Genomic DNA, 72,089 nt, shown 5'->3' on the forward strand with positions numbered 1-72,089 from the left:
GTTAAAATTCTTGAACTCACTATTCATTGTCTTCTTCATTGATTTCTTGAAGAAGATTGAGAAAGAATTGAAGGATTAAACTCATAAGAGAGCCATAACTATGCATAAGGAATACTAGGGAATTATCTTACCAATTTAGGAAGCCTTGAACTTGAATTTTGAAAATTGTTTTCTTTGAAAATGGCAAAAGCCGAGAGCAAGCCTTGGTGATGAAGAATAAAATTTTGTTTTGATGAGTAATGATTTGTTTGGCTTGGTGGATGAAATTAGATTTGTTTTATTTTAGGTTAATTACCAATTTAACCTTGGTTTTGTGTGGTTAACAATCCACCACATTTCCTTCCTTCTTATGTCATGCTTGCATCACTTTGTGATGTCATCACTTTGTGATGTCATCATACCTCCTTTGTCCTCTTTCTATTGGTTGGATGACATCATCCCCACTAATCTCTTTGATTAACTTCCTAATTGTTTGCCTAATGACCGCTGATCTGTTATACGGTTCGCTTAACTTTCGTTTTCATTTATCGTTTGAGGGATCATACCCGGGATCTTATTACTTAGGTTCCCTTAACCTTTCTCAATATATTATATTCCTTTTATGATCCTCTCTTATAATCCTTTAATTTAAATCCTTTTTATCATGTTACCTTATACTCAATTCTTTCCGTATCTAATGGATTTCCGGGAAAAATCAAAGTGTTCGGAATTCGATTCTGATGATCTTTACATACACTTATATACCATGTAGAGTACTAATAAAATCTCAGAATATCCATAACAGAACCCCTACATAGTGTGGCATGAAAAGTTTTCTCATTCAGCTAAAACACTATTCATAAGGGTTACAAAAAGTTCAAAATTTTGGGGGTTATTACAATAAGTATTTTACTTTTTCTATAAATTCTCAGACTTCTCGATTAATTTTAACTTGGAATTTCTCAAAATTCTAAGTAAACTGAATATTTATTACTTCATATCTTCATTATATGAACTTAATAAATAACATATCAAAAAAACAAAAAGTATGAAAAACTGAACAAATTTAATTCATAAATTATGTTCATAAAAATACTTTTGACATACTTTGTCTCTAAATTTCTCTGACTTATTGACACATTTACATTCTTATATGATTTCTTGATTACGTGGAAATATGTTAGTCCAATGTTAGTAGACTAGTACATTATTTGTGTTGTTTTGAGTATGCTGATAGTGATAAATTTATCTGATTGCTTGCTGATAGGGTGAGTTACTTTTTGTGTAGGAAGTACGTGCTTATTTGCATGGGGAATAGTTACTCTTTAAAATAAACTAATATTCTTGAGTACTTGCATGGGGAATAGTCACTAGTCATTTCTAGCTGTCTAGTAGGCTTATGTGATTATTACTCCTATTATCCGGGCAACTCAAGAGTCTCTTGGTTTCTATCTTTACTCCCTCTATAAATTAAAAAGCTTCACTCTTTATCACTTCATCACTCTCCTACTCTCAACAAACATCAAATTTCAAACTCACCTCCTGTTCATCTTTCTTTCTCTCATTCAAATGGATGCCCCAGTCTTCTACAGACTTGTTAATGGAGCTTATCAACCGGTCCATCATTCGGATGATGATCTAGTGTATTTTGATCCTTTTGGACTTCGTGTCCGTCTCAAGGGGGTTGTTTACAGCCCCTTTGATATTCCACTTGAGGTCTTTTACGAACTCTCGTGGGATGATCAAATCGACATTCTTTTCTTTGAGATGGAGGCCTCTTTCGAGCAGGAGAGACGAGCCAGGGTGGCTGAGCAGCAACGCCTTGTTGCTTTGGAGTTGCAGGAGAGGATCGTCTCTCTTGCATACTCCATGTCCAGAGCTTACCAGCGCAGGGCAAGGAGGTTAGAGGCCGAGAAGAAGGAGTCTGAATTAGAGTAGTCAGGATTAGGATCTATTTGTTAAATCTATGTCTTAATGTACTATGTTTCCATGTTTAATGAAAGTTCTGATTCTTGTCTGAAAGTTCTGATTTTTGTCTTGAAATCTCTTGTTTGTGTAATAATTACTATATGCTTATATCTATATTAAATTTTATCTTCTCTGCAATAATGCTTGCAATTAAAATATCTTACAATGTACTTGTCTAATGAAACTCCAAAGAGATACAGTTGTTCAATGTATTTCAGGTCTAATACAAGGCATCAACAGGGAATTCAAATAATCAATTCACAGGTATTAGTGCTAAAACTGCAGCTAAAACACCTCAAAACCAAACTGTGGTTTACCTAAGCACAGCAACACAAACACAAACTCAAACACAATCCCACTCAGGTGACTCTCAAAAGCCACCTGTTTTATAAAAGGACAGCAATTTCTTGATGACCTTCAGCTTGATTCAGTTGTTTGAGAAAAGAATCCACCAAACATGAAAGTTTATCAGTTTACTGAATATTTCATGAATGTTTCTCTTGCACCTTCATGTGCACAAACAGTCTTCACAGACTGAAAGGTTTGAGGGTAGTACTCCTGAGGCTATCTAAATCCTCTCCAATTCAATTGGAGGTTCCTCAAAAAGGAACAACTCCCCTCATAACTCTAGCAAAAGCTGTCTTAGCCGTCAAAGCTAGAAGAACAATTGCCTATGACAATGTCATAAGAAGGGCAATCTTATCACATTTATGTGACAGTGCTCTGCAAGGTGCACAAAGGTTTGAGGCTGGTGTACATGACAGTAACCCAGTCAAATCCTCTTCAATTCCAATGGAGGTTCCCACTACAAGTGGAGGACAACACACTGTCACAACCACAGAGCAATCTGTGAGTCAAACTGTGACCCCAGTCATAGATACTTATGCACTCATTTTTCTGGTGAAATGAGTATGATTAGCCCTATATGGTCTTCCTCTAATCATATGATCACAGATTACCTCTTCTCAGCCAACTCTTATTTCTGTAGGTCAAACATTATTTGAACCTTTCATGAGAGGATAAGAGAAAAGATTGAGTGAAAAACAAAGATTAAGAGAGGCATGATCCTTCCTGGCAAAAGGAGAGGTAGATGAATGTATGGATTTAGTAATCCTTGTGAGGGAACTCTGACTCTCAAAAGTCATGAGACTAGTGCAGTGAGATTTTGGTGAGACTACTTATTCAAAAGAACAGAGAGCTTAGGACTTTTATCACTAACAGATTTTTTCTGCAGATCTAAGTGAAACTTCTATTAAAACTTATCACCGTGAATTTCAATGAAGCTTGAAGCTGCAGACAGTGGTCCAAATGGACAATGACAGCAACTTGAACAATGTGCATTTAGCTGGATCTTTCTTCCTGGAGATAATGTCAAAAAGGGGGAGAATATATCTAAATGCCAAAACAGCTAATGGATGTTGAATAAATCTTAATGCAACTCAACAAAAGAAGACCTGATGGGAAGATTGGTTTTGGTTTTTGGATTTGGATAAAGTTTTGACATCATCAATCAGAACTTGTGCATAATCTCATAATGAACAAGTTGGGGGAGATTGTAATATATAATAGATGATGTCAAAGATTACTGGAGCTAATAATATCATCAACATCTATGATCTGAGTATATCACATCTATGATCTGAGTATATCAGAAGATCAGAAGAGTTGAAGGCAGCAGGCAAGAGTATAATATCAAAGGATGGAAAATTTCTGAATGTAAAAGTTGGCTCTTTGTCAAGATACAGGATAGGGATGTTAGCTAGTTATCCTAAGCCAGATTTGCTGAAACTAATAAAGGCTCTAACTGACACCCCCATCCTAGAAGAATTACAAATACTTGTGCAGATTAAGAACATAATTGAGAAAGAATCAAAAAGCTCAGTCTTTACTTAATTATTGTAAGCTGTCAAATGTTCAATGCACAAGTTGGGGGAGATTGTTGTGAAAGACATGCCTGTATCATAATAAGACTAAGTCATACTGACAACCCTAAGATTAGTTGTATTGTAACCTTAATCTGTAATTCATACTTGTAATACTTAATATCTGTAAAATATAAATGGAACAGACTGGAGCATTTTTCTCTAAACAGTGTCAAGCCTAAGAATTCTATCTGGAAGAAGATCAAGAAGATCATGCCTCAGAAGAATTATGAAGAAGCTTGGAGTTGAATAAATCTGTTTGGTGTAAAACATTCTAAGTCAAGATCTCTACAAGTCACAAAATTAGTGTTATAGAGAAGTCACTCGAGAACTCAGAAAGACCTATCGAGAACTCAGGAATTGTCTATCGAGAACTCAGGAACTGTCTATCGAGAACTCAGGAAATGCTATTGGAGATATCGATAAGTCAGATACCCATTCGAGAACTCAGAGATATCGACAAGTATACATTCATTAGAGAACTATGAGTTATCGATAAGCCAAAGTCCATTAGAGAACTCTGAGTTATCGATAAACCAAAATTCACTAGAGAACTCAGAGTTGTTGATAAGTCAAGTCAACAATGAAGTTTCAGAGATATCGACAAGCCAACATGCCTATCGAGATGTCGAGTTCTCTACAGCTTAATTAGAGATCTCGAAGTGAAGAAATTTCTCTAAGTACAGAATTGCAGAACAGTTTAATATTCAAGGTTGTAAATCAACAAACAATTCACATAGCTGGATTGACAAGTCTACAAAAAGCAGCTTGAGAGATGTGCAAGATCAATGGCAAAGATTAACTGACAGAGGAGATTAAAGTAATCACGGGATGCTAAAGATATGCTAAGCCAGAAATGGAAGATTTGCTTTTCTATAAATAGAAATGACAAGTGACAGTTTAGAAAAGCTAATAGCATGTTTATTATCCACTGTGTAAACCAGCAGTTAACTGAGTTATAAAGTTAACACTGGTCCTCTAGTTAAGTAGAACAATTAAGATAGAAAATTGTGTGTTCTCTCTCAAGAAAGAAGCTAAGTTCTAAAACAAGAACTTAAAGATTTTGTAGCAAAACACTGCTTGATTTTTAATATAAAATTAAGTGAGTTTTGAAGATCTTTGTTTTACATATTTACACAGTTATTTATGTTTAACATCTATTCTACTAAATCATTGATAACAACCAACTACTAAAGCCTAAGTCGATCAAAAATCAAAGAGTTAAGCCAAAATACATTCACCCCCCCTCTGTGTTTTATTCATACCTAACAAGTCCCAACATCTGGATAATCGATGGATCCATACGACTCTCGCTATGATCTTCTCCTGAATTATTCCTCCTTTTTGTGCCATTATTCTGGTAAGAAACAAGCAAAATATATAACAATCTGTCAAGCGTTGTGTCAAATATGTAGCAATTCTTTAGTATATCAAAATTCTCAAGCATTATCTCTTCTCAAAATATCATAAACTTGCTACCATATTAACACAAGCAACATGATTATCACATAATCCTGCTTATTATCTCGAGAATAATAACACAAAGAAAATTGACAAAAAATTATCCAAATCTTTTAAACCCTTGCTCAGAATCTCAAATAATCAAACAAACAGTGGATAGGGTTGCAACACAACCTTCCAAATTCTTTTTTAACACTTCTTACCATCCTCACAACCAACAAAATAGCAGAGCAATAACACAAAGGCCTAAGGCTAAATGCAAAACAGGAAACCTAAACAGCTTAACTATAACCCAGCCCAATAACCTAAATTTAACCCTATATGAGCTAAACTACACGCGCCTATCTTATGTTATCTTTCTATGACTCAACTATGACAATCCTAAGCTTATTTCAGTGACCATAACCTGTAGCTCTGATACCAACGTGTGACGCCCTCCAACCCCGGGGTCTAGATTTGGGGGTCACTAGCCACTAAACTATAATAAAATAATCACAGCGGAATAATATAATAAATATGACCCCTTGCATGCAACTGGATCGATCACAGGTTATAGTATGGAACAGGCACTAATATAAACCAACTGTTATTACAACCCATAAGTCTAATTAGTTTTACAGATTATTCAAATTTTTATTACAAACCTCTAGACTATTCAAGCGTCCCAAAATAGTCTACCTTGAAAACACACCAAACTATTGACAAGCACTTGACTTCTGATCAAACCTAGAACTCAAGCCTGCTCTGGCTTAGTTGAAAGACTAGATTGATAAACAAGTATGAGCAAAGAGATGCTCAGCAAGTGATATGAAGTTTGTAAGTGAACAACAATAATAATATCTGAGTAAAATCAAGGCTGATATAAACTTTAAAGTTTAAGCGACATTTTAATCAAACACAATTATGCACCATGCTGTTCCTGATGATCAGTCATGAAACAGCACTGGTATCCTGCAGCCATACCGTAAATATAGGTATCGATATCCCGCAGCCATACCGTACCTATTGGATATCCATGAAAAGGCATATACTCGCTTAGCAAGATATTACACTTTTGTATAATAGCTCACGCTGGACCGGTGCCTCGGCCTCTTATGATAACCAATAATCAATTCATAAAATAAATTTTGATTAAAGGAGTCGGATCAATGACATCCTTATCTATTCAACTCCCCATGTCACATGGTCCGGAGTTACCTCAACAACTGATGGCGAAATAACCAGAACAATTAGTTATTCGCTAATCCCAATTCAAAGTTTCATTGTATAGAGTATATCTGGATAGTATAGTTATTCACTATCTATCGAATCAAAAGATTGGTTCTAGCAGAATAATTACTAGAATAAGAGAATGTCAATAAACATAGGAGTATTGATATTCAATGCGCTATCAGAGTATTTGTAAACAGTTTTTATATTTTGAATATGTAAAACAATAAGCTATTCTGAACTTAGAATAGGGGAAAATACTTGCCTGGTATGCTCAATAACTTTTCACTAAAACCCTGGCTTATAACTGCTGGCTATCAACTCCATCTAGTACTTGACTACACTCCTTGCTACTTGATTCTATAAACAAAAGGACTATCTTAATTGACGGAACCAAATGCATTCGACGTAACTATACGTCTTGACATCTACCCGATCGTTTATAACTAATCATGGCATTTTAAAACTGTAAACAGACAGCATGCATATCACGTAACAAGTAATCATGGTATTCATATAACACGTAATCACATAATTCATGTATCACATAAGTTAGATCATTAAAAAATATGTCTCGGAGTTGAATTCGGGTCACCAATAATATTTACCGATCAGATACCGACTCAAACTGATACACAAACCAAATGTCATTGAAATATGAAAGAAATTAGGTCTCAAAAGTATTTTTATTGAAAGCGTAATATTTTTCTGAGTCTCTACGCGTTCGTTTCGTATTAAACGGACGAACGGTTTAATTATTATGAATAAAATAGGAAATAAATAGAAATAAATCAATTAATAATAATATCAATTAATTTATAAATACTAAAATATAATTTTTAAAAGTTTAAAAATAATTTTTAGAAATTATTTGAATTAATTATAAATAATTTATATTTATTTAACTATTTATAAATAAAATTAACTGATTAAACGATTTTAATCAATTAACTGAATTCATAAATAATTAACAAAAATAAATTATAAATAATTAAATGAAATTGGATTTTTTAAAATAATAAAAGAAAATAATCTTAGGAATTTAAAATAATTAAGAAAATAATTTTTAACATTAAAAATAATAAGTAAATGATTTTTTTGAAAATAAAAAAAATGATTTTTAAAACAGAAAATAGATTTTCTGAATTATTTACAAATGAAAATTGCACAAACACTATTTCAGGATTTAATTTTGGGAAAATAGAATCTAAACCGGGTCGGGACAGAAATGAAACGGGTCAAATATGAACGAATCTGGGTCGGGTTGAATACCCACCGGATTCTGGTAAATTATCCAGTTTCCGGCGGGGCTGACCGACTCCGGTGAGTCGTTTCCCGGCCGAAATCGTCCCCGTTTCACCCGTTTCTTAGCTGCGTTATGCTCTACATCAAACCAACAACACGACTGAATCAACAAAAACAGAAACCGGCATTCTAATCGTCGATTCCGTCGAGTCTCAGCCGAACGCCGGCGAACTCGAAAAATCCGGCGTACTCAAATCAACACCAATCAACAGATTTTCAACATCAAATCATATCTAGCTTGCCCAGAAATCTAAATACTCTAACAAACAAGTCCTATCAAATCAGAACAAGAAACTCCGATTAAATATCAACGATTTTCCGATGAATCAATCGGAAACTTCGATTTTACTGAATCTTCCACCAAATTAAACATAATATATATCAAAATGGAGCTCTGGGTATCTAGATTCATTACCTATATTCAAAATCATTCAACGCGTCAACAATGATTTAGAAAATTCAAAAATTAAAACGGACTATACAAAATTCGATTCTGCAAAATATTCAATCTTAAATCGAGATAATTATACCAAAAGAACGGCGGTAAAGTGCTCTTTGATTTGGTATAAAGTTCGTCAACAAACGATCTCTGCAACTGGTTCAATTGATTGAATTTGTTCAAGAACAAACCCTCACCCCCAAATATAACTTCTGATTTTTGTTTTATTTTTAGTAATTTCTAAAAATAAAATAATATAAAATAATTATAATCTGCTATTTATATTAATCATAAATTATACCCCCAAAATTAATTAAGGGTATTTTATTCCCCTAATTAAAGTAAATAGGCCCCAAAAAAATAATTACGGGGAATAATTTTAAAAACGATAAAATACAACATTTACTTCAAAATTTCCCAAAAATTGCGAATAATTCAAAAATTTAGAAATACTGGGTATTTGAAGTACGAATAATTTTATAAAAATAAAAACACGGATTTTATGGACTTTAACGTCTCGGTGGGGTCCCGGTCCGTTGATTTTTGAAAAACAGAAACGATTCCTAAATTACCAAAAAATCGCGAAAACACCTAGAATACATTCAAACGCGCATAAAATGAAATAAAACAAGTACCTTAATAAAGACGCTAATAAACACGCGTCCTGATTACAGATAGATTCATATAATTGCAGTTTTGACACATATTATTCAATCGAAAAATTTTCTGGCCCGCACGAAAACACACATAACAGCATAATATCATGATAATAATCACTTTAAATTTATAAAACACATAATATTTATTTATTTAACATATAATATTCACATAATTTTCCCGGATATTACACTTTGTGCCTAGTGACCTAAGACTTTTATAGTCTGGGATCCGCTAACCTAACGTTCGTTAAAGGGATACCATTGCATAAGTCTTTTGTGGACTTCACTCATTGCACGATCAAATAAGCATTTATTTATGTGTTGAATAAAAGCATGAGTCCGTAATAAACTCCAATGATCTTGAAGTGTTATAAGTCATTTTATGTCTAGAATATATTCTTTGTATAATCTTGTGATTGCCTTGAGGATAATTAAGTTATGGTGATTGATCTAGTTTCGAAGCATATCTGTTAAGCATTCGCACACACCACATTTCTAGTTGTATGTTAGCTTGCGTGATTTGATTGATCTCTAATCGCCTAATTGCATTTGTTGATATGTCATGTGTTGGTTGGTTAAGTCATCGCGATGGGGATCATTGCATTCATATAGTTTGCATTCATGCATGTTTTATTCTGAGTTTGAGTCCGTGCTGCTTGAGGACAAGCATCGATTTAAGTTTGGGGGTGTGATAAGTGGCATTGTATACCACTTAGAGCGTCTCATAACGGCTTGAATTGATGTCTTGAACTCGAGTATTTTGTGTATTTGACGCGTTTTCGAGTGTTTTTGTATTTCAAGCTATAACTTGCTTAAATAGGAGGATTTCATCAAAATAAACCTAAGGAAGTACTTGGGATCAGTCGCGGAGCATTGTGCGAAGAAATCAGCAAAATCAGAAGCAAAAATAAGATTTTTCCAGAAGTGTTGCAGGTGCTCGCCTGGAAGGAGCAGGCGACCGCTTGGGAGCAGGCGCCCGCGTGGTAAATGCAGGCGGCCGCCTGGGTGCGGAAAATCAGATTCTGGAATTTATAATTCAAGTTCTCTTGGGCTTCTATTAACACTGGTTCTTCTGGACTCTTATATAAACCTATTGGGGAGACATTTTCAACAACAAGTAACAAGGAGAGAAGATCAAGAAGACCGTTTTAGCACACAACAACGAAGAAGAGGAAGCATACGTTTATCTTATGATTCTTTTAATTCGTTGTAACAGTGGATGCTAGTTTTCTTTACTCTTTGAACCTTAATACTCTTGTGACGTACTTCTTTATTTATTGAGTATTTTTATTAGTTTATATCGTTGTGTTATTATCATGTTTTCATATGAACCCATGGTGACTATGAGTTCTATTATGGGCTAATCGTGATCATGGGATCATAGCGGATTTACTATGGATTTATTTAGTTAATTGTTTAATATCTTGGTGTGTGGTGATTGTATGATATCTAGCATAGGTTGTGCTTATTCATCTTATGTGTGTCGCGAACATGTAAGATAGCCTGTTAATCTCTTGTGAAGCGACAGTGAATCTTGAGATTTAGAACTTGTCATGCTAGCATAGGTTCATGTATTGTATGCATGATTAGTGGGTAACTCTAACCATTTTACTTTCCCTGTGTAATCATAATGAATAACTTGCTCTTAAATTGTTATGTTGTCAAATTCTATAGACATAAAGGGTCTCAACATAATTGATGCCTATTCAACTTCTATCTTAATTGTGGATGCTTGGTAGAATGGTATTCGTACAATGAAAGTTGGCGTGTATCAGTTTCGTGTTGTTCGATTAATATCATCACCATTACATGCTAAGGGTAATAACAATAACTATTGAATAAAGTAGTAATGAAGTTATGATCTCATGTGTGTTTAATATTGATAATTTAAGTATTTAATTCTCGTAGTTAATATTAGTTAAATAATCTTAATTGTTATTGTCTTGACATTAAAAAGTAATCATACATTGGTGAGTAAGTGTTAATTAAATATAATTAATCAGAGTCTCTGTGGGAACGAACTAGAAATCATTCTATATTACTTGCGAACGCGTATACTTGCGTAAATTATTTAGCGCATGCTTTGTGCCTAACACCAACAAAGATATCATCTTCTTTACTTTAATTATTGGTTATATAATCATTTATAACTCGTGGTGTTTGAACTCAGTGTGAGTTTTACATAATAAATTTCTTCCAGGTGCGTTTTTTCGATGCGTCAAGACTTAGCCTTATTGTGTGACTCAACAACGTATGTATGCATAAATGTTAACATGAATGACAATAATCATTAATATTTCCAAAACTAATTTTTATGTACATGTCCTATATAATTCCAACCCAGATATGAATGACATTATATAGTAGAAAATTCCAAATATATGCAATATTTCAGACTCCGTGCATCATAGTCAAATAATTGAACACATTGTATGAATGGAGTGTGTATATTATATATATATATATATATATATATTAGATTGATATCAATGCCTTAATTAGTTGTTTGGATTTGTGTACAGTTGCTTAATTAGTGTGTATATATATTATACATATATACATTAGATTGATATTAATACATTAATTACTTATCATGTTAAATGGGGTTCTCTCTAGATATATAATAAAAACAACTATCAAAAGCTACCGACTAAAATATATGGAGAAAGAATATATTAAAAGGAAAATATATAATGAGAGGGTGCTCAAAAACAAAAACTCGACCAAAGGAAACGAAATGTTTTATACCGAAAGTCTACGTATTTATCTTTAATTTATATATTTGATAGATTATTACTTACAGATTATCGTTTGTATGACATGTCTTGGCGTGCGAGCACATAAATTATTATTGAAATGCTTATATTTATGTATATTATAATTGAAAATAAAAATATATAAATTTTACCGTTACATTTACTTATAAATATATAATATTTATTTCACATGTTATCATTTCATTTAAAAGAATAACTTTTACTAAATAAAAATTAATTAAATGATATCTAAATTAAAAAAATTTAGTTAAATTTATTATTATTAATTTATGTTTAAGGAATAAGCTGCTACAATTTTAAGAAGAGATCTGTGTGGAAAATATAATATAGGCCTTGTAAAGTTCTTACGATATTTTCATGATAGAGAACAAATTTGTTCTCTTTCTGACCACAAGTTTTATTTCAAGAATGAGGGTTTTTTTTTGTAATTAGTGGAACTCAATCCAACGACAACTTGTTGTATAGGACGTGGTTTGATCCTTAAAGCCATCTCAACAAAAAGACTTGTTTTGTCATTGAATAATTAGATATTTTTTAGCATTTATACTACAAACATATATAGCTAACATTCTTACTTGAATCATTTTTTGATACACTTAAATTAAATTGTCAAGTCATTTGTAATGATATAAGACAACTAAGTTTCTGTAACGAGTGATGATGTTCATGGCAGATGTAGGATTTAATTAACGCATAGATAAAATTGTCCATCGGTAATGTTATTTCTCTCTAAAAATTTTAGCAAAATACGTAAATTGAGAATTTTGATTAACAAGGAAGAAAGGGAATATATTATATGTATAATAACATGTTTTGGTTATTTATTGGTACACTTAATATTCTATGAGTTAATTGCAAGTTAACGAACAAAGTATCAACTAAAAGACCAAGTAATTTGACTGATTCTTATTGGTTATCCATCCAAATCCACTTTAACATACCATTCAATCCAGCCTTATTATTGGAGTAAGTTTATACTTCTAAGGATATCAATTTATCCGAGTTTCATTTCAGATTGTAATCGAGGGATGAAATTTTGAGCGACGGAATTACTATGTCTCAGTCGAACATATAATTTTAGTATTGAGCTTCTCATTTCTTAGTAGATAGGTTGTGGTGGATACATTATATAGCAAATGATTAAAATACACATTTACAAAGTCAATTAGAGCTCCACCCACCACAAATTTGTGTGTATATATATAACACAATGCATAAATGTTGACACAATGATGCTTCTAAAACAAAATTGTATATACATGTTTATATACGTAAGACATAAATATAAATACCATTACATACTAAATTATGTGCATTATATGAAAGTGCGTGTTAGTTGGCCCCTGATCTGCATAGGTCAGGGGCATATATGTATACAATAGATTGATCAGTACCTGAATTGCTCATGGAATTGATCGTTCCCTTTTTCTTGTAAAAGTGCTTACTGTTTCTCCTATAATCTATTATACTATAATTAACTTTTACTCGTATGTTTGGGTTTGTTTAATTATAATGTAATCTTTATAAAATGTAAAGAGCTCGAATAAGAATTTTGCTTTGGTTTATTTTTCTTTATACTCTATGAAATCTTATAAATTTTGAAAGTATTCTAATAAGTTATGGAAATAAGTCTAGGATAAAAACAGGATGCTGATTTATGCAAACCCTAACCTTATTTATGAACACCTTTCATTTATTTTAGACGAAAATGACTTTAAACTTTATTAATCAGCTCCCCCATTTTTTGTTACCAATTTTTAAAATACTTTTAAATAATAAAAAGTTGTTACAACTTAAATACTTATAATAATCATTAGTTATTGTAAAATCAATGTTCGATGTCATCTAAAAGTTCTCGTACAACTTTAAATATTTTTCAAAGTGTTCTTTCTGTAATGTTTGTGGCAGGGATCGGGGGGTAAAATATCCCCCATTCGGGGATCACGACGCACCGAGGATCAGTTTCGGGGATCGTGGGCGGGGATAGCGCTCTTCGACCCTGAAGTGATCTGATGGTCATCACTGAATGTTAATTGACAGCTTAGATTTCGTGTACCTAATTATGAAATATCAATGTTGGGATTCCAAATATCTATCTTATTAGGTGGAATGCCTTCCACAAACACAAAATTATATAAATTTATAGCCGTTTGTGTATTTTAATTTCGTAATTTGTATGTTAGTAAATAAAAAGAAGTAAATTCTCATATATTCAATTGAACATTCGTCAAATTTTCATATTGCTACATCGAAATTTCTACATACATCGGAATCAATAGTTGAAATGGCCCTAATCCTTGGCAATAGTGTTATTAAGTTTCAGACTTTTAGAGAGTAATATACCATTTTGTTCTACCACCGACCGACCAGAACCGTGAAAAACTTCACCTCCATCACCGTCGTCTGATTGTCAAATTAATGTCTTAAATTATCTACCTGTAACGTTATTTGTTTAAATGTCTAAGTGATTTACATTTCATAATTATCTACACCGCTAATTCGAGCTTGATTCTTTTTTTTGTCAGGTTTAGATTCACGTAGATGAATTGAATCTATATACAATATTCGCATCAGGGACTTCTTAATTTCAAGAAATGTTATCATCTAACCAAAAGACATATAAATATATCTCCAGACATTTACACAATAAAAATTTAATGATTGTTAACAGAAACCCCATATAATCAAGTCGTCTATCATCACTTATGTTGCTTCTCTAAATTTACATCCTGCAAAACACATGATAATGAAATAGTTAATTAGTTTATGTTACCATAAAATTAAAAGTACTAAACTTTCTACTATAAATAAACAACTACCCAATTTTATATATAAAATTTCTAGAATGATAAAAAACTAAAAGCTTATACTATACTAGAACCAAGATGAAGATCTAACTAAAGGGGTTCCTTTGATTAGACATGATCCGAGATAATTATAATTTATTTGATAATAAAAGAAAGAAGATTCAAAATCATCTAGACTTGAGATTATACTATGTACATCGAAATAACAAAAGATGTATGCTCTTCACCATAACAATTACCATTAACGATATTCTATTGTCACTTGAAGACATAGAAAAACCAACCATCATGGTTCTGATAAATCATAACAATGCATGGCACAAAGGAAATTATACTTTTAACAATAAATCTACACAAAAACTTGTAATACAGACATATCTCAATTACAATATTATACTCCAAATAATTACGAAACATTTGAAAATTTTTAGAGCATATAATCATTACAAACAATAATAGATAAAAAACCTGAAAGCTCATGTATCGCAACTTCATATATGAACGTACAATAATTGACCGCACTAAAACAAATTACAAGAGTTTAGGAATCATACTTGAGCCGTGTTTGCAATTCACATGAACTTACCTCTTTTCAATGTAGAAAATATGTTGATGCAACATGGATTCATAAAGTATAGATGGAAGAGAGAAAAGTAGAATTTTATTATAATATAACTTATTTTTAATTATAATAGAAGAGGGGCTTATATAGCCAACAAATAAATATAATAAAGGAAATTTTTTTAACAAGAAAACTATTATAATAATGAAACTAATATAATATATTATATATGTTAACATCCCCCTCAAACTCATGATGTTGAATCGGGAGTTTGCCAACCAAGCGGAGCCACGTAATCAAAAAAATCCAAAGATGCAATATCAGATTTAAGAGCATCCAAACAAATCCAAAAATAGAGTTATGAATCCAAACAAATCAAAAATTTCCAAACGAATCCAAAGACGCAACAACAAAAGAGAACGCAGTAACAAAAGAGAAATCGTCCAAAAACGCATCAACACAAGAAAAACAAAGCAATCCAAAAAGAGAAATTGTCCAAACACGTAGCAACACAGGAGAAAATAGAGCAGTTCAAGTGTATCCAATCCAAAATTAGAGTTAAAAAGAAATCCAATCATTAAGAGAAGAACCGTCCATGTTATCTAATAAAAAACAATTTTATAACTAAAAAAAATCCGCAACCATCGAAACTAAATCCAAATAACAAATATGTAACCATCGAAACTAAATCCAAATATAAAATCCAACCCAATAACCAATCCAAACAAACTCCAAATAACCGAATTCAAGTCAATAAACTGTATACAATCCTCAACCAAATAAAAACTATATCTCAGTTCAAATTGTATCCAAATCTAATCAAATCCCGTGAAGGGACAGTGTGCCAAGAGCACCAGATAAAGTAAACCAATATGCCTAGAGTAACAAATAAATTATACAAATCCCTCAAAGGACCAATGTGCGTAGAGCACCAAATAAACTAAACCAATCCCCGTGAAGTGCCAATGTGCCTAGAGCACAAAATAAACTAAACCAATCCCCGCGAAGGGCCAATGTGCATAGAGCTTAAGCCAATCTCTTAAAAGACCAGCGTGTCTAGAGCACCAAATAAGTTAAACAATCCCTCAAAGGGTCAGTGTGCCTAAAGCATAAAATAAACTAAACCAATCCCCGCGAAGGGCCAATGTGCCCAAAGCACCAAATAAAAAAATAAAAGGCGGTGAAGTATACAAATGTGCTTAGGGCTATCCCCATCATCAACATGAGAAAATGGAAAGGAAGATGAGAGATAAAGAAAGAAAAAAATATTATCAAGGAGCGAATATCATCAAAAAGAGACCGAGAGTGTGTATCAAAGTACCAACCAAAATCAGCAGAAAAATTGTATGAGAGTTCCAACCAAAACCAGCAAAAAAATTCAACCAAAATCAATTGTGTTTACCCATGAGAAATCATATCGAAGAAAAATAGTAGTCATGATTAAAACTCAAAATCATCTGAGAAAAAGATAAAAATAGGGGATTTGAATGAGAAAAAAGATGAGAAAAAACAATAATCATAACACATGTTTTAAACCCAACATGTGGAAGTCATTACGATCGACTCTCCATCACCCTATTCCGGACCGAATCATAGCTCTGATACCATGATAAAGTATAGATGGAAGAGAGAAAAGTAGAATTTTATTATAATATGACTTGTTCTCAATCACAATAGAAGAAAAGCTTATATAGCCAAAAACATAAAATAACAAAGGAACATATGTTAAACGAAACTATTATAATAATGAAACTATTATAATATTATTATTATTAACCTTTATTAATAAGCGAAATCTGTTTTTAAGTGCTATACCCGTATTAATTTTGGTTTCATCCATTTTTGGTACCACTAACTTTTGGTTTCACTTAATCATTCATATATATCTTATAATTCCACTTTTGTATGTCTTTAAATTCTACTAAAATTTTTGGTTACACCTTTTATTCCATTCATGTATGTATATCTTATACTTCTACATTTCTTATGATTCTATTAAGTTTGATTTTATTTTTATTATCTTATACTTCTACATGTCTTATGATTCACTTATTCATTCATATATATCTTTGTATGTCTTTTAATTCTACTAAATTTTTTGGTTACACCTTTTATTCTTGTATGTATATCTTATACGTCTACATGTCTTATGATTCTATTAAGTTTGATTTTATTTTTGTTATACTTCTACCTGTCTTATAATTTTATTAAGTTTAGTTTTATTTTTTAAGGGAAACCTTTTTTAAGCGGTACACATGTATTAGTTTTAGTTTCACTAGTTTTCGGTACCACCAACTTTTGGTTTCACTCATTTATTCATGTAGGGTCCCCTTCCCCAAACATGGTTGGTTGGGGTTTATTTCAAGCCAACCAACCCTTCTGCAATGATTCATTGCGGAAGACGAAAACTGATAAATTTTATTTTATTTAGTTAACAGTTTTTATTCGATTAAAACTCAAAAATAGATATAATTGACACAATTTCAAGCAATTAAGACACACAAAAATTCTTATTCTTCTCCTTTCACAAGTAAATTTATATTATTTTCATTTTTTATGATTTTTTAAAGTAATTAAATTTGAAATATCGAATTAAGTGATAAAAAAGGAAAAATAAAAATATTTTTAAAAAATTTCAGAAAAAATGTAGGAAAATAAAAACTTTGAGAAAAAAATATTGTAATTTTTTTGACTAAATTTATATTAATTTTAATTTTTATGGTTTTTTGAAGTAATTTAAATACGAAAATTAGAGTAAGAAATGAAAAAATAAAAAATAAAAAATATTTTCAAAAAATTCCAAAAAAAATGTACAAATTATTTTTTTAGAAAATAAGCAGTGTAATTTTTTTGACCAAATTTATATTATTTTCAATTTTTTATAAATTTTTAAGTAATTTATATTTGAAAATTCGAAAAAGGAGGTTAGTAAGAATGCATTTAATGGAGATAGGTGAAGTTGCATTTAATGCTTCCGCAATGAATCATTGCGGAAGGAGTATTCAATTTTTCAACCAACCAACGCGCGAATTTGAAAAAAAAATCTCTCCTTCCGCAGTGAATCATTGCGGAAGCATATACTTCTGCAATGAATCATTGCGGAAGCATTTAATTTTTTTTCTTTTTTCTAAATAATCTTTTTTTGTGTCCCAAAAAAATTATAAAAAATTTTAAAATTCATTATAAATTTGATACCCCTTGTTAATTTTATATAAATTTTTGATATCATTTTTTAAAAATTTTTGAACATAAATATTTTTGATTTGACCTTCTATTTTTTAAAATAAGTACACTAAAAAAATAAAAAAATAACAAATATTATATTAATTTTAGAATAATTTATTTACGATATAAAGCCCGGTTAGAAGAAAATAATATACAATTATGTATCAAAATATTTTAAGACATCATAACCACGAATGAAGTACTTTGAGTGTAAATTCTATCATTTTTTTCGAAATAAAAAATTTTGTACATTTAAATTTGAAATATAAATATGAATATATATATATATATTCAAATATAATAAATTAAATATTTATAAAATGGGCTTCTTATGTTCACATTTATATCTTTCGAAAAGTATTTTATAAATTTAGTAAAAATATATTTCATTAAATAATACAATGTTAATAATTTTTATTAAATATTACTCATTTAATTATTACTACTAAACATTATTTTGAGAAACGAGTACCCGTCATAATTTTTGATTCATAAACTCATGGTCTCATGAGTTTACGAATCAGAAACCTTTTCGGATAAACGTTTCTCGAAATAATCTAATAGTAATAAATATGAAATGAGTATTATTATATTTGAATTATAATTTTATTATTCAGTGATACATATTTTTACTTAATTTATTAAATACTTAATTTTATTATAGTTAAATTATTTAATATTGACAATAAAATTTAAATATAATACAAGGATGATATATTTATTTTATTTTAAAATAATTAAAGAAGTAAATAACTATCGCAATGAATCATTGAGAAAGTACACGTGGCTTCCGCAATGAATCATTGCGGAAGACCACGTGGCTTCCGCAATAAATCATTGAGGATCCCTTGTTGGTTCACCAGCAGCCCGGAACCAACCGTGGCTGTGAAACTTTTGTCATTCATGTATACCTTATCATTCTACTTTTGTATGTCTTTTAATTCTACTAAAACTTTTGGTACACCCCGTATATATATCTTATGCTTCTACATGTCTTGTGATTTTATTAAATTTGGTTTTATTTTTGTTATCTTATACTTCTACATGTTTTATGATTCTATTAAGTTTAGTTTTGTTTTTGTTTCCTTATAATTCGAAGTTTGATTTTATTTTTGTTTCACCCTTTTGGTTTTAACCTTTGTGTTCTTAATTCCCTTATGTATTACTAATTCAATATATTTTATATGTTTTTTGTTTCATCAAACTTTTGGTTTTACCCCTTTTTGAATTTTGTTAAAACTCTTAATATATAGTTTTTCTTTTTCTTTTACTTGACTTATAATATTATATAGATATATATTATTTTCTCTGTTTTTAATTGCAATTCTTATATTGATTTAAACTCAGTAATCATATTTCTCATATGAATCAATAGTTTATTTTAATGAAATAAACAATTTTTTGAAATCGTATGATAATCATAATCTTTTTATTATTAATCATAACATAAATATCGTACTCAATAATTTGGTTTCGATTTTCTGAGAGAAAAATAGAAATTTTGACATGACACTTATACTGTTATGATTTTTAAAAATTATTTAAATAAATTAACTCTGACTCGTATTTCGCACGGTTATTAACTGATATATACTAACAGAAAATCTTTCACTTATTTAACACGTTTTTGGATTCCTTCAGAAACACTGATCCAAAAAGATCTAAAAACAAGAAATAATCTAAATTATAGTTAACATTCAAAAACTGATCAGAAAAGTAAGAGGGGCCAATAAGGTAAGGAGACTCCCAAGGTTTTGAGAGGCTCCTAGGGTTTTTAGAAACTCGTAGTTCCCTGTTGTTTAATGTTTCGAGCTTGATTCTTAATTTTTTTAAGTGTTACATTGAGTTTTTGGCGCCAAATATATCATAATTTTAAAATTTTAAATAATTTTAAACAAAATTCTCGAAATTTTAAACGTTCTTGTTCATTAGTTGGACAATTGCTTATTTGTCTATAACTGCATTATTCTTATGTTCTTTTTCTCAAATTTCTGTGTTCAAAATACAACTGTATTCAGTGTTTTACTTTTATACTACGCTTGGATTAGTATAGTGTAATAAATCTGGGTCCTCGAGTTAAAGTTTAGTCTGGTTTAGTTGAAATTCACGTAACTAATAATCAATTTGGATATTTACCTAATAATCCAACTGCTGCATATTCACCATACGAAGAACATATTTTTATTCATAATAATGTGACTGATTCTGATAAAATATATCTAATATATATCTGATCTGGAATCACAACCTTTTTATGTCTTGGATTGTTTTTTTATTCCATGGAGAGTAAAATCTTTTGTTGAACCTCTCTCTTATGTTATTTTGCAATAAAAAATTTATTTAGAAAAAAAAAACAAAATTTGTTGACCCCTCACTGGTCTTGGAGGCTGGCTACGCTACTGCAATATGATGAGTAAATGTACAATCACATTCTGTTATAATTAGGGATGTAAAAGACTCGTTATTGCGATTAAAAGTACAATATGTTGGTGTTTAAGAAAATTCTCTATTTTGGTCTATCTGTATTATTTGGCTTTTTCTTAATTGCATTCCTAAGGTTATCCATTCTTTGATTATGTCAGGCATTATTTAGGTGATGAGTTCATGTAAAATTTAAATCAGGTGGAGAAAATTGGTTTGGGATAAATGGATGTGGAAGGTTTTAAGAAGCTTAATTAGAACATGAAACCGGTTAAGAAACTCGCAGTGAAGTATCATGCTTTCTTAGCTTCTAAAGATGTCAAACAGACTACTATACTGGTGGCTCTAAAAATATGCACTTCTTGTTAATATTGTTGCTATATATATATATATATATATATATATATATATATATATATATATAATAAGGGAGTTGTTCCCCAACCATCGTTGGATGGGATACAGCTGCCGCAATGCTTCATTGCAGTAGTACTTACCTGCCGCAATAAAACATTGCGGAGGCCTGCAATGAAACATTGCGGATGTTGTATTTCAACCAAGTTGGTTGGGGATAATTTTTCTATAATATATATATATATATATATATATAGGGTCCCTATCCACAGCCATAGCTGGATAGGGACCACTTACAACCAACGAATCAGGACCGTTGAAGTAAAAAACGGATGGCTGGGATCGGCCACTGCCGCTATGTTTCATTGCGGCCACCGCAATGAAACATTGGCCGCAATGAAACATTGCGGAATGGCCCACATACTCCATTTCCCTTTTTGCCCTTTATCTATATTAATTCATTTATTAATACTTTTTTATCTACATAAATATTAATTTAATAAGATATTATTCTTAATATATTCAAATATTTAATAATAAATATTAAAATAATAAAGGAAAATATTTTGATATTTAAATATTTTAATTATTCAATATTTTTAATAATAAATGAAAATATTTGAATATTTGAAAATATTAATAATGTTAAATATTATATCGAATATCAAATAAACATGAATCTACCACCGCAATGTTTCATTGCGGGTTCCGCAATGCTTCATTGCGGTAGTCGTTTTTCTTTACACACAGATACACGCAGAAACTACATAAAAACTCAAAAACAGACACAGATACACGGCCATCAGCGACATTGAAGCGATTTGAGACGATTTTCAATCACAACCGATTACACCAACACACAATTTATCAGGTATACAAACAATTTATACAAACGATTTATAGCTATACACACACTTATACACACGATTACACCAACACACACACGATTATACAATGAGTTTGAGTTTGAGTGCGATTATACACACGATTACACCAACACTTCATCTGGTTTTATTTTGAACGCATTGGATTTTGTGCGATTTTGTTCGATTACTATTCGAATTTTTTATATGAATGTGATATTTGTTCGAAATTGTGTTGATTATGTGATAATTTGGATTCGAATTAGGGGTAAATTAGTTAATAATTAGGTTAAATTAGGGTTCGAATTAGGGGTAATTTATATGGGTTTTGTGTGTATTTTGTAGTTTGTTTGATTTTAAGCTAGTTTTTGATTAATGCCAATGAAGTGTTTGATGAAAGTCCTCTGAGAATTAGTTGTTTCCTGGACTCCCTACTTCTATAATAACATCAACATAAAAAATTACAATTAGCTAAAGCTTAATTCTCAGTAACTAAAACTAGAAAAGCAATTAAACTAACCCAAGATGTTTAAACTAAGTGCAAGTATGTGGGGTAGCTTAGTTAGGAACACACACATACATACACTAACCAAAACTAGAAAAGGACACTAAGTTCACTTGGAATTATGTAAACTAGCTAAATTTGGAACAAAAACAAACCAACTAAAACAAGTAAAGGAAATCAAGATGAATAGAATTATGTAAAGTTACTAAATTTTACAATCAATCATGAATTTTAATCATGTGCATCGCCCATGATTCCCTCTATTTAAATTGTAGTCTAAAATCATGCATTTATAGTGTTGACATTTTGTTTTAAAATGTTATGGCAATATGTCTTGATCAAATTCTGCAACAAAGCGAGCATCAGATGCTTCGTCTATAGAAGTCCTTTCTTAAATCCTTATTCCACCATTTACATTTTGAAGTTAATAAAACACAATCAGAGATGCTATACATTTTCACGCATTTGTTTGTTTTATTTTTCTTAATTATTGTTTGTTTGAAGTTGTACTGATGTGCTTTTTGGTTTAAAATATTGCAGATACTATGGACATGGAGTGTGGACCTCTTGATCGATCCTTGTTGACTATGCGGGACCGCCATATTAGCAGTCTGATCTGGGAGGGCGGGGACAGGAATACCATAGATGTTAGACAGCTGACAGCGAGGATGGGTGAGTGGCATATACTTCCAGATCAGCAGGCTCTGTTGGATGCATATGGTTTTGGGGCGTTCGGCAACTCCTGGGTGGTTCGGTAGAATGACATCAGACTCATTACGGCCTTGATTGAGAGGTGGAGGCCAGAGACTAACACATTACATCTGCCGTGTGGGGAGATGACTATTACTTTGGAGGATGTTTATATGATTCTGGGATTACCGGTTACTGGTCGTCCTCTCACCCACGGCGAGCTTGAGCACCCGAAGGCGTGGTTCATGAAGAACTGGGAGGATCCGTCTATGTCAGAGCAGGAGCGCAGGTACCGTAATGAAACATTGCGGCAGTAACAGAATTTTGCAGATTGGTCACTGCACTTGCAAATGATTTATTTTTTATATAATACTTTTTATGTTTTACAGAAAACTTTTTGCCCAACTTTGAGAAAAAACTTCAAAAATAACTTTTTTTCAAATGTTTTTTTGGAGTCACTTCTTTTTTGGGGATTATTAATAATGCCAACAAGTACTAACATTAACAACATTGAAAATATTTAATTAAAATTCATTAATATTTCAAAGTACATGATAAGAAATTACAATCATTTTTTTCCTTTTTTTCCTAATAATCTCGCGGGATAATTTCTTCTATCATGGCCTTCTTCCCTCGCCCCACAAAAACTGCACCTTCAAAATTATTTATTTGAACTTGACGTCTCGATACCACTTTTGAATCTACCCGCTTTTGGACGTCCTTTTGTTTGTGACCTTGGGGGATCTAATAACGGATCATCTTCTTTATCATCTTCTTCATCATCACTTTCATAGTCCTCATTTATTTGATTCTCTCTCTCTTCTCCCGAAAAAGACTTAATCACATACTCCTTTTCTCTCTCGATCACACTCATCAAGTAATTGTACCGCGGAACGGAGCAACTACCAACAACGGACAAACCTTGGAAAGCTTTACACAATCCACTATATCTTGCCGTTTCAGATTCTACAACATTACCAAGCATCTGAGGGGTACACGTTAGTGGCCCCGAAACTTTGTTTCCGTTTATTGTCCACCTCATTGTGACAAGATCTGGCGGTATCATCATTTTTTGTTTCTTGTTAAGGTAACGGATCATGTGTCTATAAATCATCCCGGAATGTTCAAATTTTTTACATGTACAAGAATAACTCTCGTCGATGGAAACCTTCAAGAAAAAAACCCTTCTATAAATCTCCGGCAAGGTGGACTTTTCTACCAAATACATCTTTGAAAGATAATCTCCACAACCTTTCATACTTTTTACAACAAAAAATTGACTTTTTTGAAGCTCTTTTTGAAATCGCTTAAACATCTCTTTTGTGTATATCTTGGAGGCATGTATCTTCATTGACGAGTTAGAGAATAGTCTCATTTCCTTATACTCGGTGTCAAAATCGGCTTGAACCTCCCGTAAATATTGTGACTCCAAAGCTTTTTATGAATTCTCAATGAATTCTTTCAAACCGGTTGACGCTTTCACATACTCATCAAAAAATGAATTCATAGAATCGCTCCTTGAGGTGGTGGTCATACCGGCGGCAAAATATTGTTTCGTGAAAGCAAAAACCCATTGTCGTCTAATTGCATACATATCATTTAGCCAATTGTGATTTTTAAGATCATATTTCTCTTTCAAATCCTCCCACCTACCTTCAAATTTTGTTGGTGACAATGACTTGTAGATACATGCATTAAAATCCGTCTTGAACTCCGAGTATTGAGTATACAAACTAGATAGTTTCTCGGGAAACTTGCTACTAATATGCCACGTACAATATGTATGGTTGGTGTTAGGCATAACCTCGGCAATGGCATTACTTAAAGCGATGTCTTGATCTGTAATAATGGTAATAGGTGGCTTATTATCGACCGATTCCAACCAAGTCTTCAAAACCCATCTATAAGAAGTCTCTTTCTCGTCCCTTATAAGTGCAAATCCAAACAAAATATTTTGGTAGTGGTGATTCACTCCCGTAATTGGAATAAAAGGCATGTCATACCTATTAGTCCGATATGTCGAGTCGAAAGTTACCACATCTCCAAAATTCTTGTCCGCGTTAAGTGAACGAGGATCAACCGACACCAAACCCCTAACCCGATTCTCCTCATCCACATCCACTCAGTAGAAAAAATTTCCATCACTTTGTTTTTGCAAGTCTCGTAACAAAACCAATCCACACTCTGCATCACCGGAATCAAAAACCCGTCTTCGAATGTCACGTATTACATTTCGTACGTCTTGAGCGGAAAAACCAACTTTTTCAATACCACCACACGCCTCACTAAGTAAATTCATCACTGTCGGGGTCTCGATACCCGATTTGTTGAATAACTCAATCAAAGATCGGGTAAACGGATCTATGTTGCGTGATCTTTGCATGAATTTTACCTTATCCGATGTAACCATAGCATGATTGTGCTCTAGGTTAACCTTGGTTACTTCCCATTTATTTGAGCTTACTTTGTGAGCAACACACATACGAGCACGATAACAAGTTCGAGGAATGACATCTCGAGGTCGTTTCCCTTTAACCCTATCTTCAACTTCCAAGGGTTTTGGGCCCAATCTTCCACCCTTTCGACATATATACAAACGTGACGATATACCACCATTTCTTGAATGCCTATGACTACTTCGAATAATTATCTCAAACCCTATATTTCGACCATAACCTCGATAAAAACTTTCCGCTTCATCCAAAGAATCAAATATCATACCAACACAAGGAACTACATCATTCATATTTCCAATAAAATTTTCATCATTAATTTTATCATCATCATCGCCATTAAAAGAATCATTACTATCATCGGAATCACCGTGAACATCGTGATTCTTCCAACCGAAACCAACATCATCATCACTATGCGTTTTCCCTTCCCCGGATCATTAACTTTATCTTCAATACTATCAACATCTATTACTTCATCATCATTAAAGATTTTACGATAAACCCTCTTTTTTGTGGGGGGGGGGGTAACATAATTAAAATCGTTATGATCACTAGATGAACTTGAATAATCAAATAAATAAGAAGCCATGAATTTTGAATACTAATCTTGATTTTCAGAAGAATAAATTTGAGCAGAATGTTAAGCAGCAGTAAAAACAGCAGTATAAGATCAATGGTACAAACAAATTAAGGTAGGTGTGTGCATTTAATGCACGGCCGCAATGTTTCATTGCGGAAGGCGCAATGTTTCATTGTGGAACTGTACACGACCATAAACCAACAGCTGCAAGTATTTATAGTTTAAAAAAACTGTACAACACACGCCCGCAATGAAACATTGCGGTTGATACTTCCACCCGCAATGTATCATTGCGGTTGGGTTGTTTATTTTTGTTATATTCTTTAAAATTAGAAAATTAATCAAAAAAATATTAAAAAAATAGTTTCTAGACTTATTATATTTCATTTAATATGTTAAATTTTAATTTTAAAATATAAATGTTTATAAGATTAACTTAATTATAATATGCAACTATTTTACATAGTTTTGTAAATATTTGGCACAATAGTTGTGTCAAATGATATTTCTTGACATATAAGTTATAAAATATTAATTTCAAATATCCAATTAGACGGATGTTAAAATATGATTATTCTAATCATGGAAAGCGTATTTGTTATTAATAATGGAAAGTGTTTTGTTATTTTTCTTTAAAGTTAGAAAATAAATCCAAAACAATAATAAAAAATAGTTTCAAGACTTTTTATATTTTATTTAATATGTGAAATTTTAATTTCAAAATTTAAATGTTCACAAGAGTAGTTTTACATAATCTTGTGAATATTTGGCAAAATAGTTGAGTCATATGATATTTCTTGACATGTAAGTTATAAAATACAAATTTTGACGATCCAATTATACGGATGTTAAAATACAATGATTCTAATCATATCAAAAAATTATGATAATGATACATATTAAAGACACCGCTCTTAAAATATATAAATAATATTAAAATTATGAAGCAGTGATTTAATTTCTTAAATAACAAAAAATAATATTTTAATGAATTAATTTGTTTCCGATAATAACGGAGTTTAAAAGTATATAATTATTTTTTTATAGGTAACGAAAATTCGATAAAATTTCATTTTTTTAGTTTTTCACATTTTCAAATTTTAGCATTATATTTGCTCATTAAAATTTAAAATTGATAAAATAAATTGGACAAGTACAAGAAAAATAAAATATTAAACAATTTATTTCATTCAAATTTAAATGGAGTACATTCAAATATTTTTTTAAACAAAATACATAATAACTTAAATATTTTTTTCCGACGAGAATGATCAAGCTTTAACGGTGTTGGAAGAACCGCCTTTATCACCCTTATCGTCGTCTTTCTTTTTCTTCAACTTTTCCGCCTTCGCTTTCGCCTCATTTTCCTTTTTTTTCTTGCGCTCAAGCGCCATTTGAATACGGCGGAGAGCTATTGTCATGTCTACTTCTCCTTCGGGCCCGTCGTAAGCCACACCATCGATAATTACCTTGTTATTGTCCAAATCATAGTATAAAACCATTTTTCGGAAAATAGAGAGGAGAATTTTGAAGAGAAAATGTATAACGAAAATAGAGAAGAGAATGTTGGAAAAAAAATGAGATTACAAGAGCTATTTATAGGTGAAAATTTGAATTTTAAAATTCAAAAAATTAAATTTAGGCACAGAAAAAAATATTGTTAAAGCTGAGGCAGGACTGTTGAAAAATTGCCGCAATGAAACAATGCGGTGGGTCGGTCAAACTTCTTAACTGCCGCAATGTTTCATTGCGCTGTGTCGGTCAAACTTCCTAACTTTTGGCCAGTCAATTCTTATTAGTATTGGCACATAAATTGATATTAATTTAATATTTGTACAAAAAATTAGTTTGAATTCACAAAAAATTATAAAATTAATAATTAAAATTTTATTTTTAAAACTAATAATTTTATTTTTAAAACTAAAATAACTCATATGATAATTTAAAGAAAAATTACAGAAAAAATAAAATTGATAAATTTTATTATTAAAATTGATAATATTTTAAAATATTACTTTAACTTATATTTTAATGTTAACATACTTTAAAAAAATAATTACCGCTGAATATTAATATTATTTTTATACTTGCAATATATAAGTGGAATATTAATATTAGGTATTTATAATATTAAGTTATATTTAATTATAAAGAAAAGTGACATTTAAAGCTAAAGGGGCATTTAAAGTTAAAGAGAGGGGCAGTTGGGGCATTAAAAACTCTTACAATGGAAATATTTTCTGTCCATGGCCATGAATCATTGCGGAAGTCCGGGGTCGCTTTGTAACAATGCGTGCCCCGCAATGTTTCATTGTGGTGGGTTGGCTGCCATTCCTCCCCAACCCGCGTTGGCTCCTGATTGGACCTAATATATATATATATATATATATATATATATATATATATTTCTTAGCCAACTCATGAAATGAGTTTTTATTAAGAACTCGATAAAGAAGTAAAAGTTTATGCAACGAATGGTAGTGGAACTTCCATTTGTCGATTGGAAATGCCATCAATTCTGTTATGATATCCAAGGGGTCTGGTGTTACATGTCAATCCAGACACACAGTTGTTACGCACCATTGCATGTGAGTTGCTGTTAGGAACCCCAGTATGAAGGAAAAGCTGATCTTCCAGAATGTGCATATAAGTATAAATTTCCTACTTTCAGTGTTGAAGAAGAGTTGCGAAATGTAAGATTTTTCACTTCTTTGTTTAATAATGAGAAGTATTAAAAGTGCAGTTGAAAAAAAGTTATTATTTTTCCTATATACTCCATTGTCTTGGAATAAAGTAATCTGCCCAGTCCTTGGAAACTGAAGGACAATTTAATGGCACCTCTATGTGCCAGATCTTTAAAACATGAATGAAGTTTTATAAACATTTTGCTTATATCCGGTTAAAGGTAGTAATGAAACTCCACTTTGCCAAAAGGTACATTTAGCTTGTTTACTGCTAAATATAGTTGATCGATCATTTGTTAATCATGACAATATAAACTTGATGACCGGAAAGTCTCTAGCAATTCTCCTTGTTCTTTATTGCATCATAAGATTATCTATACTTTAAATAGGCTTGAGTTAGGTGATCATTTCTTATGATATGAACCTCAACTGGTTAGATACATGGGTATCAACTTCCAAAGGCTACCAGGCTTTCTTAGATTCTGATGTTGTCATCAAACAAGTTTCCTGTCTTTTTGCACAGGGCTAATAAAACGAGTTGCTCTTGTTGAACATGGCACAGGGTTATCATGGTGCTGAATACTGGTGGCTCTAGAGAATGTAGTTCTTGATTATGTTTACGTTCTTCCTATAAATTATGGCTTTGCCACGTTTTTGGTAAGTTTGACCCTTTCTTTAAAAATGTTGTGCTTTTGGACATATAAATACTAAGGAGTTGAAACCAACCAGGGTATTGACTTGGCATGATCATCTATCAACAGATCGACCTATTGAAGTCTAAAATAGTTCTATTCTGTGAAAGTCAACTCACTAGGATTAGTCAACAGAGTTTGTTACAAAAGTTTGTTAGCAAAATACATGTATATATATTTGGATCTGGTTAGCTTAAGCTTTACATTACTAATACAATGTTCTCTCTCTCTGTTATTCATCTTCTTCTTCCTGATTGTTATATCTAGATTTACTTTCCTCCATTGTTACTCAAGTAAAGATCTATATCAGAGCTTAATTAGAAGCTTTCATTGTTGAGCTTAAACTTAATATGGTATCAGAGCTACATTTCCGCAATTTCATATTCATTTTCATCTTCGTTTCATCTAGGTTTTACGATTGAGTTAGTTTGAGTTGTATGCATCTTTTCTGGTGAATCTGATCATCTAATTGAATTGATTTGATTATCAAGCATGACTCGAGATATGCGTAACAACACATCTTTATCGCAGACTTATGCCAATACTGTTTGAGGTACTACGCCTGTTAATATGCGTATCGATACAAATATAGATACAACTACTGTTGATGATGTTAATATTATAAGTTCCAATTCGCATCCTCTTTATCTTCATAATAATGATCAACCTGGAATGATTTTGATCTCTAAGAAACTTGTTGGATCTGAGAATTATGCTAGTTGGAAACGATCTATACAAAGAGCACTATCTGCTAATAATAAGCTTGTAACTGGAGAATTTAAGGCACCAGCTGAATCTTCACCTTTATTTTCTCATTGGAAACGTGTAAATAACATGATAATTACTTGGATTCTTAACACTGTTTTGGATGAAATCAGTAGTAGTATGCATTACCTAGACAGTGCTTCTGATGTTTGGAATGAGTTGAGTGAGAGGTTTGCAGCTGTGAGTGGACATAAGATTTATGAAGTTCAGAAAGATCTTTTTAAGCTTGAACAAGGGAATGAATCAGTTGAGATCTATTTTCACAAACTAAAAGGATTTTGGGATGAATTGAGGGCACTAGAACCTGTAGTTAAGTGCACTTGTGGAGCAACCAAGGAATGGGAGTCTCAAATAGAGAAGACTAGGCTTATTCAGTTTTTGATGGGCTTGCATAGTAGTTATACTGCAGCTCGAGACCATCTTCTTATGATGAATCCTTGGCCAACTGTTAATCAAGCTTATATGCTTATTAAGCAAGAAGAAAAGCAGAGACAAGTTCATGGTTCAAGTACTCCAGTAGCAATGATGGTTGATGGTGGTTCAAGTCTTCCTAAGCCTACTAATGTGTCTTCTAGATTTCAGAGTGGATTTCAAAGAAATTTGAATTTGACTGATAAAAATGCTAGCACACCTTTAGAATGTACATATTGTCATGGAAGGAATCATACTAAGGAAAGATGTTTCAAGCTGATTGGATATCCCAATGATCATCCATATAATCCAAACAATAAGGGCAAGAAAAGATTTATCAAATCTGGTCAAGTTCCACACTTCAATTCTGGTTCAACATCTGGTTATCAGAAATCTGGAAATGCAATGCAAGTTTCTAATTGTCATTCTCCTACTTTTGGACCAACTTCTACAGTGGTTGTGCCTCCTAATTGGCATTCTTAGATAGAGTCTCTACAGAATCAAATGACTACTCTAATGCAGAATTTTAATCAAGGATAATCACAGACTCCACCACCTGCTTCTTTTGCCTATGGAAATGCTTTAACTACAAGTACTTTACCTCCAAATCAGTTTGTTTCTGGCAATCATGTGGCAGGTACAATATACTCACTCTCTTCTATATCAGATATTGCCACAAATGTCTGGATTCTTGATATTGGTGCAACCAATCACATGTGTTGTAATGTTAGTGATTTACAAGATGTGCATTCCTTAGTTATTCCTACAACTGTCAAGTTTTCCAATGGAAAAACATCTGTAGTCACACATACAGGATCGGTTTATCTGCATCATCTCTCTATTTCCATTCCTGAGGTCTTATTAGTACCATCTTTTAAATTCAACTTACTTTCCATCAGTAAGTTAGCTTCACAAACACAGTCCATAATTTCCTTCAATGCACATGAGTGTATTCTGCAAGTCCAACACCAGACCAGTTCCCAGATTCTTGGTAGATTGGTTGGGGGACTTTATCAATTTATCAATTCTGAAATAATTGCTTCAGCAGTTTCTCAAGATTCTGTTCATTCTCTTTGGCACAAAAGGTTAGGTCATATACCTCACAAAATTTTGTCAAAAAATCCTTTTATTCATCAGTCTCAGCAGCTTTCAGATAGTAATTCCTCTCTTTGTGATATATGTCCTTTGGCAAAATAATGCAAGTTACCCTTTTCTATTACCACATCTTTTTCTCAACATTCTTTTGACCTCATACATTCTGACCTATGGGGTCCATATAAAACTTCTACTGTAAATGGTTGCAGATATTTTCTTACTATAGTTGATGATTATAGTAGAGCAATTTGGACTATACTGCTTCCTACCAAACAACATGCTATTCAGTCCCTTAAAGACTTTCATGCTTATATTCTCACTCAATTCCAATGTACCATTAAATGTATTAGGACAGATAATGAGGGGGGGGGGGGGAATTTGTTAATTCTGATATTTCAGCTTTCTTAGCTAATTGTGGGATAATACATCAAACTACTTGTTCCTATACTCCCCAACAGAATGGGAGAGCAGAAAGAAAACATAGGAATCTTTTAGAAATGACTAGGGCTCTGAGATTTCAAAGCAAATTGCCAAAGACTTTCTGGGGTGATTGTTTGTTAACTTCAACCTATTTGATTAATAGGTTACCCAATTCTACATTAGGTTTCATCACTCCTTATGAAAAATTATTTAATAAACCACCCTCCTATGGTCATATGAAAGCTTTTGGTTGTCTTGCTTATATGTCTCAACACTTATCTGATAAGCTTGAGGCTAGAGCTATTCCAACTATTTTTGTTGGCTATTCTCCTCATCAGAAAGGTTACAAGCTTTATGACCCTGTTCAACACAATTTCATGTGTCCAGAAATGCCATTTTTGATGAATCTGTTTTTCCCTATAATAAATTTCACTCAGATTTTTACTCTATACCATACATTTCTCATGATTTTTCTGAAGATGTTAATAGTCCTTTTGATGAACCTATGTTAGTTGTTATACCTTCTTCAAGTGTTACTCATCCAGCTGATACTCATCCTGTTTCTCCTTCTGCATCTCCTGATGTTGATCATACTGATTCTGCTACTCCATTTTTTCAAAATCTAAATGCATCTGATTCTGCTAATAAATCAATACAACCTTCTAGATTATCTTTGTGAAATAAAATCCAACCTTCCTCGATGAAAGATTTTCATGTTTTTAATTGTGTTGTGCCATCTGATCCTTTTGTTCATACAACCTCAGTTCTCACTCACTGTCCTATCAATCAAGAAAAATATAATTTTCATCACTATTCACCTGTTTCTTCTACAATTTATGCTTGTACTGTTAGTCCTGATAAGGTTATCCAAGAACCTTATAGCTATCAACAAGCTATACTTGATTCAAGATGGGTAGAGGCCATGAATAAAGAAATGCAGGCCTTATAATCCAATCATACTTGGACTGTTGTGCCTTCTTTACCTCCTGGAAAGAAAGTTGTTGGTTGTAAATGGGTTTACAAAGTTAAATACAATTCTAGTGGTGAAATTGATAAGTTTAAAGCAAGGTTGGTGGCTAAGGGATTCACACAAACTGTTGGAGAGGATTATCACCATACTTTTGCACCTGTAGCTAAAATGCAGACTGTTAGAACCCTTTTGGCTATTGCTGTAGTTAAATCTTGGGATATACATCAGTTAGATATCAATAATGCTTTCCTTCATGGTGATTTACATGAAGAGATTTATATGGACTTGCCTCAAGGGCATCCTCTATATGGAATAGCTGTTTGTCGACTAATTAAGAGCATTTCTGGTCTTAAACAGGCTGCTAGAGAATGGTTTGACAAATTAGCAGCTACTTTGTTCTCCCTTGGTTTTCATCAGACTAAAGCAGATTCTTCTCTATTTGTTTTTCAAAATCAATCCTCCTTTGTGACTGCCCTGGTATATGTTGATGATATTCTCTTAACAGGAAATGATACTGGTTTTATTTCACATGTTAAATCAGTTCTTGATAAGGCCTTTACTATTAAAGATTTAGGCCTCATCAAATATTATTTGGGTCTGGAGGTTTCCAGAACAGCAGATGGAATATATGTTCATCAACATAAATTCATTCATGATATGTTAGTTGAAACTGATCTTCTCCATTGTAAACCTTTGTCACTTCCTGTTGATACTACTGTTAAACTTTCTTTACATGATGGATCTCCAATAGATAATCCTTCTTTATATAGGAAGCTTATTGGAAAACTTTTGTACTTAACTGCTACCAGGCCTGACATAACCTATATACTTCACCATCTGAGTCAGTTTCTTCAAGCCCCTAAAGCTCCTCATTTACTTGCAGTACAGAGAGTTTTAAAATATCTTAAGGGTACTCCTTATCAAGGTCTTTTCAGCCTCATCTTCTCTCAAACTAACTGCATATTGTGACAGTGACTGGGGATCTTGTTTTGATACTGGTAGAAGTGTTAGTGGTTTTTGCTTGCTACTTGGTAATTCTCTGGTTAATTGGAAGTCTAAGAAACAGTCTGTAGTTTCCAGATCCACAGCAGAATCTGAATTGAGAGTCATGGCAGATGCTTCTTGTGATTTAGCTTGGATGCATTTACTTTTATCTGAATTACTGGTTCCACAATCTTTTCCAATTACTATCTATAGTGATAGTCAGACAGCACTTTATATAGCTGCTGATCCAGTTTTTCATCCAAAAACTAAACATTTTGCTATTGACTGTCATTTTGTTAGGGAACAAGTTCCAGGGAACAAGTTCAACTGAAAATTCTACAACCAATCTATGTTCCAAGCTCTCTTCAACTTGCTGATATACTCAATAAAGGCCTCTGCAGATCATCTCATTGGCGCATACTTCTCAGATTGAATGTGTTATCACCTCATTCTAATCTGAGGGGGGAATATTGAAGTCTAAAATAGTTCTATTCTGTGAAAGTCAACTCACTAGGATTAGTCAACAGAGTTTGTTACAAAAGTTTGTTAGCAAAATACATGTATATATATTTGGATCTGCTGGAACAGTTAGCTTAAGCTTTACATTACTAATATAATGTTCTCTCTCTCTGTTATTCATCTTCTTCTTCCTGATTGTTATATCTAGATTTACTTTCCTCCATTGTTACTCAAGTAAAGATCTATATCAGAGCTTAATTAGAAGCTTTTCATTGTTGAGCTTAAACTTAATACGACCGAGTTATAATCAATGAGCTCACATAATCTAATACTCAGTAGATCTTATTCTAAATAGTAGATATTATAAAATATCCATGTGCTCAGTTATATATCGGAAATACATTTGATATATCTCTGTTCTAGACATTGCAAATTCATTTACAAATCTAGTGTATAAATATGATAATTATTTTTACACATTCCTCGTGTAGTCTAGCTCACCAGCGAGTTATGCATGTAAATATTCTAACGAGGATCATATCTCATATGTGAACAAGATGTGCTTTTTGTGTGCTAAGAAACAGTATCATCCTCATAATTACCAAAACAAGTAAATCCGAAAATGAAAGTAAACGAATTTTTACAGCTTTCTTCCTCTTGCAGGTCTTCTTTTCTTGTCACTAGTTTCAAGTTCTGATGATTCTCGTCAAGATTTTGTCAAATACCTTTTCTTGGTGTTGTTATGTCTTGGCATATGAGGCTGGTCGCGGGTCCTGAAATTGTAACAGTTTTTCAAGTCTCTAGGACTTTAGAACAAAATGCAACTCGACTTGTTCACAAGTGCCAAACCGTTGCACCTAAGCTGCCAAAAGAACTAGAAATTAGAGTTCTAGCCACTTTGTTCGATAAATTTAAACCTGCTCTAGTTGCAAGAACAATACTTGCAGAATCAACGGTGCAGATCAGGTTTGCATTGAAAGATTTCCCGAGTTGGGTGTGCAAAAAGAAGATTGTGCTGGAGTAAGTTATATTCTCATTATTTTCACAAAATGACCCGGTTGAGAATCTACTTAATCGAACGTCATATAAGATTTTATTTAAAGCAAAATCAGAGTATGCAAAACAGCCATGTTATTATTAAGTTTGCACCCTACACTTTAACTTTGGAATTCATTAAGCACCCTTTCTAAAATTTTGTTAAATTGGGTAGGAATAAAATTGGAAATTCAACAATACACTTAATCAAAATAAAATTTAGCTTGTTCAAATATTATCAGAAATTGTATATTATTTTATATCAACTATAAAATTATAATTTTTTATTTTCAAATAACACTATTAATTTTACATTCGATTTTCATTTTTTTAATAATAATTTCAAAATTTTATTAGTCTACTTAGTTAAATTTAATTATATAATCAGAATTTATTGTTAAAATATTTTTTTGTAGAATTACAAAATACTAGCATTTATAATATAAAAGAAAATTAAAACTGAAATTTTTATTATAATTAAAAAATTAAAAGCTTATAATTTTGCATCAAAATTCAATTTTTAACATTATTTTAAAAGATATTAAATTAATTTACTTAATATTTTTGCTGAATTTTCAGTTTTACCCCTACCCAATTCAACAAAATTCTGGAAAGAAGTTCATAATGAATCCCAAACTTAAGTGTAGGGGTGCAAACTGGATTTCCCAAGGTTCAGGTACAAATTTATTTTTGAAATATAATAGTAGAGTATAAAGTGAAATTAAATCTAAAACTTTGACACAGTTATAGAAAACAGTCATTTTATGTCATACCAGAGAGGGACGCTGAACGCCGAGTGCAGAGCTACAAAAATTAAGTTAATTAAATGAGAATAAAAGCGTAGCACCCATCAGAAAGTGTAAAAACAAAAGGACTCGCAGTTTTATTGAATAGGAAAGTAGGGAGGAGTCATTTACGATGGATATCTAAACAGACAGCTACTCGGTCCTAGTGTTCTTTGATATTGGCACATGAGAGGTACTCAAGGTTCACCGTGCCCCTTGAGCTCTGAGCCAGAAATGGAAGAAATTGTCCCCGACAAAGGAAGACGAATTCCTAATAATTTGTTGTGATAGTCTTTGGGATGTACCGAGCAGACAGTACGCTGTAACTTTTGTGAGAAAGGAGCCTCATGATACACAATGATCCTATGTGCTCAACTGTGCTTGTTGGAGAGGCGCTAAAGCGCAATTCCTGTGATAATTTGGCAGTTGTCATTGTCTGTTTTTCATGAGACCCGCCCCAGAAAATTGAGGTTCCCAGATCTCAAAGGCCAAGTATATCAGCTGAAGGCCCGGATCTTGTAAAGGGTTGCCTAGCATACTGATAGATAATAAGAGTACTAGGATATTCTGAGATCTGCCATCTGTATCCATGCAATTACTTCAAAAGATAAATATTATAAATCTGAAAAGAGACATATATTTTAATGTTGATAATAACATCAGCAGTTAATGACATCTGCTATTGACCTATTGTGCCCTTTTGTAGATAGGATTTTTCTTCTTGCTCAAATGATTCCAGTAGTTCCACCCGAAACATATATTTAACTGATACAAGAACTCCTTTTCCAAACCACCAGCATAAAAGGGAAACACTTTGTCATCAAAAGTCGGTTGAAAAGTTTTCCTGACAATACTCCCATCTCGGTCAAAAGCAATAAGTAGACATCTTCGAAACGTCATAGTAGGATTATAGTAATGATAATTAAGAACACTATGTTCCAACTCCTTTGGAAGTGAGTAACCTTCATCATAGTAATGCACTGGCCATGGCAGTTCACCATAATCATGCACTAGATAACTCACATCTGGCTCATCGTAGGATGTTGGGTCCTTGATGTAGATCACTTCAAACTCATCCTCTGTACCTTTCATATTGAGATATAGGTCCTTCATCATCCCGAGCATTTCACAATGTTGATAGTACTTGTGCATCTCAAAATATATCATGAGCCTCTTCCCGAAAAATTGAGATAACGGAATCTGTAATAAGTTCGAGAAGAGAAAGTTGAAAAGAAATTGAATATTATTACACTTTGAACTGAACACCTGGTGTTGACAGTAGGATGAAAACTATCCTGCGCAACCTAAATACAGCTGGCTTTTATGTGGATGCGAAAGACTATTGTTTCAAAAATCTATCTTAGACAAATAGACCAATTAAATATAAAACAAATTTCCGAAAAGAGCTCGCCTCCAAGTTTCCTTCCTATGTTTCACTATAATCAACGCGATAAACCTGCCAACTTGACTAAAACAATTAGCCTTCACTAGACCATAGGTTTAATTTTAAAACAATCGTCTCCAAGAGTCAGATTTAAGAAAGTCTTGTACACTTGTAATTAGTGACTCTTGACGTACAACAAACAAAAAGAAAAGGAAACGAAGAAGATCTTTCCCGTTCTAGGACTTAATCTAGTTTCAACCACTAATAATGTACTTCATAATATCGGAAAAAAATGTAACTTATAAAACAAATCAATAATTATCAAGAACATGCAAGTAATATGGCCCACATCACATCAAAATCAGGGCATAAAAATGTAATTTTAAGAACATATAGCATAATCATACCTTCTGATCAATGAATTTCAGAATATCTAACATACGAGAGAAAACCATCGTCAACTTACCTCCAACCCATCTTTGTTGACTCTAAAAATCGTGTTTGGATCCCAGAGCATCTCCAACTTCAGTTCCTTTGCTTTTTCAGTCTCTAACTTGGCAAGTTTTTTCCGAGTGAATGGGTATGTTGGAGTTCCAAAGTCCATCAAGATGTCAGCTCCACACGGATCTACAAATTCTCCATTAGGGCCTAAGATAACAAGTGTAGGGGCTTCTTCCCCATCATCCAACATATTTGGATAACCAAAAATCCGTATCAACTTCTTATGATTCGGGTCTTTGAACGGGAGAGCCAACCAAGGCATAGTCTTAAATATTTTCCAGAATGATTCTTCGGTAGTACAATTAACAGTACCACAAGTGTCATAAAGGTAAAGAAGTACGACCTCAAACTGTTCCTTATTTTTGGCCAACTCCTTATAAGCCATCTCAAGTTTATTTCTGAGTTTCTCATCTGCTAAACTTGACTGTCCATTATGATTTAAACCATCTTCATAGAAATATAAGGCTACCACCTTGTTTTTTAGAGTGTGAATAGGTACCTGTCATTACTAATTTAGATATGATAATCTGAATTTAAAATGTTCTGCAAATAAATTACATATATTTGTGTGTAGAATAATAAATCAAATGTAATTCAAACTGCAATGTTCCCACAATCATAATTGTGTGTTGTCAAATTATAAGTTATACCTTGTCCCCTTTGTTTGTAATGAGATAATCACGTTCACTAGAGCCGAGGAGTGCTTCCAAAGAGGGTTGGTTAATGGCTGCATCATCTTCAGAATCCAGGAATTTTATTCTTTCATCGGTGAATGGAAAACCTAGGGTACCGTATTGTCCAAATAGCCAACAATAATCACATTTCAGGACCATACCTTTTGCATCAAGTAAAACCGAGGTACTGTAAACAAATCCAATTTCTGATATGCCAAATCTTCTTGCTATACGCTTTCGGGATGCTAAGTTTGAAAATGGTATTGCAGTCCATGGCACTCGAGAAAAAATAGATTCAAAAACCTTGTAAGGTTCGGTTGGACTACAGCACGGGGTAGCAGGAACAGATGGATCATCAACAGCGACAAGGATGACTTCAAAGTCATTTTTAGGCAGTAAATCGTTGTAGATGTCTATCAAGTATGTTATCCAATTTTCCTGATAAAAATCAAGGTCATGGGAGACTGGTAAGAAATATACAAGTACAGCCTTTCCTACCAACTCCTCAGCTTTTACCTGCGTAAAATATATGGCTGTATAATCAGAAAAAAATATAGTGATAATCAAGTCTTACCTTTTGACTGCAAACAGAATATCATTTTTAGTCAACTTACATCTCTTAAGTTATCTTAGGTGACTTGAACTGGTTCAGCAAATAATCATGTATCTAGCTGATAAAAGACAAACTGAACCGCAAGGATATCTAATTCCAGGATATTATAATTTAATTTCTAAATGAGATGATTACGAAGTGTCATACATTTTTGTATTTGTTATCTCAAATGATATTTGTACAACTCTGTGTGTGAGACACCATGGGCGACAGGCCTAATTGTATAATGTAGCATTGGGTGTGCTAATGAGCCGAGTAGCCGACAACAGGATAGTATTGTATTTAAGTTAAACTAATTGGATAAGAGTAGCCGCATACCCACATTTTTTTACCACTTTATGTCATTTTACTACATAACTTTATCGCTTCAATCATTTTTGTCCTAAAATTTACCGTCTTTCACTTTTAGGGCATTTTCGAAGGTCTAGAAATCTACAAATCACGAGACACATCAATGAAATTTCTAACTTTTCAACATCTTCCAAATTTTTCCAAAGTCTACATCCTTGCGGGGCCATGCTATTTCATGTTGGTTTCATTTACATTCTTTTATCTAGTGATAATTTTGTTCTAAATTGCATTTGAGGATGTTTGACCAAAAAAAATTAGGTGCATCATGCTCTTAGAACAATAAAATAAAACTGTAGCAACATTTTGACATTCAGTAAGACAGCATATGATCAACAAAACATATTTCCCTTAATTGAACATGTGAGATCAGTTGGGAGACAGTTCAAAACTTGTCGGACAAAAAAAACTTTTTACACTCCAATGGAATAAAACTAATCAAATAAAATGATGTTGCAATCCCAGGTGGTTTATTATTTGATCAGAATCAGTTACATTACTAAAATTTAAAATGTTAAAAATAAGTGACCATATGGTAGTTGAGAATGTTTGGTTCTTAAATTATACTACTTATTTATGTCTCAATTAATAAATATATAAATTAAGCAATTTTGGATATGCAAAAGTTGCAGTCCATGTCCTTTTGTATTATATTACATTGTAATTTTGTACACTTAAAAATAGAATATTGAGAAAATTCGATGCTAATTTAGAATAATAATTATATTTGAATATAATAAAAAGTTTAACAACTAAAATTTGGAAGTGGTTCTGTAGTAGAATCACAGTAGAATCACACTTACTAAAAATTATTTCACTTTTAGAATCAAATTTAAATCAAATATTTTTTCAAATTTTAATTATTAATTTTTTTTATATTCAAATATATTTATTATTCTAGATTAGCATCAAATTTTAATTTTTTTGAAATAAAATTTTATAATTTGTTATGAGATTCTATAATAGAATATTAGAATCGATATTTCTCCACGGTTCTCCATATAAGATGGTTTTTCATGGAGTAAAGGTGTGTGTGTATATATATACTAGCTTAAAACCCGTGTGATACACGGATCACACAGATTTTCTTTAATATAATATAATTTTTTTAAAAAAAATTTGAATTCAATTTTGAATTTTGTTCTTTTAAAACTTTAAATGATACGATTTCATAATAATTATATTAGTAGACGTATATGTTCATAGTTTTTTAGAACATTTAAACTTATTTAAAGTGATAGAATTGGCAAGGAGGGAAATGTTATTACAACGAAATTATTATTTTATTAAGGGTAAAAATATAATGTCTCCATTACGTGGGGACCTTAAAAAATATTATTTTATCATAGTGATTACTTAATCGATTAACTATAATTATATAAAAGATATCTGAAAAAGACAATATTACTGATTGAACGATATAATTTTATTGATAATTTTATGTGTATTTTAAAAAAAAAAATATTTATATTTTAATTAAAATTTGATTTTTTAGTTCACATCAATAAGATACGAATTATACTTAGTCTAACTCTAATATTAATTTGATTTATCTCGGATCAGTGGTTTATATTATTTTATTTTAGCCCGATGCCCTATACACCGACCAAATCAAACTAATTATTTTTAGTTTTATTTTATTTATTTTTAAAGTGTGGATCAATAAGATAGTTTTGTTTTATACTGAATAATTAGTATATATGATTTATTTTTGTTGGTCGAATTGTATTTTTATTTTAGTTTTGTGTTAGTCTGAATCAATTGTATAATGTATTTTTTTTATCCTAGATAAATAAAATATATTAGATAGATGGATGTTTTTATTATGGGAAGGGGTGTTTTTTTTGGAAACGGTATATTCTTAAATATTTATTGAATAGTTATAGATATAATAATTTTTTTACTTAATTTTGATATAATATTTTGTTATGATTTAATTTTACAATTGTGAACTGATAAACCAAGAAGTATCTAGCTTAATGAAGGTGTTTGCTGTTTGACATGATACATATACGAATTTTTATTTTTATAATATTTTTAGTATATCAATTTATATAGATAGGAAAGTGTTAATATTTTTTTTTAAAAGGTGTTAACCGACTAACCAAACGAAACCATGTTTCGCTTATAATTATATAGTATAGATATATATATATAATGGTAGAGCCGCGAATATAAAACAAAATAGACAATATAATTTTAAATTTAAAGAAAAAAGCTAAATTTAAACATAAGTACCTATCATGCAAGTGAAGATGAATAATTAGAAAAGAATAGTTCAAATTTATGATGAAGTGACAGTAGAAAATGAATGTGAAGCCATAAAGTCATTCTCCCTCCTTCGCCTATTTGTTGCCGCTATTACTCTTACTTAGCTTTATGACAATATATTAGAAATTTTAAAGCAGGACAAGAATTTGTAGAAAGATGAATTATGATATAAAAGCTGTTAAGAGTTGTACCACATCGTTTACGAGAGGGGCAGATTGCTAGAATATAAGCAGCCAGATAACTCAATTAGTATGAGGTCATTTGGGATGTGCCCAAAACCAAATCCGTGCGGGCTCGGCCCAAAGCGGACAATATTATACTAATGTGGAGTTAAGGCCTGCTCAGCAATCCCAACTTAACAAGTGATGCTATGGTTGAGACGGTCCATAACAATCTCACATGGGCTCCAGAATGAACATATGAAGCGGCAGATGGACTACCTCGGGATGGGCTGAAGGGGGAGGCAGATGGGCCTTCCAGTATGGGTCTAAGGGGAGCCAAATAGGCAGATGGACTTCCGGTATGGGTCGAGGGGGATCCTGGTCACACTGAAGGAGGCAGAATCGACATGTGTCGGGCCCGATGTGTGAAGGGGGAGATTGTTAGGAGTTGTCCCACATCGTTTAAGGGAGGGGCAGATTGCTAGAATATAAGCAGCCAGATAACTCAATTAGTATGAGACTTGTGAGATGTGCCCAAAACCAAATCTGTGCGGGCTTTGCCCAAGCGGACAATATCATACTAATGTGGATTTACGGCTGCTCAGCAAACCCAACAAAAACAAGAACAAAATATCAAAGTAATGAATTATACGAATCCCGAGAATAATTATTCAATATTATTCCCAAAAAAATGTATAATCAAAAGCTTCCTAATAATGTGGAGGATTACAATGTTTTTATAAAGAATAGAAACCCTAATAAATAATCTAATGGACTAGGACTCGTAACAATTGTGTTTTATTATAAATAAACTACCTAATTATTATACTCCTAGCCCCACATATAAAATATAAAAATAAATACTATACATCTTTACACTAAATACATATAAACTAATTAATAACATATACATTAATTCTTTATTCACGTTCCTCATCACACATGCAAGGATTATACGAATTTTTAAAAAATAATGAATATATTATTCTCTAGAAAAAAATGTATAATCAAAAGCTTTCTAATAATGTGGAGGATTACACCACTTATATAGACTATAAAACCTAGTATTAAACCTAATGGACTAAGGCCCATAAACAATTGGGTTTTATTATAAATAAACTACGTAAATAATATACTTCTAGCCCCGCATATAAAACATATAGATAAACACCTCATTTATCTTTACACTAAATAAATATAAACTAATTAATAAAATATATATTAATTATTTATTCTCGTCTCTTATCATTCTCCCCTTCTTAGAGAAAACTCGACCACGAGTTTTGAAAAAATCAAGAATCATGCAAGGATGAGATAGAACCAAGATGAACTTCATGTTCTTCATGAAAAATAGTTGAGGTGCAAAGAACTCTGAAAATTGACAAGCAAACGAAGGTAGTTTAGGCAAGTACTCTGGAATGATGAAGTCGATGTGCTCAACCTCAATAATATCATCAATTACTTTATGATCCTCAACAATATGAAAGCAGTCAGGTTGTGGCTTAATTTCTTTCACTTGCTCCTCACTAGCAACCTCAATCCCAACTTGGTTAACCTCGTTAATTGGATCATTTCTAACCTCCTCAACTGAATCCTCTATAGCAGTTTCTTCAGTATGCTCAACTTCCATATCCCTTTTGACTTTGTTCTCATTCTCCAAGAGATGTTAAAGCTTAGGTGTTAGATTTTCAGAAAATCTTTTTCGTTTTACACGTTCCTCATTTGCACGTTTGTACCTTTCTTTCCTCAACTCAATACGTTACTTCTTCATCAAGCTGATTATGTAATTCCTTTACCGTAAGTTTTTATTGAAGTAACCAACAGTTGACAAACATAGATTTCGTGATAGAACTCATCAAGTTCACGCTCAAGACAACAGATATTATCTTCCACAATATCAATTTGACGCTTGACGTGAGCAGACATGCTTAAACAAGGATTAAGAGGGCTGGTCCTGATGAATTATGGAGTTTAAGAGGCTGAAACATTGAAATCCAAAAATAGCAAGGACTGAAATATCAAAAATCAGAACTTCAGTGGTAAATTTGTCAAACTTCTGAAGGTCAGGGATTGTTTGGAAAGTTTCTGCCGAACTCAATTACTGTTTCAAATTTTGGGAAGGCAGGGACCAGATTTGGAACTTCTGGACACTAAAAGCACCAGACCGTAATTTAAGCAGATAACGATAACAGCGTCATTATCAACTTGGGCTGGGTAAACACAAACTAATGGATTGGGCTTTAAAATTTAGGGTTACCTCTTCCTTCTCTTATCCACAGACCAGCATTAATATAGCGGCAGCCGCACAACAGATCAAGCACTTAAGAGGTGAAATCTACTTACAGCGGCATAAAAACACCTCTGGAAACAGGCTGGTGGTAGAGAACTTTAAAGCAAGGTGATTGTGCTTCTTCTTCCTTTCTTCCTGATTGTATTCGCTGATTGCCTAGTACCGAATGGATTAATAACAAGGCGTTGATGGGCCGGGTTTTAGGATCAGTTTACTTCCAATTGCAATTAAGGTTCCTATTTGGGAATTAGGGTTTGTAATCGGGTCGGGTATGCAAGTAGGGTCTAGAATTTGGGATTTGGGCAGATTTTTTTTGGTGGGGATTGGTAGTTATGAAGATAGGCAGCGGCAGCCGGCAGGGTCGTATAGAGATGGCAGAAGTGTGCTGCTTTGAATATCGAAAAACAGCAGTGAACAGTGATCCCATCAATGAACAGCGCGTGAACAGTAAAAAGATCCGGGATTCGGCTCTGATGCCAATTGATGTAGGACAATAATTAGAAAGATGTAAAATGCAAGGATTATACGAATTTGCAAGAACAAATATATTATTCGCAGAAAAAAATGTATAATCAAAAGCTTCCTAATAAGTGGAGGATTACATCACTTATATAGACTATAAACCCTAGTATTAAACAAAAATGGACTAAGGCCCGTAAACAATTAGGCTTTATGATAAATAAACCACTAAAATAAAATACTCCTAGCCCCACATATAAAAAAATAATAGATAAATATATCATTTATCTTTACACAAAATAAATATAAAATAATTAATAACATATATATTAATTGTTTATTCTCGTTTTTTGTCAAATTTAGGGTTTCAGATTTGCTACATTAGAATAATAATCCTAGACCCTTGTTTCTTTTGAACATGACAATATGTTTAAACCATTTACGAGTAATAAAATATAAAAACCTTGGTCGGGTCCTATACTAATATGATCCTGCCCGTGCCAGCGTACATCTGCCAGTGTGTGCGGCTAGTATACATAGTACATACCTGCTGGCCATTATATCTGACGAGATAATCCCTATCTTCAGAAAAAATAAGGTCCGATAAGTTAATAATATCTCCTTCTTTAACGTCTGAAAACCCTTCCTCATCCTGTGTCTCTATCTCCATCCTTTTTTTAACATAACTTGTTCTTGACATCAATGGATAGAGCCCAGATCCTTTCTTTCTTGCCACCTTTACTTTGCAGAAACTACTCTTAGGGTATTCTGTCAATTTAGAAGCTCAGATTTGATTAGTTTTAAACTATACAAGACTTGCCAAGAATATTTATCAGCCAAATATTTTAACATTTTTCAGAACTAGATATTTATATGAGTAAACAAGTTAATGTTATGTTGCTGGCATCACAACCTCACGGGTGGGAGAAGCAATTGGAGAACAAAAGCAATTGTTGTAGTCAAATCCAATGCTGAAAAAAATTTAACATTGTATTGCAGAAGAAATGGCACTTTGGAGTATGAAATTATTAGTACAAGACGATATCAGCATACATTGAAAATCCTGAAAAACGAAACCAAGAGAGCAAGTGCTACATTCTTCATTTTTTGAACAAATCGTGCAATAGCAATTTTATTCAAATACAATGTTGGAAAAAATTAACATTGTATTGCTCTACATATTAAAAAATTTAACATTGTATTGCAGAAGAAATGGCACTTCGGAGTATGAAATTGTGCCACAAGATGATATCAGCATACATTGAAAATCCTCGAAAGGACACCAAGAAAGCAAGTGAAACTTCTTCATTTTTTAAACACTGAAATCATGCAATAAGTAGAAATCATTTATCGCTGCATTAAATAAATCAATTGAAAGACATTGTGCAGTATAAGCTTAAAATTGGCCAAGCATTTGACAAAAAAAAAAAATTGGCTTAGCATTATATTGAGGGGATTTTATTCATGGTATTTTGAAATAGTTCTTTTTTCCGCGTATTAGTTTTATTGAGGGGTTTGATTGACTAGAACTAGGAATTCATTCCTATCAACCAGACAACTCATTCTCCGCAAATCATTCTCATTCCGGTATCCAACAACCCCCCTTAGTTATGAATTTCATTCACGAGATTAACTAAACAATAACCACAACTACCAAAAAGAGCAAAAACAAAAAACATCCCAAAAATTCTATCAATGACTAGAAAGTTAAGAATTCCAAATCAAACTTTATGATTTGCACATACCAATTTGTCATCTATTGCTAAATCAGTCCACTGCCTAATACTAGTACAAGTCGCCCGTAACAGAATGTAATTATATTCATAAATCAATATGGATCATTTGTCTATGCCATCACAAATGGATTGCACAGCAGCCTCTGTTGATTTTGCGATACCCAAGCTAATAAACTCGAATTCTCTATAATCTAATCTAGATTTAATTATAACTCAAAACTAAATAAAATTTACCTTTTGTTTGAATTGCTAAACAGAAAAACTGGTTTGGAAAGTTATAGCTCCCACTGCAAGCAGCCTTGACTGAAGAATTATATCTGATCCGCATAAACCCTCCAGATAATTCATTCAAAGGTCCAATTTTTAGACCAGGAATCATCTAAGCACAAAAATAAATAATTGTTATCATCCCAGATACATATATAAAATTTAAAAGAAAAAGGACTTACTATCTCGGATACATAACCACCAGGGAAAGAGGAACATCCCATAGATACAAAATTCATCGTATATGGATAATTATTATGAAACCCAATTAGCCTAGAATGATCAAATTATATATACATGTAAAACGTGCCCCACCAGACCAGACTGGAAGCAGGAAAAGTTGGAGTCTTTCAAGTTAGTTGGTAGTCGGTTTATATTCTATATAAGGAGCTCAACAGATTGTGCGCCTGTTTGGCCCCAGACTTTTAACTTACTCTTTATATTAAATTGAGAAGCAAAATATTATTTCAATAAATTTCAAAGTCACTCTTAATTTTAAGAGAAAATTTAACAGTATCCTACATATTCTTTAAAAATATTATAAAAAATATAGCTCTTAGAGCATCTCCAATTCGTTAGGTAATGATTAGCTAAAATAATGGGTATGTTTGGCACGGTCTTATAAGTCAGCTTATGACTTATAAACCCGTAGCAACTTATCGGAAAATCTTTGTCGATCCAACTTATAAGTTGAATTTATAACTTATAAGCCGATAAGTTGAATGTTAGTAAGGACGTTCTTTTTCTCAACTTATTTTGATTTTATGTTTCTTATTAAATTTAGTTTTAAAAAATATATTTCAAAATATTAATTTAATTTTAAAATTCATAAATTAAGATAATTATATTTAAAAATTATTTATTTTAGTTCATTTAAGTAAAAAAAGCCTGACTTATAAGTAAAATTATCTGAACACTTATACAACTTATAAATATTCATCTACTTACCACTTGTAAGTCACTTATTCAATTTAAGTCAAAAGTTACTTAATTTAAGATTTCTCAAATGGGCACTTAATAACTACATGTGTTTAAATTATTCAGTACAGTGTTGGGTTTGTGGAAAGAAGAAGTTTGTGTAGAGGCGGGAATTAGAGTAAGTTGTCTGCATGCAACTATAGTAAAAGTAAATGCAACTATAGTAAAAGTAAAGTTACATATCAGAGTATGCTTGCCTAAGCAAAGCAAAGCAAGAGAAGGCAGGACTCGTTAAGCATTATCATGGCCTAGCAGTTGTCCCCTGACTCTCTTTCTAAATGGTTGATGCGGTAAGTGTCTATACCCTCTACAATATATACACAAGGTTAGCAATAGATGTCAGCAGCATATATTATGTGTTTAGGATATTGATTTTTGGTAAATAAAAAAAACATTTAAAATTCGGACATTTAGGTAATATGTTGCAGATAAAAGTAGATTAATGGCAGAATTGAATTTGATAATACCTAGTTAATCAGGAAGCGCATAATTTTAAAGTACAAATGTTCTCCTAGGTTGGGCAGTTGAATCAACTATGCGGCCATTTTGGACTAATGTCAATTTCGATTTAATTACCATTTCAACTAACCCTTTTTCATGATCACATCGCAGGTTTTCAAGTCAGCAGCATTTTTTGATGTTAATTGAATTTGAGCATTTAGAAAGAGGCAGGTTTCCTTTGTAATCAGTTTCGGGAGAGTATTACATATCTGCAACACCACAGCATGGAAAAGGACACACAGCTCAAAGGAGGACTGTTTTGAGGCACGAGAGCGAAGAGAAATCCATTTCAATCTAATAGCTGATAAACTCTGTACTAATTACAGAATAGCTGACTGATAGACTCTGTACTAATTTCAAATTATCACCAACATTGTTACTATTTTCTAATTAATTAAAAGAAAAACACTATATTCATAACCCAAATAGAAGATCAATTACAGGTTATGTACCCATTTAAGAACTCAAATATATCACAATCCGGCCCGGCCCACTAATGATTATAACAATATCAGTTGAAATGGAAGAATCAAACACTGAGGCGTGATTTGTGTATACATACATAACTGATATGTACATTTCACATTACAGTTTATTGTATTAAATGTTACCTAAGAGTAATTGAATAGTATGCTCTCAGAGCTTGTACCTGCGAGCTGACGTCGGAATCTCCTGCCTGCCTGTGCCGTAGTTTCTTGTTAGAGGGGTAAACAAGGGGTTATGTAAACTGTTCGATTAATATCTGATATTTTTTTAATTAATGAATGTAACAGTACTCTTTTTATTTCTTTGTTCTATAATTTTCGTGCAGCGGAAATATCTAATGAGGAAGTTTTATTTAACTGCAAAGTAATTTTTCATTCTTTGTAGTTAATAGTAATTTCTTTCCATTAGCCTCTTTATTATTCTTTTGTACTGTATTTTTCCGTATACCTAACTTTTTTGTTGTTAGATGTTCTGTAAATTCTTTTAATCATTATTTTATTAGTATGTTCTGTTTCATATTTTCTACCTTGCGCTATATATATTTTTTATGTCTTATAAATTTTAGTGTACCATAAAATTTTTGAGTTCTTAAATTTTGTATACTATAATATTTTAATATCTCGTATTAATTTAGTATTTTCTAATTTTTTGTGTTCTTCTGTGTACTCTTATTTTATCATATTTTTATGTTCTCAAATTTTTTTGGTGTAGTTCTCTATTTTTTGTCTTACAATTTTGTTTAATATTTTTTTTGTACTTTTTATTTTTTTTGCTAAGTATCTAAAAGTATATATTCCTAAAAATTTATAAGATGTAAAAATAAGTGCGAGAAATAAAGATTACGATACACACAAATATTGAGGTAAAAAATTAAAAAATACAAAACACTAATAAAATTTTGGAAAAAAAATTACAGAACACAACACATTATCCAAAAATTACAATACACAAAAGTTATAATTACAAAACACAACAAAATAGTAAATTACAGTACACAAAAATTATAGTTACGGAACACAACAAAACACAAAGTAATGTGTGAAGATGCAATTTTACAAAACTCAAAAAAAAAGTATAGTACACAAAATAAATAACTAAATTAAAAAATTAAAATTGAACACAAAAGAGATTACGAACATAAAAGAAATATTGAGCACACAATAATAAAATAAACAAAAGTTATGAAAAGAAAAAATGAAACCAGAAAAAAACGGGTGCCAAAAAATTGATATACACATATAAAATTATTAAAAATAAGAAAAAAATATATAACAAAATTATTACATAATACAAAAAAATTATAAGTGTGAAAATACATAAAACTAATAAAAATGAAAAAGATTTAAAAAGTTTACCTTTTATTGTTTTAATTTTTAAATTTGCAATAATAAAAAAAAATGTTTCATACATATGTAAATATAAGTTTTGTAAAATCTAAGTTAAGGTCATATTTTAAAAATTAAAGTTTAAGAGTAGATATATAATACTAATAACTTAAAAAGGTTAATAAAAAGTATCCAACAAAGATAAAGAATAAGAAAAATATATTGAACACATAATAATAGGAATATCAAAACTTTACATAACAGAACAAACCACGTTTAAAATAGAAGAGTCTGGACAAAGAGAAAACAAAAATAATAACAGTTATTTTGATTAAATACTTGACAGGACATGTTAAATATCGTACACCCTGATCAATAAGATCTAATATAACGGCTTAATACTAGTTACTTAGTTACTCTAAAAAAAGAGTTACTAGATGATCTTCCCTCTATACAAAAATAATATATTATTACTATTTTCCATATGTTCGAGCTATATTCAAAATGGGAGTGGATTCGAACCGAAATCCGTGAAATTGGGATCCGTATCATATAATACGATAATTATTTGAAAATCAGTTTTTCAAAAATTATCTGAACCTAAAATTTAATCGAAAATGATTTGAATAGTAGATACGATTACAATTTCGAAGCACTCAAAACTGAATAATATATTATTTGAACCAAATAGGAACCGAAATAAGTAAAATTCATACTTAAAAACAATTTTATGTTTATGATAACATAATTATTTAATCATAAATTTTTGTAAAAATATATCATATTATATTAAAAATACTACATTTAATAGAAGAAATTATTTCAAATCTCACAAATTGAACAAATGAATAAGTTGTAATCCGAAAAAGTCTGAACTGAATTTTGTCCGATTTTAAATCGAATTAGACCTGAACCGAGTTATATCCAATCAAATTTGAATGATCTCCGAATATATAATTCGAAAATAAATTTGATCCGAATATCCGAATTGTCAGGAAATATTTACATACTGAATATATATTACGATCTTTGTGGAGACCTTGAATTGATATTACTGAATTATTATGACAAATGTTGTCAAAACAGGATATTTATAATATGTACGTAATCGAAAATAAAGTTGAGATCAACTCAACTTTGTTATTGATCAAATTTTGTGACTTCTCCATCGAATTTGATAACTCGACATGTGTAGATAATCAAAAGCAGTCACTTTGTTAATTAATGATTATTTCGATAATCAAAATATAGTCAATATAATTGATTAATGATTATTTAGATAATCAAAATCATATATACGTGGTCAATTAGCTAAATTTTACATGTTCCCCGCAATCCGATCCGACCCGATCCGTAGACTTCCGGCCAACCGACTGCGAATGTCATTATTTTTTTCAGGTGATGAAAATAAACAAAATCTCTATACATTGTTTAAGTAATTAAGTATTACATATATCGAAATATTATGCATTTCAACTCTTGATTTGAGCTTGATTTTTAATATGTCCGTTTTAGCATTAACTTCATTTTTTTTATAATTTAAGTAATTAAACCACACTAGTTAAGCAAGTGCTCTGAATCTATTTCTATCTCAGTTGTGAATTTAATTTGATTCTAATTTATTGTGAATTATACTAATGTTACATGTATGATGTATGGATGAATGTATTACTGTTTTACTTTATCAGCTGTCCTAAAAGTTTGTGCAATTTGAGTTTTTTGATCTTGTGTTCTGCTTCAGTTGAATCTGTTTAGACTTTAGAATCAGAATAAGGAGCGAAATATTTACCTAATTATAATCAAACTAATTCATGTTAACAGTAAGAAGAAAACATTTTTATTCATTGTAATGTGATTCTGGTCAAAAAAATCGGATCACAAACTTTAATGTTTCAGATTGTTTTACTTAATGGATTGTAAAAATTCTTGTTAACCCCTAAGGTTAGTGTATAATCATGTGCTCTGTTTTAATTAGTAATGTAAAAGACTCGTCATTACCATAAGATGTACAAGCCTTTGGGTGTTCTGAAAAAATCTCTGTTTTGGATCTGTTATTCGCCTTTCTCTTAATTTCATCCCTAACATTTATCTATGCTTTGATATGTCAGGCTTGATTTAGGTGATGAGTTCGCATAAAATTAAACCCAGGTGGAGAAAATTAGTTCGGGATAAATGAACGTGGAAGGTTTTAAGAAGATAGATAAGAACATGAAACTAGTTAAGAAACTTGCGAAAAAGTATCTTGTTATCTTAGCTTCTAATGCTGTCATTAAACAGAGTTCCTGTCTTTTAGGCTCTGGGCTTATCAAAGCGAGTTTGTCTGTTCCTGTTGCTTTAGAAAAATGTAGTTATTGTCATTGTTTAGAGATTTTTGCATTGGCTTACGGAGATGCAGTATCTTTCAGATCATTTATCTACATATGGTGGAAATTCTTACTTAAAATTTTATTTATAGTTGGGGTATGAAGAGATAAGTTTATTATGTGTTCATGATGCACAATTCAACAATTTTCTTAATCCACCTATAGTTCATGTACCGTTACTGAATTTTTCTTAGTTTTATCAGGAGCTACTTTTCCGATCCAATCCATGAATGATTTTCTATTGAGCACTGGAGAAAGAAGTGTACATGTTTGCACAATGAATGGTGGTGGAAGAAGCTACGTCAATTCAGGGCAATCTTTTTTGTTGATGGGAAATGCCATCAATTCTTTAATAATATCTGAGGGGTCTGGTGTTACATGTCAATGCAAACCTACAATTGGTATGCACCAGTCCGCACCCGATGCGCAGTGAGTGCCGCACCCCTGCTTTCCAGGATTAGATATAGTGTCCGTTTGGGAAATTTTAAAATAAGTAACTTATGACTTAAAATTAATAATTGGCTTAAAAGTGATAAGTAGATAATACTTATAAGTTAGTTAAGTGTTTGGTTAATTTTACTTATAAGTCAGAATTTTTTTTAACTTAAATGAACTAAAATAAATATTTTTTAAATATAATTATCTTAATTCATGATTTTTAAATTAACTTAACATTTAAAAACATAAATTTGAAAACTAAAATTAATAAAAAAATTAAAAAACCATAACAAGTTGAGAAAAAGTACGTCATTACTAATATTCAACTTATCAGCTTATAAGTTGTAAATTCAACTTATAAGTTGGATCGACAAACACTTATCGATAAGTACTTACGGGCTTATAAGCCGATAAGCCACTTATTTAGTGGTTGCCAAACAGGCCCATAATGTTGCATGTGCATCCAAGACTGGACTGAAACCAAGAAGCGTAAGAGTTTTGGGAATCAATTAGCTAGTAATTGATTCTAGGAGTAACAATTGTCAATTGATGTAAATACATAAACTATTATAATAAATAAATCATTAAAATAATTTAATAAATAAATCAAAATGTAATGCAAACCGCAAGCTAACCTAAAACCCACAACCTGGACCAGTCTGCGAACCTGGTTATGAAAATCGAAATCTAGGGTGACGGTCCAAAAAATTAAATTTTTTTAGTAAAAATATTAGAATTTTCATAATTTATGTATATATCACATAAATTCTTTTCGATTAGGGTTTCAGAATGTAGGATCGACATTGATCATGTAACAACTTACTTACCCCGAAAATTGTTGGTGTTTTCAATTATCGTTAGGATTACTATCCTCCTAGTAGGATTTTTCGAAAATGTCTACTTTTATGCTTCCAGCCAGGATGAAAATATTGTATAAAATACATTTTATCCCATTTTTTAATGATACATAATTTCCCTTTTATCCTGATTGTTTGAAAAATAGGAGTGTAACAAAGTGCCTGTTTGGGATTTCATTTTCCCACCATAAATGGGCTAAAGCCCATTTCAACAGAACTTGAATCGTTTGGCAAACTTTGGGAATGATCATATATGGGGCTTAGAGCACCAGTTAGCAATAATATCTACTTGCCAACCCTAATTTTAAAAATATAGATAATATATAAAAAAACAGTACTCCAAGGGAGACACCTGTTAGGTAAAATTTTAGATGCCTTAATTTTAGATGCCAAGAAAAAGGCACGCTACATTTTGTTGAATGAATGACTGTCATCTATATTTGAGCCACGTCATTTCCCTCTACAATATTTATTTCTCCCACTGCTTATTTTCCCTCCAATGTACACTTTCCCGCTAGAACATCTGACTTCATCAAATATATATAATTAAGATTTGGGATTTTAGAATTGAGTGAAGTTTTACAAAAAATTACATTTATATATATATAATAATTACATTTAATATATATATATATATAATTACTAATTTAATTTTATATTTTAACTTTATATAATATTAATTGTAAAAATTTAATATCAAAAAGCTGTAAAAAAATCATGTTAACCAATTTTATTAATTACTTATATAATTTTTTATTGTACATTTTTATATAAAAAACTATTAAAAATTACTGGGATAAAAATATTAGTTAAATATTTTATAATATATAAAGTAATGTTTGTTAACTAATTTTTTTCATGATTTAAATATTATAATAACATCAGTAAATATTTTTATATTATATATATATATATATATTATTTCCACTTATATTTAAGTTAAAAAAATATTTTTTATTAATAATTTTTACCAACCCTTTTTGATAAAACATAACTGTTAAAATTTGAAAATAATAATAAAAAATATTTTTTGAATATAGCTAATCATTATAGCTAATAGCACTGAAGCGAAATTCCTTACATGTTAAGAATCACGTACTTTCTTCGTATCATTCTTTGATCAGTTAGGTAATCCCCTGCATATATTTGTTTAGTACTCCCTTTATACAGTAATATAGGGTGTTTGTATAGTAAAAATGTTTATTTATTTAATTAAAATATATATGTTATATTTTATATTCATGTATTAAAATATTAATTAATAATTTAAGACTGAACCAATAATATAATTTTATTATCGTCAAGATAAATATTGTATATTATAAAATTTTATCCCGAGGTCATTATTCTTGTTTTTAAATTTTCTCTTTTCTATTTTATATTCTTTAAAAATATTAATTGATGTAATTTGTAATTTACATTTTTATTTTATTTTGAAAAAAAATTATAACTTATAAGTTATAATTTATCAAACATATTATCAAAATATAAGTAACATATACCTAAATTTATCCAAAAACCAAAATAACTTATAAGTTACGATCTTCATATAAGTGTTATATGACACTTTTCAAATTTAAGTCATAAGTTACATTTTTTAAAAAAATCCAAACAAGCCCAAAATATGCGGCCCAACAGACTCAGCATGCCCAGTAAGATCAAAAATTCAGCCCACTGTCAAATGCAGTCAAAACTAGTTTGACCAAGGAAGAAAATGGCACCAAAAATTGTTAAAAGTTTAAGGCGGAGAAATGTGGTGTCTGCACGAGAGGCGTGAATAAGTCAAACAATTTGTGAGTTACTCGAGCTCGATTTGTAAAAAATTTGAATTCGGCTCGAAAATAATCGAGCCGAGCTCGAGCTCAAGCTTTTCTACTTCTTAACCGAGCCGAACTCGAGCTTCAAATTTTTCGGCTCGTAAGGTTCGCGAGCTTTATAGAGCCTCTATTATTTTTTAAATTTTTTATTATAAATATATTTTTATGTAAATATTTAATATTTTTTATATATTTTTCATTTTTATCGAGCCGAACTCGAGTCGAACCGATCATATTTCGAATTTTTATTAATATTTAGTGAATTAACTCGAGCTTTCGAGTCGAACTCGAGTCTACCGAACCTTTTACGAGTGAAGCTTCGAACTTGAAATTAAAGGCTCGGTCGAGCTCGAACTCGAGCTCGAACCCGAACTATTTTAATCGAACTCGAGCTGAGTCTGACAGTATTCGGCTTGACTCGACTCGATTACACCCCTAGTCTGCACTACAAACAAAGTTTTCCTTGTTTACCGCTCTTTCTATCCCATTCAATTCTATATGGTTTCTCTCAATTCTATACATTCCAAAAGTGGTAAGTTTTATAATTTAAAAACTAACTACATCCAATTACATCCACTAGTTTTTTCAACTACACTCACTTTATACATTAAATATTAATTGATTTTATCACTTTATCAATATTTTTTATTTTTTACCACTAAATTACATTTTTTTTAACGGGCCACTCTCCCTATGTATAATACTCAATAGGACGGAAGGAGTAGTTAAATTAGTTGTTAGTTAAACAAAACAAATTCATTCTTCATATTATGAGAAAAATAGAAAAAAAGTGAAGTCTTGATTCTCAGCGTAAAATAATAATTTATTTACCGTACATTACAAACGACAAAAAAATAATTTAAGTTGAGTAACATCAAGGTCAAGAGTCACTGCGAGGAAGCTATTTTATAACTATATATGATCGCACAAAATAATTAGATTTTCTTATGGACAAGTATAATGACTGCACAAAATGCTACACGGGTTTACAATTTTTGTGTTCTTTCCTGAGTTAACCATAAACACATTACAGTTTGTGATAGGAAGAACATTATTCTTAATGACCATTCCACAGATGGGGAGTTTCTTATTACTTAGTATTATATATATGTAGTGATCTTCTGATTTATTGTTCAGGCAAAGCTATAAATAAACAAAAGAATCGATTAAATTTTAATAAATACGCTTCCTTCACTCTTGCTCTTCGTAATCTTGACTGTTGTAAGGGCTAAATGCTTCAGCTAGCCAGTTCTTCTTCCTCCATGAGCGCCAACCCATCTCTTCACATATTTCATCACTGTGGTTAATACTGAAAGTAGATATGCAGTTCCTTTGGTAAAATCTAGTTGTCTTTTTCATAATTTCATTCTCCGTGGTTACTTGCTCAAGCATCTTCTCCACACTTGGTAGCTTAAAGTGATCCCCCACAAGCCGAGCCAGCCATTTGCATCGTATCTCTGCAGTGTGCAAGTTCGAAACACTCTCCACATATCCCACAAAAGCCATGTTTGGAATGAAAGGATGGATCGTACCCCTGTTACATATCAAGTTCAAAAGTAAATTATAGTCTCAGTTTTTTAATAGAGGTTAATTAAGTGCAAAACAATGAGGCTCTTAATGTGTTGCATTATACCTATACAAGGGCATCATGCCTGATGGAAACTCCATCAAACCACGGAAAGGATCAGGTAATATAGCTTTCAGTTTTTTCCTTCCATCAAAACCAGTAGCAAGAAACACAACATCAGCCTCCAGTCTGGTGCCATCTTCAAATTCAACTCCTCCTTCCCAGAACCACCACCTTGACGCTCTTTTGAACAAGATCTTCCCCTTGTCTGCCTCAGAGAAGAAATTTTCAGGCAAAATTGCCATTTGACACGACGCATAGTCTTCCTCAAAAGGATGATCTGGTTTCAACCCATACTTGTTCAACGGAAGCTTCCATGCCAAATAAGACTCGATCGTTTTTGAAATTGCTCTCCTCTGTTGAACATTGGTGCATGGTTTAGTGATAGTAAGTGCAGTTAGATTTATTATCTTGACACTTCAAGTGCAATAATAATACAAGAGGATTTATGATTGAAGATTGTAGAAAGTAAATTTTACCACAGGAGTTGATAGGTGACAGAGGAGGGTCTTTAGAAGGCTTTGATTAGGCCTTTCATGGAAGAACTGAGAAAATCTTGTGGAATAGAACATGTAAAATGGTAATCCCCAGATTGAGTAGTGAGGCACTGTCCAGTGCAAGGTCCGGACAATCATGGTGCATGGTTTTCCTTCTGGTCCTTCATATTATCAAAACGACAATAACATCAAATTTGTGAAATCAAAGATAGTCTTCCCATAGAAATCGAAAACAAAGTAACGATGATGCGTCAAGCATGTAGTCAAAATTTTAAAAGTAGGTACCTTGGTTTGCTTCAGCACATTCCACAGCCAAATCGATGGCAGATTTCTTGTAGCCAACTACGACGACCTTGTTGTCTTTGAGTAGATCCACAGAGGCTTCTTCATCCAATTTGCTGTATTCAACGGAATGCATCACCTTTCCTTTAAATACTTCCGGCCCTTTGTTTTGGGGGAATGAAGGTATCTTGGGTATGTCCCCGTACTTTCCGGTACATACCACGATGAACTCAAACTCATACAACTGCCACCCAAAACAAGATTATCAATTATGATTAAATAGTTTTCAATTCACTGACAGTCATACGCTGATCGACGTTGATTGATGTGTGTATGTGTACATATCAACCCATGCATGTGTATATTGTTGCTAATTTTCCATGTGTATGCTGGTTAAGTGAATATTCAGTACCATCATCATCATCCATGCCCGTCCTCCCTCCCTCCCTCCCTCCCTCCCTCGCTCTCTCTCTCTCCCCCTCGCTCCCGCCCTCCCTCCCTCCCTCTCTCTCTCTCTCTCTCTCTCTCTCTCTCTCTCTCTCTCTCTCTCTCTCTCTCTCCCCCTCGCTCTCCCTCTCCCGCTCTCGCCCTCCCTCCCTCCCTCCCTCTCTCCCTCTCTCTCCCTCGCTCTCCCTCTCCCGCTCTCTCGCTCTCTCCCTCCCTCGCTCTCCCCCTCCCGCCCTCCCTCGCTCTCTCTCTCTCGCTCCCGCTCCCTCCCTCCCTCTCGCTCTCTCTCTCCCCCCTCTCTCTCGCTCTCTCTCTCCCCCCTCTCTCACACGTATGCATATATATCTACATTAACAAGATATCAAATAGATGCGAGAGAAGGTGACATAATACTAAATATTAAAATAAATAATAACTTTAAATTTTTCTGACAAAAAAAATTAGTTTAAAATTTAAAATGTAACTATGTCGCACCTGAATGTCTGATTCACTAGTCTGCACGGCAACTTCCCAAAATGGGTTGCCGGTAGAAAGTAAACGTCCATACTTCCCCATTTTACCACCAGAGTCAGGGGTTTCCCGATCACCAACAAAGCGGATTTCGACAACCTTTGAATTAAACTTAACAAACTTCAACACATCAAAGTTGTTAGCATACAAATAAAGGTAGTCCAAAATCTCTTGATAAGTTGGAAAACTCGTGTTATCTCTTTCTGTCCATGGAAAATCCGAGAACTCGTAATCACACCGAGGAGTTTGAAGCTTAGTGGACCTAAAAGAGCAGTGTTTCCACACTCCTCCAAGAGATTCCGTGGCCTCAAAAACCACCGGGTTATATTCGGCTAGCTGTTTAGCGGCCGCTATGCCGCTAATTCCAGCTCCTATAATGCCAATCTTAGAGAAAATAGCCATATTTAGGTTAAAAATGTGTGTGTGTAGGTTTTTTATCTTATGGTGTTGAGAACTAAAAGAATGGGATGATTATGAAATGGAGGTGAAAGGAGATATTTATAGAGACATGCATGAGTAAAATAGAGCACCATGCATGTTTGGTGAGGTAGACATGTCTCGGAAGAAAAAGTAAACACAATCAACAAAATGTTATATTATAAAAATGTTTTTAATTCAAGGTAAATGATACTGCAAATTTCTCGGTCCGTTTTGATTCTAGATGTGTGTTTGATTTTTTCAGTTGGTCTTGTCAAAAATAATAATCTCCACCTGTTAAGTGCATTTGGGGTTTGAATCCTGCAGGCAGCTAGCTAGGTAATATACAAACCCTTTTTAATTTTGAAACAGGAGATGATGAGATTAAGCTATCAATTACAAAAATACAAATGATAGTAGCGCCGTAAATATAAGTCGATATTTTCAGGAATAGTTTAGCTTTCTATCCAAAAAAAGTTCAATTTTAATTTGATTTAATTTATAAATAATTTATAAATAAGTCGAATATGAACGTAATTTTAAAATTCATTTTGTAAATGAACTGAACTTAAATACAATATAGTTTAGTTCGAAATTTTGGGAACAAGTTTAATTACAATAATTATAAAAATGTTTTTAATATAGTTTGTTAACGGGTTTGTGAGTACTACACGTTAACACACTCGTTGATATAACTCGAAAATAAATATATGAATTGATGATTGTGTATGTTGGTACATATTATTAACATATGCTTATGATACAATATTTACTTAATAATTGTGTTTATATTTATCTTTAAATAGATTTATCAATTGATTTGATATTTTATTTTTTTAATTAAATATATACATTTGTATATTATTAGATTTAAATTACATGGTAAAGGGTAAATATAAAACTATTTTACTCAACTTCTGTTTTATATTCGATTAGTCTGTATATGTCATTATTTAAATAGAAAGGCGTAGTTTAATTAAAATCAGAATGCTAAATACAAAAAAAATGTGGTTTAATATTTTTAAAATATATTCAATTTTTTTTAAATAAAGACAAGTACTTGTTTAAATAAAAAAATGTGATTTAACTTACGACGAAATAATCAAATCGTCGCAACTTTAAATAATTTTTGTTTTTGTTTAATCGTGACGTGCAGAATTTTATTAATAAAATACTAAACTTGCGACGGTTTTGGGTTTCGTCATAAATAATTACGACGTTTTACTTTTTTCCGTCGTAAGTTGAGCGCATACTTTTTTCCGTCGCAAGTTTTCCGTCACACATGGCCATATTTCTTGTAGTGAGTGAAAATCATGCAAAAATTCGGAAATCATGAGAACGAGTTGATAAAGCGAGTTGTATTCTGATCAAGAGTTTGTGAACAATATTTTTGAATTGTTCGTTAAGTCATGAATTGTTAGTTGAGTCATAGTTCGTGAGTTGTTCGTATAAAATTTTGCCAATACCTTTTTCTTATAATGAGTCATCCAAAGAACAAAAATTTTGAGTACGATAAAAATTTGAGCACGAGTTCAAATTCTGTATACTTTTAAAAAGTTTAAATATGAATAATTTAAAATTCGGATTGATTGAGCTTCCTAAATGATTGATAAAATTGTATCGAAGCCATATTTCAATATCGATAAGACAATATTAACACGTACAAATGTAATGACCGCACACATAATACATAACCAATTGCTTACTTTGTAAAGGTGGTCGGTTTTCGTACAAAATCCGTTTTTGTATAGTTGTTATTAATGGTCGTATAATGGGTAGGTCATGGTCACATTGGTTTGGTTATGCTGTTAGACGGTCGGGAAATATCATTACTTATCTGGTAATTATCGTTAATTATTAAAGTGTTGACTAATTATTTTTATCATTTTCTTACCGACAAGAGTTTCATTGAGAACTCTAAAATTTCTCATATGAAGTTGAGTAATTCACTTGTAAATGTGGGTTGAAATAATTAGTTTCTCTGTATGTTCTAACCCTCTTCTCAGTAATGATTTGAAACAATTTCATGTATTACTTATCAAAGTCTCATATTTAATGATTTGTTTAAGTTGATCGAGCTAGATGATTATAAAATCAATTTCATAATTTTTGAAAGTCAAACATCGGATTTACACGTGTAAAATATTTGAAAGATGATGAGGATGTCAGTTTATAGAGATTATAGGCTATAGCATCGTTCAAATTACGTATAATCTGTTTGTGAATTAACCATATATTAGAAAGTAAATTAAGTCTATTGGGTTCTTTCGGGACTGATTTTTTTTCCTTGGTTTAACCCGTAGCTGAGTTAAGTGGAAGATTTTCTTTTTGTTAAAAAAGAATTGCAATATTATTTATTTTCTTGTTTAAGCATTACAGGCCAACTTTGTGACCTACCATTTTCATTTTTATTTTTTTTTTTAAATATTTTTTTCATATGTCACATGTGTACTAAATTACTTGTGGATTAATATTTAATACATAATACATCTTGACATACACAGTACCCACATTTTTCTTCTCTAATATCAGACTTCTCCATCGATTGATTTTTTTCACCATAAATTTTCAAGCTCTTGATATGATTCATCTCCAAAATTCTCCTCCATTATACTCATAGTTTCAGATTTTTTAGAAATTGCAATTTGAAAAAGAAAAAACAGAGACTGCAAGGTGTTCGATAAAATGTCACAGTGAATATTTGTTGGATATAGTACTATCAGTTTTTGTTGCGTTATTAATTCCTACTTGGGCTTGCTTTGTTGTTGACGGAATGAAAAGGTCGAGTACTCGTGATATCTCAAGGTAAGAGCCCTCAAGTAACAAACTTTCATCATTTTCGAGTTGAAGTTTTTCTAAGCGTCATTGATCTTCAGCTACAAGAACTTGAAAATAGATTTCCCGAGTAAATAAGGAATTATTAACTTGCATGTCTTGTTTCAATCCTACAAATCGATTTGCTGCATTCGATAAAAGTAAATTAGCACGGCTTGCCACATTTTATCCCAATGAATTTTCAAGTACCGAATTGCTATTCTTTGAGCATTTACTTGAAAATTTTATCAATTATGTTTGAGAAGATGATAAATTTTGGAATTTGAAAACTCGTGGTGAACTTTCTATGAAACTTGTTGAGACAGGAAAATATATAACTCATGAAAGTGTCTACTTGTTGTTGAAGTTGGTGTTGATTCTTCCTGTTGCAACAACAAGTGTTGAGAGAGTATTTTCTGGAATGACACAAGTGAAAGCAAAATTATGCAATAGTATGGGAGATCAGATGTTAAATGATTGCTTGCTTACTTATCAAGAGAGAGATTTGTTTTTGAAGGTGAAAATGAATGATATCGTAGATAGATATCAAAACATGAGAAGTCGTAGAGAACAATTATAATTGTTTGAATCATTTCTTTTGGTTATTCTATAAATGAAGCTTTTTCTTAATTTTATTTACATATGTTAAATGTGTGACACACCATAGTCTAGATCCTGTATCCGCCACTGTGCACTGTGTTGAGTTAGATCAATTCGGTAACATTTTAAGAAATATATTATCGTATACGAGGTGACTCTCATTATAGGTTAAAAAAATTAGTACCTAATGTCCCAAGTATCCCAAAATTTCAAACACTTATATATATATATTATATATATATATGTCGGGTCGCGTTTAAATAAGAACCCTTTTTATTATATAATATGAGATCCAAACTTGAGCATTCAATTAAATTACTTATTTTAATCTATCACCACACAATAATTTTAAATATTAAAATATTTAACACCATCTTCTTTCTACATCCACCACCTGCCACCCTCAACCGTCGCCGACCTCCATTTCCGGCCACCACCAAAAAATTAAAAATCACCACCGAAAAATAAAAAATTATCACCGACAACCGAAAATCACCAAATTCGGCTACTACCTCTGCCTACCAGATCTAGCCACAAGCTCAATTTATTAACTACAATCGCCAACATCATAACAATAATCACCAAATTTAATTATACAACACCGCATTTAGACTATAATTACCACATCACCACCACCATATGCACATCACAATATTTACCGAATCACTAACTACAAGTCTACAACCGAAAATCACCTGAAATTGAACATAAATCAATAAAAATTGAGAAAAACAACAAATTTTATATATAAAAAAATTATCAGGGGAAGAATAAAGATGTTAAACCTTTCTTACCTTCACTGATGTTTGTACATGTCTTTATATACACAGAGTCAAGGGTATATTCCTTGAAGCACTCCACTGATTGTGGATCTTGTATCAAACAAAATATTACATAATTATAAAGAATATATGTACAAGTCCTAATACAATTACAATCCATGTTTATGGGGATTGGACTGATCTCGGCTGATTTGCATATGCTAGCTGTTACGCCCCGCAAGATGGAGGATCCGTCGGAGACTCCAATCTTGTGCCGTAGGAATAAAAATCATTGCGAAGAGAGAGGTTTCGTCATGGCATCAGCGAGCTGGTCTTTTGTGGATATGTAGTAGACCTTGAGTTTGCCAGCTTGTACCTGTTGCCGAACAAAATGATAATCCAAGGCAAGGTGTTTCATCCTCGAATGGAAAACAGGATTAGCACTAAGTCAAGTGGCACCAATATTGTCACAATGGATAGTAGAAGGCTGTGGAAAAGAGACGTCAAGTTCGTGAAGTAAATTTTGAATCCACTGAATTTCAGCAGAAGCATGAGCAAGAGCACGATACTCAGCCTCCATAAATGAGCGAGCAACTGTAAGTTGCTTAGATGATTTCCAAGAGACAAGGTTGGAACCCAAATAAATCACATAAGCAGTAGTTGAAGATAAATCATCTTTATTACCACCCCAATCTGCATCGCTAAATCCTGTCAATGTTAAAGGCACATTTCTATTGAGTAGTAATCCATGGAATATAGTGCCTTTAAGATAACGAACCACCCTTTTTAAAGTTTGCCAATGTAGCTGTGATGGTTTATGCATGAACTGAGACAACTTATTGACAACAAAGGCGACATCCGGCCTCATGATTAATAAGTATTGAAGAGCACCTACCAACTGACAGAAAAGTGTAGGATCGGAATCTGCACTACCAACATCCAATTGTAGTGATGAATACGAGGATATGGGAGTAGCAACTTCTTTGGCGCCATCGAGTTTGAATCGTTGTAGAAGATCCCAGATATATTTTAGTTGGGACAAAAAACAGTCATGTGACAAATGAATTACTTCCACCCCTAGAAAATAATTTAGAGATCCAAGGTCCTTGAGAGAGAAACGAGCAGAGAACTTACGAAATAAATCTGCTAAAAAGTTGTTATTATTGCCCGTAATCACAATATCATCAACATATACGAGAATATATGTAATAACATTATCTCGATTGTAGATAAATAATGAGGCATCATAGATGGAGTTAGTGAACTTATTTGCCAACAAGAACGAACTTAATTCCTTGTACCAATCTCGAGGAGATTGTCTCAGGCCATATATCGGCTTCTTAAGCTTGCAAATGTGATTTGGAAAAGATTTATGAATGAATATCGGGGGTTGTATCATATAGACTTCATCATTGAGGGTCCCTTGTAAGAAAGCATTGTTCACATCTAATTGTTGAAATGACCAACCTTTGGAAAGAGCAAAGCAAAGCACAATTCTGATTGTTGTTGGTTTCACAACCGGACCGAATGTTTATGTGAAATCAATTCCTGGCCGTTGATGAAAACCTTTGGCCACGAGTTGACCTTTATACCTCTCAATGGTGCCATCTGGTTTTCGTTTAATTCGGAACACCCATTTACATCCGACCAAATTTTTACTGCCATCATTCAAAATGAGATTCCATGTTCCATTTTGTAATAGTGCATTAAACTCCGTGTTCATAGCATCTCTTCAGTTACTAACTTGCATTGCTTGACTAACACATGTGGGTGGCAACGAGGTTGGTGTAGGATGTTTTGATGGGAAAAATGATTGGCCATGTTTGATAACCGTGTTGTTGACAAAATTTGGATTAAAGTACTTGGGATTAGGCTTTCGCACACGAGTGACATGGTTGTCAGGTTCATTAGTGGAATCAGATGTTGATGTGTGAATAGGTGAGTTTTCAGAAGATGAAGACTGTGACGATGATGATGGAGGTGAACTTGTCGTTGATGATGGTTCATTATAGGTAACTGTGTCTGGGGTTGGTTGGCCATTTTGGGTGGCATATGGTGGTGTAATTGAAAGGAATATGTCCTAAGTCCAATCATGTATGAGGATTTAGGAATAACTTTTATGTAATCTGTTTTGATTTCATTGATATTAATAAAAGACTTGTTTTGTTTTTATTACGGGCTTTATCTATTTAAGTGTTTAAATAAGATATACCATAGTTTAGAGTAAAGCTTTTTATGGATTATGATGAGATCATAATAGTGAGACCTAAAAGATGATAACTCTAAACTTAAATAGTTCCTGATCATAGGATTACTAACTGGTAATTAATAATCCGCAAAGATCGGTACATACTATGCTTGCTTCATTATGAAGGATGTCTGTTCTCATAGACATTTGTGTGGTGACACTATAGCTAGTATGTAGGTGCTTATTATAGAATAAGTTCACTGAACATGACTCGTACAGCTGAACAACTGATGAAGTTCACTCACGTGTCAGCAGTTGTTCACATATTGATAGTTGTACAAGTATCCTTAGACTTGAGGTCATCATAGTCATCTTGTGTACACTGAACTATTCTTTGGTTTAGTTCTTAGTCTCCAGGGACAATTATTAGGGCTCTACTGGGTATAAGAATTTGTACACGAAGATAGTGTATGATCAATAAAGGATCTACCCCTTCCAGTGAAGGAAGCGAATGTTCAAGGCTGATCCACTTATGCTAGTTCAGGAATCTCTGGCCAGAGTGAATGAAATTAGAAAGGAGTTTCTAATTTGCATAGAACTACGCATAGTAAATGGTAAGCAAGTGATTAAATTAGATAGGCTTGACACGAGATCCATGCCTTGTATTTAATCGGGACATTGTAGGGTAGAAGGAGTTTATTGTACGGTAACTATTCACTGAATAGGTTCTTGGTATTCTAAGCAGTGAATTCATATTATCCGGATAGTCGCGATATGCTGAGAAGTATCCCTCACGATGTAGAATAAATATGATTAATTAATTAATCATATTTAATAAATTAGAAAATTTATATAAATAATGATAAAATAGTTTTATTATTATTTATTTCTACTACCGGCTTAATATTAAACCTACAGGGTCACACCATAAAAAGAGAATGATTTAATGGTGGAAGAATTAATTAATAATGGCTAATAATTATTTATTTGTGAAATAAATAATTAATTGGCAAATTTAATAATTGATTAAATGAGATTTAATTGATTATAAATTAATTAAGAAAAGTTCTTAATATTATTAATTAAGGATTTAATTTTTGGAAATTAAATCAAGAGAGAGAATTATTTCTAAAGTGTTTAGAAAAAGGATTAATAATTAAAAGGTGTTTTAATTATTAATGAGAATAATAAATGGGATAGTAATAATAATATTTATGGGAAAATTTCAGCTGAAAATTTTGCCTATAAATATACTATTATAGACCCTATTTTTATTTGAACCCCAAAAAACCCAAAAAGTTTGGAAAACCCAATTCTCTCCACCTCCTTCCTCCTCCTTAACATCGTTTTCTTGGTGGATACCGGTGGAGTGCTTCACACTTGAGGAGCAACTGCTAAGGATCTCTGATCGTTGTCTCCGAATTATTTTAAAGGTTAGATTCGATCCCTATATTTTTACCACGATTTATATGCTTTTATTTGGATTTTATATGTGTAAAAGTATTTTTCCATGCCTCCGCTGCGATTAAAATCCAACAATGGTACCAGAGCCTAGGTTGTATGCATATAGATCTGTGGTAAAAATTTCAGAATTTTATGTGCTTGTATGAATTAATTATAATTTTTACAAGTTATATTATGGATTAATTTTGTCTGATGAGAAATCGTTTCTCAGAATAATTTTGAATGTTGATCTGGGTTCTACAAGTGTTGTAGATCGTCTGGGTATTTTTTTCATAATTTTATGATGTATAGATTTTTTATTATGAATTTTTGAAGTTCTTACAATTAAATTCGTAATTTAATAAGTATAAATATATGTATATATAGTATATATAGATGTTTGTATTATGTATCTGCTATATACATCTGCTGTTGCTGTACTGCTGCTGCACGGAGAAAGAAGACAGACACGGCAGAGGTCTGACAAGGTACGGCGGCACACTAATCGAGAAAAGGCGGCTGCTGCAAAAAAAAAGGGTGTCGCGCATTCCGGGAATGCGTTACACACCTGTGGCGCATTCACGGAATGCGTTACACCTTTTAATGGCTTAAAAGGGTTGTAACGCATCACCGGAATGCGTTACAGGGATTGTAACGCGTTCCTGTAATGCGTTACAGCCCGACTGTTTACATTAAAATTGATTTTCTGGGAGTTTCGTAACTCCGTTTTAGGCGTGTAATATACCGTTGGATTCGTTTTTCCGAGACGGATCTAATGGAGTGATCAATTTTAGTTTATATAAAAGTTTTGAACTGTTTATATTTCCATGAAGTGTTTTAAAGCTGTTTTTGACTATTTTAATTGCTTTTAAATGCTTCATGTGATACATAGAGATGTATAATGCTTAGACTAATGTGTTAGATGATGTAACATGCCTACCTTGATGTTTATTCATGTTTATATATGTGATATATGCTTAGTTTATCATGCGATGATAGATTTAGGTGAACTTAAATGAACATAAGGTGTTTGTTAGACAACCTAGTATAGTGAAATTGTTTCATAACCTTAATAACAATATTATGAATACAATCATGAGATTCTTGTGTTTATGAAACACGTAATTGAATATAAATTTTTGATATGAGAGAAAGGATGATTTTGTCAACAACAGATTTCTATCTGTAAGAAAGGGTTATTAAGTGACGCCTCTTGACAATGCTCCACCCGATCTGGGAATCATCTGATTATTGATTATTGATTTGAAATATTTAATTTAAAAGGAAGAATCTCTTTATAATATGATTATGATTGTAACGTAATATAATCCCTCTAAAATTAAATAATATCAAGTAGTAATTGGCCAATGACACAACGGGCTTGTGTCGGTCATAGCCTTCCAACATGATAGAAAAGTAGTTCTTATTTTTGAATCATTGTCGGTTCGTGCTACAGCCGAGGGCTTTGATTTCGAAATAAGAAATACTTGTCTATTACATAGAGATGTGTACATTGAATAAGAATCTAAAGGTCGGTACGTGCTACAGCCGTGGGCCTTTGGGGACTGATTCAACCGTACGGAATGTTGGGTTTGACTTGACTTAGAATATTGAGTTTGTCGTGCCACAGCCGAGACTCAATTATTCAAGAGGCTAAAGTTTGATTAGGGAATAACATAAGATGTAATTGACAAGAGTTGTCTGCCTATTGAACATTACATGGCGGTTCGTGCTACAGCCAGGGTTGTGTAATGGAATGTAGGATCCCTATTCCCACTAGCATTATGAATGCTTAATTTTTCACGTAGGGGGTTGAATAAATTAGATAAACTAGTGGGAGCCACTTATGAATAAAGACCTGATTCATATAGTGTTTTAAAATGAAATCGAATATTTGCTAAGTGTTGTTATGTGTTTATCATTTACAGATTTACAATATACATTATGTCTTCTGCACTATCACTCAGGAGCATACTAGATGCTCACAAATTGACTGGTCCTAATTATGCTGACTGGCTTCGAAACTTGAGAATTGTTCTCAGGATTGAGAAGCTGGAATACGTGATTGACTCACCTAAGCCTACTGAACCTGCTAGTGATGCACATAATGATGAACATGTTGTGTATCGTAAGTGGATAGATGATGCAAATGTTGCTCAATGCATCATGCTAGCTTCCATGAACATTGAGCTACAGAAGCAACATGAGCATATGGATGCTCACACTATCCTCATAAATCTACAAGAGTTGTATGATGTGGCGGGGAGGACAGCTCGATATGAGATATCGAAGGAGCTGTTCGGTTGTAGGATGTCTGAGGGATCATCTGTGAATGACCATGTACTTAAGATGATCAATTTGATTGAACGTCTTGGACAACTTGGTTTTGCCATGGATGGGGAGCTGAGCCAAGACTTGGTCTTGCAATCGCTTCCGAGTTCGTTCTCGCAGTTTGTTGTGAACTTTCACATAAATAAGTTGGATGCCAGCCTGCCTGAACTCCACAACATGTTGAAGACTGCGGAATCAAATTTTCCCCCTAAGAAGAGTTCTGTTCTTCTAATTGGTGAAGGTTCCAATCCTAAGAAAAGGAAGAGGAACTCTTCCAAGAAGAAGAAAGTAGGTGAGAAAATGCCGGTTCCACCAAAAGCTGAAGACCCCAAGAGAAAAGTTGTTTGCTTTCACTGTAACAAGGTGGGGCACTGGAAGAGTAACTACAAGGTTTACCTTGCAGAATTGAAGAAGAAGAAGGGTAGTGAGACTGCCGCTTCTGATTCAGGTATGTTCATGATAGAAGTGAATATGTCATTAAGCCAAATTTCTACTTGGGTATTAGGTACCGCCTATGGTTCTGACATCTGCAATTTGTTGCAGGGACCAAGGAGAAGTAGGACTCTTGAGGAAGAGTAGGTGATCCTACTGATGGGAAATGGAGCAAGAGTTGCTGCTGAAGATGTAGAATCATTTCATTGAGAATAATGAATGTTCTATTCTTAGAGATAATATTCTTTATGGACGTGGTACTTTAAATAATGGTCTGTATATATGTGACATAATTTACTTCAGATTGAACAAACTAATAAAAGAAAAGGGATGATGAAAATCTCACTTTATTGTGGCACTGCAGTCTCCATTTAGTGGACATGGAGAGAGGGCTGCAAATTTGCTAGGAATGGTACACACAGATGTATGTGGACCAATGTCTATGCAAGCCATGGGTGGATTTTCATACTTCATTACTTTCATAGATGATAGATCTGGATTCGGATATGTGTTTGATGAAACACAAGTCTGAGGCCTTTGAAAAGTTCAAAGAATATAAGTATGAAGTGGAGAAACAAACCAAACATAGTATTATAATTCTTCAATTAGATCGAGGTGGTGAATACTTTAATGGAGTGTTTCTAGATTATCTCAAAGTAAATGGTATAGTCTCCCAGTGGACTCCTCCAGATTGGTATCTGAAAGGAGAAATCGAACTTTGTTAGACATAGTTCGGTCCATGATGAGCTATGAGAATCTTCCAGTATTCCTATAGGGTTATGCATTGGAAACCTCAGCATATTTACTGAATAAGGTGCCTTCCAAATCTGTTCCTCAAACTCCGTATGAGATATGGAAAGAAAGGAAACCGAGTCTTAAACACGTTAAGATTTGGGGATGTCCAGCTTATGTCAAGAAAGTTGACCCAGATAAGCTGGAATATCGATCCGTAAAATGTAGTTTTGTGGGATATCCTAAAGAGAATTTAGGGTATTACTTTTACACCGGTCATCGGGTGTTTGTCTCCAGACATGCTACCTTCTTGGAAAAGGAGTTTATCCTTGAAGGAAACAGTGGGAGAAAAATTGAACTTGATGAAGTTCAAGAAGCACAAACTACTACGGATAAAGTGGAAACACCTGTTCTGACTGAACAACCTTTTGTGGAACAGCCCATTCATAGATCAGGAGAGTGTCTCGCCAACCTGAGAGGTATTATGGCCTTGTCATTGAGAATGACAATGAGTTGTCGATCATTGATGATGACGACCCTGTGACCTATAATGAGGCTATGAGTAGTGTTGACTCAGAGAAATGGCATAGTGCCATGAAATCCGGAATGGAATCTATGTATACGGTATACGAAAGAATGATTAGAGCAGATGGCCAGGTGGAGACCTTTAAGGCCAGGCTTTTGGGAAAAGGATTCAAATAAAGGTAATGGATTGACTTTGATGAAACCTTTTACCTGTAGCCCTGTTAAAATCAGTTCGGATTTTGCTTGCGATTGCTACTTATTACGACTATTAGATCTGGCATATAGCCAGATGGTTTTCTTTCCGAGGGAAATGAAAACCTAGTGTGTAAGCTGCTGCGAACCATATGTGGTTTAAAGCAAGCTTCTCGTAGATGGAATATCCATTTTGATGAGACAATCAAAGAATTTGATTTTATCAAAAACGTAGATGAACCATGCGTTTACAAAAGGGTTAGTGGGAGCGCGATAACATTTCTTGTGTTGTATTGAATTAGAATTGACACACATAACAATATAGCAGACCCACTCACAA

General features: G+C 32.3%; 5 protein-coding genes across 10 annotated transcripts; 1 reads left to right on the plus strand and 4 right to left on the minus strand.

The window, feature by feature from the left end:
• Positions 1 to 23,807: 23,807 nt before the first annotated feature.
• On the minus strand, positions 23,808 to 24,497 carry LOC141691387 (protein FAR1-RELATED SEQUENCE 5-like). The gene has a single exon (XM_074496129.1). It carries the CDS (start codon positions 24,495 to 24,497, stop codon positions 23,808 to 23,810), a length of 690 nt encoding a protein of 229 aa, XP_074352230.1.
• An 87-nt stretch (positions 24,498 to 24,584) lies between these two features.
• Positions 24,585 to 25,142, minus strand: LOC141691388 (protein FAR1-RELATED SEQUENCE 5-like). Its single transcript, XM_074496130.1, has one exon. The coding sequence runs from the start codon at positions 25,140 to 25,142 to the stop codon at positions 24,585 to 24,587; it is 558 nt and encodes a 185-aa protein (XP_074352231.1).
• Positions 25,143 to 29,625: 4,483 nt separating this feature from the next.
• On the plus strand, positions 29,626 to 34,874 carry LOC141692924 (uncharacterized). 3 transcript variants are annotated; one of them, XM_074497884.1, is made up of 2 exons: positions 29,626 to 31,371; positions 33,990 to 34,874. In XM_074497884.1, the coding sequence occupies exon 1, from the start codon at positions 30,129 to 30,131 to the stop codon at positions 31,215 to 31,217; it is 1,089 nt and encodes a 362-aa protein (XP_074353985.1). In that variant the 5' UTR covers positions 29,626 to 30,128; the 3' UTR covers positions 31,218 to 31,371; positions 33,990 to 34,874. The 3 variants fall into 3 exon arrangements, with proteins under 3 accessions (XP_074353985.1, XP_074353986.1, XP_074353984.1); XM_074497885.1 differs by having other exon boundaries at positions 34,518 to 34,872; XM_074497883.1 differs by having other exon boundaries at positions 34,504 to 34,869.
• Positions 34,875 to 37,043: 2,169 nt separating this feature from the next.
• LOC141690136 (putative nucleoredoxin 1) lies at positions 37,044 to 49,450 on the minus strand. Of its 4 annotated transcripts, none has more exons than XM_074494792.1 (7): positions 49,315 to 49,450; positions 48,362 to 48,471; positions 47,154 to 47,298; positions 45,731 to 45,951; positions 39,018 to 39,557; positions 38,333 to 38,866; positions 37,044 to 37,682 (listed from the first exon to the last, which is right to left on the minus strand). In XM_074494792.1, the coding sequence occupies exons 3-7, from the start codon at positions 47,296 to 47,298 to the stop codon at positions 37,170 to 37,172; spliced, it is 1,953 nt and encodes a 650-aa protein (XP_074350893.1). In that variant the 5' UTR covers positions 48,362 to 48,471; positions 49,315 to 49,450; the 3' UTR covers positions 37,044 to 37,169. The 4 variants fall into 4 exon arrangements, with proteins under 4 accessions (XP_074350893.1, XP_074350895.1, XP_074350894.1 ...); XM_074494794.1 differs by having other exon boundaries at positions 48,344 to 48,471; XM_074494793.1 differs by lacking the exon at positions 48,362 to 48,471 and having other exon boundaries at positions 49,315 to 49,426.
• A 7,431-nt stretch (positions 49,451 to 56,881) lies between these two features.
• LOC141693118 (putative flavin-containing monooxygenase 1) lies at positions 56,882 to 59,769 on the minus strand. Its single transcript, XM_074498123.1, has 5 exons — positions 59,279 to 59,769; positions 58,361 to 58,601; positions 58,058 to 58,236; positions 57,585 to 57,934; positions 56,882 to 57,485 (listed from the first exon to the last, which is right to left on the minus strand). The coding sequence occupies exons 1-5, from the start codon at positions 59,714 to 59,716 to the stop codon at positions 57,143 to 57,145; spliced, it is 1,551 nt and encodes a 516-aa protein (XP_074354224.1). The 5' UTR covers positions 59,717 to 59,769; the 3' UTR covers positions 56,882 to 57,142.
• Positions 59,770 to 72,089: the final 12,320 nt, after the last annotated feature.

The sequence above is a fragment of the Apium graveolens genome, chromosome 10 (assembly GCF_009905375.1).
Source record: "Apium graveolens cultivar Ventura chromosome 10, ASM990537v1, whole genome shotgun sequence".
NCBI lineage: Eukaryota > Viridiplantae > Streptophyta > Magnoliopsida > Apiales > Apiaceae > Apium > Apium graveolens.

Bases quoted from the DNA above. Each gene is read 5' to 3' on its own strand.
- LOC141691387 (XM_074496129.1), bottom strand. From the start codon at position 24,497: ATGAAGATACATGCCTCCAAGATATACACAAAAGAGATGTTTAAGCGA.
- LOC141691388 (XM_074496130.1), bottom strand. From the start codon at position 25,142: ATGCCTTTTATTCCAATTACGGGAGTGAATCACCACTACCAAAATATT.
- LOC141692924 (XM_074497884.1), top strand. From the start codon at position 30,129: ATGCGTATCGATACAAATATAGATACAACTACTGTTGATGATGTTAAT.
- LOC141690136 (XM_074494791.1), bottom strand. From the start codon at position 47,425: ATGAATTTTGTATCTATGGGATGTTCCTCTTTCCCTGGTGGTTATGTA. The intron at 39,558-45,730 runs GTATGTACTATG...TATTTTACGCAG, and splicing joins TCAGATATAATGGCCAGCAG to GTAAAAGCTGAGGAGTTGGT. The intron at 38,867-39,017 runs GTATAACTTATA...TAGTAATGACAG, and splicing joins TTACAAACAAAGGGGACAAG to GTACCTATTCACACTCTAAA.
- LOC141693118 (XM_074498123.1), bottom strand. From the start codon at position 59,716: ATGGCTATTTTCTCTAAGATTGGCATTATAGGAGCTGGAATTAGCGGC. The intron at 58,602-59,278 runs GTGCGACATAGT...TTTGGGTGGCAG, and splicing joins CTAGTGAATCAGACATTCAG to TTGTATGAGTTTGAGTTCAT. The intron at 57,486-57,584 runs GTATAATGCAAC...GATATGTAACAG, and splicing joins GGCATGATGCCCTTGTATAG to GGGTACGATCCATCCTTTCA.